The sequence below is a fragment of the Solea senegalensis genome, linkage group LG13 (genome assembly GCF_019176455.1).
Source record: "Solea senegalensis isolate Sse05_10M linkage group LG13, IFAPA_SoseM_1, whole genome shotgun sequence".
NCBI lineage: Eukaryota > Metazoa > Chordata > Actinopteri > Pleuronectiformes > Soleidae > Solea > Solea senegalensis.
This window is the reverse complement of record NC_058033.1, coordinates 8,359,937-8,420,800: the sequence shown is the minus strand read 5'-3', so window position 1 is coordinate 8,420,800 and position 60,864 is coordinate 8,359,937. Positions and strand designations below refer to the sequence as shown.

At 41.7% G+C, this 60,864-nt stretch overlaps 5 protein-coding genes across 13 annotated transcripts; 1 reads left to right on the top strand and 4 right to left on the bottom strand.

The window, feature by feature from the left end:
- Nucleotides 1-3,802: 3,802 nt before the first annotated feature.
- Nucleotides 3,803-11,491, bottom strand: LOC122779811 (CLOCK-interacting pacemaker-like). 4 transcript variants are annotated; one of them, XM_044042450.1, is made up of 4 exons: nucleotides 11,223-11,491; nucleotides 8,345-9,340; nucleotides 7,941-8,134; nucleotides 3,803-6,818 (listed from the first exon to the last, which is right to left on the bottom strand). In XM_044042450.1, the coding sequence occupies exons 2-4, from the start codon at nucleotides 8,541-8,543 to the stop codon at nucleotides 5,571-5,573; spliced, it is 1,641 nt and encodes a 546-aa protein (XP_043898385.1). In that variant the 5' UTR covers nucleotides 8,544-9,340; nucleotides 11,223-11,491; the 3' UTR covers nucleotides 3,803-5,570. The 4 variants fall into 4 exon arrangements, with proteins under 4 accessions (XP_043898385.1, XP_043898384.1, XP_043898386.1 ...); XM_044042449.1 differs by having other exon boundaries at nucleotides 8,345-8,552; XM_044042451.1 differs by lacking the exon at nucleotides 11,223-11,491 and having other exon boundaries at nucleotides 8,345-8,552; nucleotides 9,058-9,973.
- A 4,099-nt stretch (nucleotides 11,492-15,590) lies between these two features.
- LOC122779817 (RAC-beta serine/threonine-protein kinase-like) lies at nucleotides 15,591-26,941 on the bottom strand. Of its 4 annotated transcripts, none has more exons than XM_044042460.1 (14): nucleotides 26,831-26,941; nucleotides 23,915-24,075; nucleotides 23,679-23,807; nucleotides 23,455-23,566; nucleotides 23,175-23,325; nucleotides 22,262-22,393; nucleotides 21,674-21,739; nucleotides 21,343-21,411; nucleotides 21,085-21,207; nucleotides 18,562-18,690; nucleotides 17,755-17,969; nucleotides 17,579-17,666; nucleotides 16,307-16,409; nucleotides 15,591-16,219 (listed from the first exon to the last, which is right to left on the bottom strand). In XM_044042460.1, exons 2-14 carry the CDS (start codon nucleotides 23,958-23,960, stop codon nucleotides 16,137-16,139), a joined length of 1,446 nt encoding a protein of 481 aa, XP_043898395.1. In that variant the 5' UTR covers nucleotides 23,961-24,075; nucleotides 26,831-26,941; the 3' UTR covers nucleotides 15,591-16,136. The 4 variants fall into 4 exon arrangements, with proteins under 4 accessions (XP_043898395.1, XP_043898397.1, XP_043898396.1 ...); XM_044042462.1 differs by having other exon boundaries at nucleotides 23,915-24,072; XM_044042461.1 differs by having other exon boundaries at nucleotides 26,842-26,941.
- Nucleotides 26,942-28,142: 1,201 nt separating this feature from the next.
- On the bottom strand, nucleotides 28,143-34,220 carry LOC122779826 (vasodilator-stimulated phosphoprotein-like). The gene is made up of 13 exons (XM_044042474.1): nucleotides 33,970-34,220; nucleotides 32,836-33,007; nucleotides 32,339-32,513; nucleotides 31,959-32,007; nucleotides 31,296-31,650; nucleotides 30,983-31,080; nucleotides 30,751-30,799; nucleotides 30,581-30,623; nucleotides 30,401-30,443; nucleotides 30,210-30,305; nucleotides 29,221-29,287; nucleotides 28,583-28,640; nucleotides 28,143-28,495 (listed from the first exon to the last, which is right to left on the bottom strand). Exons 1-13 carry the CDS (start codon nucleotides 33,972-33,974, stop codon nucleotides 28,449-28,451), a joined length of 1,257 nt encoding a protein of 418 aa, XP_043898409.1. The 5' UTR covers nucleotides 33,975-34,220; the 3' UTR covers nucleotides 28,143-28,448.
- Nucleotides 34,221-39,260: 5,040 nt separating this feature from the next.
- On the top strand, nucleotides 39,261-40,850 carry zgc:171929 (uncharacterized protein LOC100124596 homolog). Its single transcript, XM_044042514.1, has 3 exons — nucleotides 39,261-39,306; nucleotides 40,017-40,206; nucleotides 40,329-40,850. The coding sequence occupies exons 2-3, from the start codon at nucleotides 40,092-40,094 to the stop codon at nucleotides 40,673-40,675; spliced, it is 462 nt and encodes a 153-aa protein (XP_043898449.1). The 5' UTR covers nucleotides 39,261-39,306; nucleotides 40,017-40,091; the 3' UTR covers nucleotides 40,676-40,850.
- Nucleotides 40,851-41,423: 573 nt separating this feature from the next.
- LOC122779803 (myotonin-protein kinase) lies at nucleotides 41,424-55,428 on the bottom strand. Of its 3 annotated transcripts, XM_044042435.1 has the most exons (15): nucleotides 54,861-55,428; nucleotides 50,662-50,753; nucleotides 50,153-50,236; nucleotides 49,892-49,987; nucleotides 49,655-49,803; nucleotides 49,247-49,340; nucleotides 48,914-49,111; nucleotides 48,571-48,819; nucleotides 47,604-47,683; nucleotides 47,413-47,509; nucleotides 47,144-47,307; nucleotides 45,873-45,970; nucleotides 44,057-44,118; nucleotides 43,733-43,822; nucleotides 41,424-42,941 (listed from the first exon to the last, which is right to left on the bottom strand). In XM_044042435.1, exons 1-15 carry the CDS (start codon nucleotides 55,024-55,026, stop codon nucleotides 42,840-42,842), a joined length of 1,821 nt encoding a protein of 606 aa, XP_043898370.1. In that variant the 5' UTR covers nucleotides 55,027-55,428; the 3' UTR covers nucleotides 41,424-42,839. The 3 variants fall into 3 exon arrangements, with proteins under 3 accessions (XP_043898370.1, XP_043898369.1, XP_043898371.1); XM_044042434.1 differs by having other exon boundaries at nucleotides 43,733-44,118; XM_044042436.1 differs by lacking the exon at nucleotides 44,057-44,118 and having other exon boundaries at nucleotides 42,850-42,941.
- Between the last annotated feature and the right edge of the window lie 5,436 nt (nucleotides 55,429-60,864).

The following is a 60,864-nucleotide window of genomic DNA, read 5'->3' as shown; positions in this document are numbered from 1 at the left end:
ATAGCTCACACCTCTAGAAATAGTCTTGGATGTCTGTGGTTGTGAGTTCAAATCTTGCAATCAACTGAACTTCGTACAACTTTAGAACCTCATACCAACATTAGAATTTAAAAATACCAGCAGTGTTGTTCTGCAGGTCAGTAAGCATAGCTCTTGCTGGAAGAATAAGACTTGTATGTCAGAGGTTATGAGTTCAAGTCTTATGGTCAACTGTTTCGGTGCGAGGTTCAAAGTAAACAGACAAAAGCTCTAAGAGAACCTGAAGATGAGAAGTTGCGGTTAGCTCAGTGGATAAGAAAGCTGCCGTGAAGCCCATAGCTCATAGGTTCAGTTCTTGTGAGGACCAGGATTTTTTAAAGGGCACATCCAAAGTGAAGATTGAAAAGAGACCGAAAGTCCTAATTAGAGTAGGAATTGGTGGTCCAGTGGTTTTGTTCACAACCATGGAAATGTGTGAGTTACAAGGTGACTGGTTCAGTTCCAGAGCCTTGCAGGGCAGGTTGCAAGAGGTGAGGTTGGAGCAGGGGCAGGGCAGGTAGTGAGAGGAGGGGCAGGGCAGGGAGTGAGGTGAGGTTAGAGCAGGGGCAGGGAGAGGAGCGAGGAGCGGAGGGGCAGAGCAGGAGAGCAGGGGAGAGGAGGGGAGAGGAGCGAGGAGGGGCAGAGCAGGGAGAGCAGGAGAGGGAGAGGGAGAGGAGAGGAGGGGCCAAGGGGTCAAAGGTCAAATACTTTATATTACACTTTGGCAAAAAGATTAAGTTTGGTGGTGGTGGCCCACCACCACCAAATTGATTTAAGACAAGGGCCGGCCCCCACCCTTGTACCTACTGTTTTACTTTGATTGCTTGACACTTGATTACTCACTTGCTCCCAGCTGGCCACCGGGGGGTACGACTCACTTGCACCCAGCTGGCCACCGGGGGGTACGACTCACTTGTCACGGGGGGGTACGACTCACTCTGCCAGGTCACCGGTCACTGGTCACTTGGGGGTACGACTCACATGGGGTTGGTCACCTGGTGTGCTGTGTGGTTGTGTCAGTCAGCAAGAGTTTAGGTTGGGTTCTGGTGAACAAGTGCACAGTTGGGAACTGAACCTGCCACCTCATTGTTGAGACACAACCTGCTGGTCTGGAACAACACCACCACACCACTGAAGCCGCCTTCGTCTAGTACTTGCTGTCTGCTTTTAATCTTGAGTTTGGATGTAGAGCTTTAAAAGCTCCTGCTCCTCACAAGAGCTGAACCTACGACGTAAGGACTTCACAGCAGCGTTCTTGCCCACTGAGCTACCTACGCTTCGTGGTTCTCCAGGTTCTCTTAGGGCTTTTGACTGTTTACTTTGAACACTGAACTCAAAAACTTGAGTTCATCATGAGACTTGAACTCACAACCTCAGACATACAAGCCTTTCACTTCCAGAAGAAGCTATTCTTACTGAACTGCAGAGCAACATGTTGCTGGTATTTTTAACTTCTTATTTTGGTCTGAAGTTTGAAAGTATGCAGAATTTCAGTTGATAGTAAGAGTTGAATTCACAACCTCAGAGAAACAAGTCACCTTCCGATGGACTGAGCTATTTGTGATGTGGATCTTAAGGTGATTTTCTTGGTGTTCTTAAGTTTCTCATCCATTATTATTTTAAATTCAGCAGTTGTTAGAACCTGCAAGATGGCAAGATAGGTTCCACAACAGCGGGGTTGTCCCAGTCCAGCAGTAGACAGGTTCTGGTCCACAACCACAGGACTGCTCTGAACATTAATTATTCAGGAGGTTTTGACTGGTAGTATTGAAAATAGGATTATAAAATGTGGTTGTCATCTCTGCCTCTGTCTCAGACTCATCGATGTTTATACTTTTAAGATAAGAACTACAGGTGGATCCTTTCAGCAGCTGGATGAAGAGGAAACGTTCGTCCAGCAGGTGGCAGCATTTCAATGAGAACACGAACATTGATTAATTTCAGGTGGAGCTGCTCCTGCACAAAGCGACACTGATGTGAAGGCCATGGTATACTTTCCATGACTTGGTACATTCCACTGTTCCCCTCTGTGTCGATATATTTGGAATGTTCCACTTTGTGTTTATCAGTCGGAGTTTCTTCTTCCACACGTGGACAGAAGCAGGACGAGGACAGCGGAGACGAACCTGTGGTAACTGCTGCCGAAATGATCCACACATTTCTCAGATGTTCTGTTGACGCTCTGTTCACACCTGCTGTTAACATCCGACCTGAGGGATCCGATCACAGGTGTTCAGATTACACCTGCTCATGCTAATATGACGTCACTGCTCCACATGTAAACACACACACCTTTCATTTCATTTCTCTTCACATACAAATGATGTTGTTTTCTGACTGTTACAGAAAGACAAAGAATCCAGGACTCCATTAATCGAGTATTTGTTTGGGCCAGAAAATGTTGATCAGTGATTCTCAAATGTCTTTTTTTTCATCCACAAACCAAAAAATATTCAATTTAATTATTTCTTCGTTATAATGATGATGATAATAATAATAATAATAATAATAATAATAATAATAAGCCCATATATCAGAGTGCAGTCATTAGTTATATCGGCAGACCTCGCACATATCCCATAAAATTTTTCAAAGCCAGTGTCTGCACATAATATCGTGCATCCCGACACATTTCCATGTCAGGTGTAAACTAACAACAAACTATTGTTTGAAATCAAGCTTTCTGATTCTACAGCTTCTTAAATATTGACATTTTCTGCTTTTTTACATGGGGGATTTGAACCAGCCACCGTCAGACTGGCACCACCTCACAGTTGCCAACAAATCCAGCACGCCACAAACCCTTTTGTTAGTTGGGAGAAGCTCTTGGTGTTTTTTTAGTCTTCACTTTGGCTGTGAAACCTTAAACATCCAAGTATAATGGAATTGAACCATCAACATCAGGACTGAAAGGCAGCTCTCTGACCAGCTGAGCTAACTGCTCACATGCTTCCACAGGTTTTCTCAGACCAATTCTCTCTCTGTGTTGAATATTGTGCTTAAAAAGTTGCTTCATCCAAGATTGGAACCCCCGACCTCAGGAACTCCAGTCTTTGACTAAACCACATGAGCTATTTGTCCTCATGTAGAATCTCTTCAATGTTGGACGTCTTTCAATAACAGATGACCCAAAAACACCAAGAAACGTCACACTGATGAAGTATTTAAGAATGTCTGTGCGAGACGTTGGGCTACATGGTTGGTGTAGTGGTTAGTGCTCTTGCCTTTGAAACAAGAAGATCTGCGTTTGAGACCCAGTTGGAACGAGGATCTTTCTGCATGGAGTTTTTCATGTTTTCCCCGTGTGTACAGTCCATCAATCATCTACCGATTTGTCCTCCACCGGAGGGTCGCGGCGCCACGCTCAGCTGTCATAGGGTGATAGACGGGGTACATGCTGGACTGTTCACCAGTCCATTCAAAACATGCAATAGGTGGATTAGGTAAATGTCCACACTGTTCTCCTTAAACATTCACTTGGTGTGAGATTCAAACCCCTGACCATAGGAACCCCAGTCTGTCGTTCAACCACATGAGCTATATGTCCATGTATGAAGAGTCTTTGAATAATAGAACCCACGACTTCAAAAAACCGTCAGACTGATGAAATATTTAAGAACGTCTGTCCCACAACATGGTTGGTGTATTGGTTAGTGCTCTTGCTCTAAAAACAGAATTTTTTTTATAGAAATCAATCAATGAATAACTATAGAAATAAATGTTTCTCTTAAGACGACCTTGGAGAAAATTAAAATATAACAGGTTGAAAGACACAGTATCAGTCTTTTGTGTTTCAGGGTGAGAGCAGATTTATTATTCAGTGTCGTGAGAACACGTCGGTTTCCTTCTTCGTTTACTGGATTATGAGTTTTATTATTTGAAAGCGATGAAGATCAGTGCACATCTACAATGAATCTCTTTTTATTTTTGTAAATCTAATTCATTATCTACAAACAAAGTTAATACATCATAGATCTGTGCACACACACTTCCTCAAGCACACTCAACATTCAAAACAACTGAAAAGCAAATAAAACATGACTAAGACATTGAGAAACTGAATGTTTATATAGTAAGCCAGTAAATAAAACCTTCGCTGTGCGATGTCTATTCAAACAGAACCATGGGCAAAGTATTTCTGATCATTTGTACAATCTGTGGACACATGGACACGCGCCGAGTCACTTCAAATCCTCCAACGTGAGCCCAACATCTGACGCACATCTGATCTAACAAACCGCTTTGTGGCAAAAGAGTTCAATGAAAAGAAGAAAGAAAGAAATCATATCTTTTTTGACCGATTCCTCGTGGAGACTCGTTGAATTTAGGTTTTAATCGATGATGCTATTTCTAACGTGCATCATTGAGTCAGAATATTTCACATATGCTTTGGCTGTTATTTCACAAGAATGAGCTCATTTTATACAGTTTATCCTCTGAATGTCACACAGTACACAGAGACAATGATCGTTTCTACAGGTACTTCTATTTTTAACTGCTGTGCTGCAGTTCAGCCCAGTGTGAGAAAGACGCGTGTACAACTGTGATGAGTCACCGCAGTAACACAGCGGCGGAAATCATCTACAATAACAGACGTCAATCAAGAGCGCACGACGGGGCAGAGAGTACAAGGCTGCTGCTCACCGAGGTCGTGCTACTAGATGAAAACAAACCCCAACAATAACAACAAATTGCTTGCAAACACGTGTCGCACTGAAACTGATATGAGGCGAGTGTGTTCGACGAGGCCGGACATGTGACACACTTGTTATGTAAGGACAGCACTTTGTATTTAAAGGGACATGTTTTTGAAAGAATGGCTTTTGGCCAAAGTTACAAATAACGAGGTAAATCCACGTCAAAAGACAAAAAGCTTTCTTTATTACTCATCAGCCACAATCGCAACTCAATAAACTGACATATCTAGCAATAGTGTCAGCACTTCCTGACAGGACTGGAGAATATATAGAATCATGTCACACAGTAAGAACAGGTAGTACTGGGTCTAATCCTTCCTGCTGTAACCTTTGCTCCATCCACTCTCATATTCCGGGGTCATTTGTGGTTCAGGTTTATTTACCGGTCGCGTGGCTCTACGGTTACATCCAGATCCTCCAGAGTCTGAATTCAGAGCAGTGAAGGCTTAGAGATGATCTGCCCGTCAGGTCCCTGCTGCACACTGACCATTTGTTTTTTGAGAAAACGGAGCCAAAGCAAATGTAAAATACTCTTAAATAATATTATTTTTCTTATCACTCCTCACCGGACCTGATTCTTGTTTCCTCTTTAGTCATCTCACCACGTTACATCTACTGGCTAGAGAATGGAAATGTACCTTGAAAATGCCTGACTAAAGAATAGTTAAATATTGTGCATCAGTCCATGTGTAAATCAAAAAATAATAATCATATTTCAGTTTCTACCCATTTCTTTTTTTCTATTTTTTTTAAATCGCAGACATGTTAAATAGTTAAAACCAAACACATGCTCTCGTGTACGTCCAGGATCTCGTCGCGTTGCCAGTCATTACATTATCATTCAGCCGCAGGAAGCTAGAGGAGATAGTCATCGTGTGTCGAGCTCTCGGGCAACATCGTGAGATCACTTATGTCCTTGTCCATGAACGTGTGTCTGTATCCCAGCTCGGGGAGAGACCTGTGGAAAGACAAGATGGACATGAGGTCCAGGGGGTCATCGGCATGCTGCGCCTCTTCGGCGTCCGGCGAGGGCGCGAAGAGGGGAGACGGCGGTGACGTGCCGTCATCTATCGCGTGCAGAGACACGAGCTGCACTGCGTTGCTTTTTATGTTTTTCTCCTTTTCGTTGTCCTCTTCAGTTTTAGTTTTGCTCTCTTGATGGACGCCACTGAGGGCCTTGGTTTTAGTGAGGTCTAAGTCAGGGTAGGAGGCCGACTTGGTCATGGCCTGCAGGAGATTGTCGAGGCCGTCCGAGCCGTCGCCGCACCTGCTCTGGTTGGCCTGCACCGCCTGGCACAGGAGATGCGTGTGCTGCCGGAGCTGGGCGATCTCTCGCTCTGTGGCGGCGTTCTGCTTCAGCAGCTCTTTGGTGCGGAGCGTGATGGCCAGCAGGCCCGACTGGTTCAGGATCTCGGCCGTGTTGAGGAAACGGCGCTGGCGCGCGGACGAGCTGTCTGGAAGTAGGCGAAACGGGCTGTGAGCCATGGAGGACGAGGCCGGCGAGGAGGACGAGGTAGAGTCGGAGGATGACGGCGGAGACGGCATCTGGGAGCTGGAGACAGAGGGCGAGCCAACACTGCCTAATCTCTTGTGCTGGGTGGGGAGAGGGCAGTGGGGCGACATGGGGAAGGAGTGATGTCCTCCTCTGGTTTTGTGCTGCGAATGAGAGTGCACTCTGCACTCCTTTTGTGGCTTCAGGAGGTGAGTGGTGGTCGACACAGCCTCCCTCTTCTCTTCCTCGGTGCGCACTCTCTTGCTCTTGCTCTGGCCTTCACCGCCACACGCTTTAGCCCCCTTACTACTTTTGCCCTCATGACTCTCCTTCCTGGGGTGGGGGGCAATGCGAGGGTAAGAATTCAGGATGGGCAGGTATGAGTTCTTGCTGCGGTGGCTCTGGCTGCCGTGGCCACCTCCGTTCTTCACTTCGCCTTGTAGTGCTGCTTGAGAGGAGGAGGGCGTTGGGGGGGCGGCGGTGGAGGAAGCGGGAGGCGGCGGCGGCGGTTGTTGGATCAGTAGGAGCTGGGTGGGAGTTTTGGCACCGGTGAGGCCGTGCCAACCTCCACCCCATGCCAGGGGCCCGTGCAGAAGCGGTTCTGGTCTGGACTGTACCACCACGAGGTTGTGAGCAGGGGTTTTATGTAAACAACGAGAGAGCAGAGTAAAGGAGAGAGCAAAAGATGTCGAAGGAGGTTAAAGTCACAGAGATAAGCAGCGGGACACAGAATATCTGTGTCTGAGTCAGTAAACACCAAACTGAACAGCTCTGCAAATAAAACAGTGTAAAACAATGTAAATGCACACAGAAAAACATCAAACTTTTAGTTCAATATACATTTTCACACTATTTATAATATAATTGTATAAATTATAAGGTTCCAATAACCTTTAGCAAACAATAATGGTTTGGTTTTGTCTTTAAGATTATTGGTTTGGATGAATTTGAATAAACAACAGTCCCTAATATCTTTTTAAAAACTGAAATAGACAACCTTCAGTCCAGAACTCGTCATTATGATGTTAAAACTGATTGCACACTGTAATGATGACGGGAAAATGTCCACCACGGACGCCCTCGTAAGTCTGACTTTCACCATGTTCTTCTCTTCTGCCTCTATTTTTGGCAGAACAAATAAAAACATCATATTCCCGTGTTAATCCACATCCAAACCAATGAGAGGCGAGAAAAGCAGTCACCCAGTAAATAAGGGCGCTGATTGTAACACCTGATATACCCGTGTCGTGTCCTTGTGACCAAACACTGTAGCCTCTTAAAAACAGCTAAAATGACTGAGTTTATATATTAATTCATAAGTATTTTTCATGTGTGAATAACAAAGATGACCTTACCTTGAGAGTTTGCTCTAATTAGAATAAAAAAAAAAATCGTAGTAAGAGAATAATGCTCATTGTTAATTGGAAACTCTAAATTGACCCCAGTGGGTTGCGCCAGGAAGGGCATCCGGCGTAAAAAATCTTTGCCAAATCATGTGTGCGGATCATCCGCTGTGGCGACCCCTAGACAGGGAGAAGCCGAAGAGCAGAAAAGGCAAAACAAATCAACAAGAGAACTCGCTGGAATAACTGCAGCCCTCCCCTGCTGCTTCTTGACCCTTTACAATACAGAGCTATACAGCAATTTATCACCAGAAACTAGAAAAGGTTTCATCATCAGTTAATGGCTCGCTGATGAGCTGAGCTTGTACTGCGTGTGACGGAGTTTCTCACCGGCTTCACTACCAGGTTTTTGATGATGTAAATGGGGGTGAGCTCCTCGTAAGCAGGCATGTTATGGCCTGCAGCATTTGCACTGTTGTTGTTGTTGTTGGAGGAGGAGCAGCTTTTGCTGCTCTGCCTGTGAGGCTCGCTCACGCTGCTGCGCTGGTCGTCTACATCAGTGTGCACAAAGTCTGAGCCGGCCTCTGAGGGAGAGGGGAGAGAAATCGGCAGTGAGACGAGGACACGATAGATGTGACAGATTAACTTCATCGGTCGCCTTTTTATTTATGTCACAAACAATATGCTCTTTGACAGCCGGATGATAAAACCCCCGAGAACAGGTTCAGCGGCCCTAATGTCACGAAAGGAAGAAAGTGATGTTTTACTGACCATTTGCCTCTAAAATGCCTCACCTGAATAACCAGAGTCTTTCTCTGACTCCTTCTCAGAGTCGCAGCGCCGCATGCGCCTGCTCACGTCACCCATTCCCGGAGGCTCCATGTGGGTGCCACTCTTGGACGCCCGCAGAGTGGCACTGTTGCTCTTGTCCTTGGCATTCTTTGAGGTGCTCCGGACGGCCCGCTCCCCAAAGCGTCCCTGTTCTTTTGGCATTCAAAGTCTCTGCGAAATGAAAGCAAACTGGCTACAAACCACCTGACAACAGGTCATCGCAGGTCACGCACACGGTGTGATAAGAAACTCAGCTCAGCCTAGATCTCAAACATTTTAAATCCACACTCTTTTGGGCTCTGACCTTCAACAAAAAAATCCTATCTGATGCGTTAAAACTGAAGCTTAGAACTGTGGGAGATCCAGCCCTTTAAATACATATTTAATGGTTTACAGAAAAGAAAAATAACATTTTATCTAAATCAAGTCATCACTTCCCCCAACATACAACGCACTTCTTGTTCCATGTGTTTTCTATTTATGACTGAATGCACAGTATTTTAACTGCACTTCATTTATAATTGTACGACAACATATTAGGGACAAACTGTGAAGAAAATATTAATATTACAAGAATACAGTTGTAATATTACGAGAGTAAAGTTTCAGTCAGACTTTAACAAACACGTCGGGCTATGAAACTGAGGAAGAGGAGTCCACAGACGAGGAACTTTACCAGAGAGCATCCAAAATATCCCTTTAAGAACGATTAGGATTCAGTTGCTTACGTTAATTGATGAAAATTGAGCGTTGGTGTGACTAAGTGAGAGAGAGAGAGTGAATGGTTGTGTGTCCCTGTGACCGGCTGGTGACCGGTCCACGCTGTACCCTGCCTCCCGCGTCTCATCTAACGACAGCTGGGACCGTCTCCAGCTCCACTGTCCTCCAGCTGCTCTCACGTGGATGAGCAGCGGAAACTTAATGAACGAAGATTCAGCGCCGGATCGATGATGTGGAGGCTGCAGTGGTGAGAAGACGCTGCTTTCAGTCTTTAAAGATTCTCAAAAGAAAACAAACCCAGGTTCACCCAAAGGACCAGCGGTCGTCCAGGTGACGGGTGAGCGTGAGCCCGCAGGGACTGATGTGCAACGGCTCCCTGCAGTGATGAGAAGGTCACCACGGTGTTCTGTGTTTAGCTTTTAGCGCTGATTCCAGCGTAACACGTCCATCTGTACAGAAAGACGAATGGAAGAAGTGCAGAGAGTCTGTCTGCTAGCAGAGGACCCTGAAGGCAACTGACACATCATGTGATTTCTTTGAAACTAAAAAGGGAGGAGGAGGAGAGCGGAAAACTAGATTTGTTTATTAGTCGATGAGTTTATGTAACAAGTTATATTTGTTTATGTACTGTGGCGACCTGTGTCGGATGGGATTAGCTCCGGCGATCCCGTGACTCTCATAAGGAGGATAAAGCCGTAGACAATGAATGAATGGATGAATTCAGTTGGACATTTCCAGTCCTCTGTTTAAGATGAATTGAGGGATGCTCCCCCTTTTTTGCGAACGTTTGAATTAAGTTATGACGTGTATGGAACCTGTAAGCAGTAGAGGATTAGTGTCATTTAAATTCATTTGAATGAGAAATTGACTTAAATAAAAAGTGTTATTTTATATAGTCCCCATGTCTAAGTTGTGTTTTTCATTTTTTTATTCATTTTATGAGGAAAAATGCAATAAAATGTTGAATATTTGAGCAATAATGTCCCAATAGAACTGAACATTTTGAAGTTTGAACGAACTTTAACCAACAAAAAATAGCAGAATAATAAGGATTGGATATGGCGACTTGTGCAGAGTGAAACCCTCCCCCGCCTTTCGCCCTATGTCAGCTGAGATTGGCACAGCATCCCCCGCAACGCTCAAGGGGAGGATAAAGCGGGAGAAGATGAACGAGTGAACGTAGCGTATCGTATCAGACTGTAACAGATAAAAGACTCCTCCACTCCCTTTCACAAGCATGTTGGGGAGTTGGTATGCCAACAGTGGCCTTGGCATAGCAGAAGAATCTTCCGTTCAAAAACATGAAACTTGTGCTCTGGATGGTTCGTCTGTGGCATGGCGGCACAAAATGGCTACCTCTGTAAAGCAAGGCCCTTGCCTAAAAGTGCATAGAAACAACTTTTTAGGCTACAAAAACCAAACGATCATGAAACTCTTTCTTATTTAACTCATCTTTACAGTTGTTTAGTTCTTTGTTGAACTTGTTTGGTCAGTTTTGTGTTTTTTTGAACCAGGTGTGTAACTTCTAACACTTGCAGGATTAGGAAACATTGTTGTAAATTTTATCCTGCTGGTCGGATTGGAGCCTCTGCTGTGCAAGTTCTGGCTTGTGGGCCATAGGTTTGACACCCCTAATTTAGTTAGTTTCTGGTCCTCGTGAAGGTGGAGTTTTATTTGTTACTTTTGGCCTGGATTCACCCCCGAAAGCTTGTAAATACACAAACACAATCACATTTCAAAAAGCACTGGGGTCACTTTCTTGACCCCAGTGCCAGGCTGGAGGGTCAGCCAGCCCACTCGTGTGTCCTGTGTAAACAAGACAATGAGTTTGGGTGGCAGCAGCAGCAGCAGCAGGAGGAGGAGGAGGAGGAGGAGGAACTTGATAAAATGATCCCAGCAGCAGGCACTGACTGAACACGGTTATGTAATACCACCACCACCACCACAGCCAGAGCAGTAGGAAACACACGAGTCAGCTGGAAACCCACTGACGGAACCAGTATCCACGACAGGATTATACTCATCATTATAACACACACACACACACAACAATGAGGACAATGGACATGCAGTCAGTGGACATTCTGAAGTATGGAAAACAGCCACAAAGTGAGCACTCACCTGTCAGTGGAGTCCCCAGACTCTGAGAGGAGACACTTCACTTCTGGCAGCAAAACGTAGCATCTCCGAGACACCGAGGGGGCGGGCGGGGGGGGTTGGAGGTGTCAAGCCAAGACCTCACACACTTACACACACAAACACACACATATTTGATTTACAAAGCGCTGGTGAGGGACATAAAGACGCTTCTGTCCACGCAGGACTGTCCTGTTTCCTGCTCCTGCTTCTGCTTACGCAGCCGCTTCTAATCATGTGCTCAAAGCATCCATGATGATCAGCTGCGCGGCCACGCCCCTCTCACCTCAAATTCACGAGCGTGTCGGGGCGGCGAGCAGCCCGCTGGTGACGTAACGAGGGCTGTCTGTCCAATCTCGTGCGGAGACACGTGTATACATGGTGACGTCAGGGAGTCCGCGTGAGAGTTGCGTTTAAGGACAGTGCGGGAGTTTGGGAACTGCTGTGTGGGAAAATAATTAAAGCGGACACGACGAAGAGAAACCAAATATTTTCACTTTGAATATTTGCAAAAACACATTTGGAATACATACATTTGTATTCATTATTTTAAATGCATTTTCCCAAATTTTGTTTTGAAGGGCCACACATAAAATATACTGTTTTAAGATAAAATACAATTGACAGTAAGTCAATCCTTCAAAGAAAAGCCCTGCACTGCTCTTCACTGTGTTTCTGAATTATACCAAGTTTTGTGAGTAAAATAAATTAATAAAAAATGGTCAAACTATAATAGAATATGAATTAAACAAACCCAGCAGCATGGTAATGATTATAAGTGTATTCTTCATTTGACCAAGTGAAAAAATGGTTGAAACAGCCCTTTAATTATAGAATTTTTTATGAATTGATTCATGTAGTATTATTTAGATTCCATATTTAAACAAAAAAACAACATATGTGTATAACCACTTGAAATAAATTAAAACAACAGCAGATGTGATAATATGAGTTAACATATTAATATTGGGAGTTGTTTAGTTATTATTATTATTATTGGTTTTTTTTTAACTTATTTCATTCCACAACTACAACATCCTCAGAGAAAGTTTGTCAGTGTGCAGAAGTGTCATTTTTACGAGGAGCACGTGAAGGTAGCACTGGCTCAATGGCCCCCACTGTGACCTCAGCTCAGGTAGACGAGACAGCAGTCTGATCTGGTTTGGTGTGGTGGGATAAATACGATATTATTAATGCATTAGTGCAAATTAATGCATATTTTTCATTATGATTGTTATTATTTTTAACATAAATACACAAAAACAGGGCTCAGTTAAGAAAAGTTAAGTATGTTCCTTATTGAGTTCTTAGCTGTTTTTGATATTACAATATGTACATTTTTAAATTTGCAGTTGTTCCAGCCAGAAGGTAACAGGTTCACTTGTTCATAAATAATGGTGTATGTAACAAAAATAGTCAGAAATGTTATGTATACATATACATATATATATATATGTATGTGTGTATATATACACATATATATGTATATATACATGTATATGTACACATACACACAGTTTGATTCTTGTGATTTATAATGAGAAATGCGTTGCACTTTAAAAAACTATGTCCACATAAAAAGACACGTTTGCAAAACACGCACTCATACATTACTGTTACCCGCGAAGTCCAACCCTTTTTAAAGCATGCACGCGCCCGAGCAGCAACACCGATGATCACAGAGACTAAACGCACGCAGATGTATTATGCATGCACTTTCTCCCACACAGGCTCACAAGTGTGAACTTCCCTGTGCGCAACAACAGCAAACAATAACAACAACAACAACAGTAGTCTGGCTCAGAGGCTGCAGCCATTGTTCCAGCGGCATGTGTGCGCAAACATGTGAGGCGGGCGTGCGGAGGCGTGGTTGCTCCGCGACGGCACATGTTCTTCACTGCTGGGGCAGGAGTGGCGACACATGAGAGAGAGGGAGAGAACGCGAGGGAGGGAGAAAGAGAGAGAGAGTATTCCTGGTTACATAACACCGACAAGGTCTGATCAGTGATAGTCAAAGACCTTCAGCTGTGTTTCCTGAAAATAAATAAATACATTAGGTTGATAAGGGGTGTCAAACATACAGCCTGCATGCCAGAAATGGCCCACCAGAGGATCCAATCCTGCCCCGCAGGATGAATTTGTTAAACTTTCACATTATGAATTTAACATGTTTTAAGAAGGAAACTAAATATTGATTGGATCATTCAAAAATAATGCATTTAGCTGTTGGAAAATACACTTGTTCTTTCAAAGATAATGTATTTTATGTCATCACTGACTCATAAGCAGTTCTTAGTTCAGACAGGACAGTTCTATCTGCTCCTGGTCTCTTTCTTCTGTCTCTACCTCACCTCTCCTCCGTCGTCCCCCATTTTTCCTTTCACATCTTTGAGTCTGGTTCTGTCAGATTTTTTTTTCTGGTAAAAGGGAGTTTTTTTTCACTTCACTGAAATTGTTGTCTATGTACAGTGCCTTGAGATAAAGGATGCTGTGATTCGGCGCTATGCAAATACATTGAATTGAATTGAAATTCCATTCCATTCAGAAGTCGTCACAGGCGTGGAGTCGCTGTCCAAATCATCCTCTCATAAGCCTGTAAGGATAAGGATCAAGATCTTGTTGTTACATTCAACACTAACTAGTGGAGAAACCATAAAGAACACACAACACAAACACCAGTGTGTATTAAGACAGTTAAAAATGTGTATTGGATCATTTGTCTTTCAGAATTACATTCATAAACAAAAAGAAATGACACCGTTTAATAGAATAATGTAACTGAAAAACATACTTTTTTTTTTCCCATCAACCAATACAAATGTCCTCTTCATTTGAGACCATTTGCAACACAGGTCGAGGACGGGGGTGGGGGGGGAGAAATCGGGAAGTCAAGAGTAGAAGATAAACGAAGACAAAAACAAAAAAAAATAACGGAAATGATTTCAGAACAGCATCTGTGGTTAGAAGGCTCTGTGAGCTGTTTTTTTTTTCTCTCCCTCTTATATCACGAGTGACTCAGCGTAGCACCGACACAATGTTGGGTGCGGTTTTTTTTCACATACAGTATCACAAACACCCAGGATCTCTGCGCGCCTCCTGATTATCATTTCATGATGTTCATAATAATAATAATAATAATGATGAATGGGAAGATGACAAAAGACACCGTCGCAAGTCCACATTGCACCAAAAACACAAAATCTAACAATGGACCATGTTCATGATATCACTGAGATCACTGCTAATCACTGGATCTCTCGTTTTTGTTGTTGTCGTCGTTGATGATGATGATAAATCCAATCAAATCTCGTGGCACGAACAAACAGTTCAGATTTAAAGGAAGATGGCCGACACAAAAAACATGTACAATCTCCAGCAAAGGTAAGAACGAGATGGTGATTTTAGCTACAGAGATAAACAATCAGTGACACGATTAGACTAGAGAACTAGCTTTGAAGGTCATGAGATGATGATTAAAAAAAGGAACTTGTTCTCTCTCAAAGTGCTACAAACTCAGTTTGGTGCTGGTTATGGTTTTTTTTCCCCCACCACACACACACACATACCAAAATGATTCTCTTCAGGGCTGCAACAATTCATCGACTAAACTGATCTCAGGTCCTTGACTGTAAATGTTTTCCTCTGTGACAGGAAGTACAGTATCTTTGGTTTGTGAACAAAATGCTGACATTTTATAAACCAAAAAAAATGAACTGATAATGACAATAATTCGAAAGCCCACAGCCCTAATTCTCTTGGACAATGTGATAAATTACTTTCTGAGTGTTTCTATATTTCTATCAAAACTAAACAAAACAAAAAAGCAAAAAGCTATATCATGCCGTAAAGCTGACGTTTGATACCGACCGTCAGTTTCTCATATTGGTTATAAACCTTTTACGGGACACGATTAAGGTCGAAGCGATCCAGGACGTGAGCGGCTTCGATATGAACATGGGCCACGTGAAAGAAATAGGGTCTGCTTAAATCACACGGCTGCTGTGAATTCTGTGTCAGAATTAAAAAAGAAAAAAACAACTTGTTTAAATAACATATACACCTTGTGCATTAAGGTATTCCCAATTCCCGTTAATTGTTGTGTCGCATTTTGACAGATGTGTTAAAGATCACAGTCTGAGTTGATAGTAAAAGTGATTTTCTTTTCCATTGCATACAGTTATAAAAAAAAAGGGAGGACAGCATGTTTCTGCGACTCGGCGCGCTTCACTCTGTCAAAACTTTTTTTTCCCCCTCTCTCCGCGGAGACATGCCGCACGTTCTCATTCGTCTTTTGTTCCTAATGCACGTCGGGCAAGTGTCGTATAAAAACACACAGTTTGGATCGGGCCCATTTTCAACGACAAACAAACAAAAAAATTATCCACACACACACACACCACATTTCTTCCTCCCCTCACAGACCAACCGGGACTTTTTCAGCAGTGGTAAGAGCGATTTTGTGAAGAAGAGCACTTGGAAACGTCATGAAGGAGCTGTATGGCTTCTCATCGCACCCGGAGAACATGCGCTTTACAGTCCGAAAAAGCAGCAGCAGCAGCAGCATCAGCAGCTGTTTACAGGCCGCCTGAAGGTGCTACACACGGAGTCCTGATTGTGTTGTTGAGTTGTGCTGATGACTGTGTGAGGTACTCGAGTCCAGTTTGATACAGTGCAGCCAAAAGTGGCCAGGCTTTGTCTGTGCTGGGGTTGAAGGAGGTTCTCTGCATACGTGATACGGCCACCAGCCGAGGCACTTCCAACCTGCAGGGACCAAGGATCTGGTCTTTGTTTTTTTTTGTTTTATTACAGCTGTAAGGGATGTTGCCGTGGTGTTCATGCCTCTTGTGTTTTTGTGTATGCATGTCTGTGTGTGTGTGTGTGTGTGTGTCAGAGACGCTATCACTCTCTAATGCTAGCAGAATAGGAAAACTGGGGGAAATGTGCTTGTTGCTGCGTGGGATCCTCACAGTCCAGACTGGTATCTGTAAGAAAAGCACAAATAATGGTCACGTTGTGGACACAAAACCCCCGTCACGACCTTCATCGCTGCAAGCCACGACGGTACTCACACTTGTCCGGAGGAGTAAGTGTGATGGTCTGCGCTGTGAACTCTTCATCGAAGTACCGGGTGTCTGTCTCTGATGTCACTTGTGGTCTGAAGAGTGGGGTAAGCTGAGAAGAGGGAGAGAAGTGTGGCCGTTCAGGTGTTAACAAAGTGGATTTTATGTCCTCATGAAGGCTGTGTTGTATGTTACAAGCGTTGACAACTCAAAATGTGATTCAGTTTGCTAAACCCAATGGCAGAAATGCATGAAAAATACATGGAAGCTGAAGCTGATGTATATGAAGAAAAAATGTGCCATGACTGGGTGCATCCTTATTCATACCAGGCTTAAAATGAATCAGTAAACAGTTTCCACAGTGCCACACAACATGTATTGCTTTACTATTAAGCAATAGAACAAAATAGTACGCCTAATATTATAATAATTTACTGGCGAGCCAAGACAAGCAATGTGGTGGTCTGTTTACTGGAAAGATCATGTGTTGTTGTTTTTTTGGAGGTGAGGACAAGAGAAGACATGTTAGTCATGTTATTGTCAACAAAACCATAAGTGAACTATTTAAAATGTGTGCCAACAGTGGACACGCATGAGCTCTCTCAGTCTTATCATGTTTGAGTCGAGTGTGACACTTAGAAGTAGAGCTTGGAGTAACTTCATCAAGTTTGGTGTTTGTTCCGTCATTGGCTAAACTTTCCACTGAAGGTTTATGTTAACATCGATGTGAACACTCTCTTCTTTGGGGCAATAAATTATAAGAAATCTTTTATTTTAGTTTTCCATCTTCACCTGACAACAGCTCTACAGTCTTTTGTGGAAAACTTGACTACAGTTAATTCAGATTCAGCAGCAGCAGCAGTTTGAGTTGGGTTTGATGATCATTATACCCTGAAAGGGTCTTAACACAGCTGTTTCTGAAAGCTGAGAATTTGCAAGTATAAGCCAACATGTGGTTATTACAGTAATTTCAACGACTGCACATAGTTAGTACATAGTCAAATGTGTTGTTAAATATGTTTTATACTGTTCAAATTTCAAATTTAACACACAAAAGCTGGTGTTCATGTACGACAACAGTGTTTTCTCTAAATAAAGTTAATTTTTCTTCATTTTAAATTGTTAATACACTATTGTAACATGCAGTACATTGTAAATAACTGCCAGATAGTGAAAGTTATTCTGGAAAAATGGCCAAAAGCACTTACTCACAGGACATTTTCTGGCACTTTTATGGTTAAAATAAGTCCATTCATTTCCACTAGCTCCAGAATCTCTTACCTTCTTCTGCACCACATCATGCCAGTTGATGCTGACGAAAAATTTGTGAGTCATCACGTCTTTGGCATCGTTGGGACCTCCACCTAACCTGTCATTCCAAACAACATATTGTGAAATTTCAGTTGGTATTGCAAACACACTGACACACACTGACACACACACACACTGACACACACCTCTGTTTGGGGTCCTTCTTGAGCAGGCCAGCAAGCAGGGACTTGGCCTCCGGCGACAGGTTCCTTGGGAAGCGGATCTCCTCCATGAGGATGAGCTCAAACAAACGCTCGTGGTCCTGGTTGTAGAAAGGCAGGCGTCCACACATCATCTCATACATGACCACACCCAGACCCCACCAGTCCACCGCCCGGCCGTAGTCATTATCTTCTAGGACCTGAGGGAGAGGAGAGACACATTAATGCCAACAAAGGTAGTGAGAAATAACTGAACAGGTATATGATGACACTTTAATTAGAGGGATTATTTTCATAATTGCTTAATCTGTCATCTTTTCTAGTCATTTGTTTCATAAAATGTAGAAAATGGTTTAAAAAAAAAAAATCAGGAAAAAACACTCAAATTAATTGATTAGCAAAATAGTTGACAATTAATTTAATAATTGATTAATAATAAATGCATCTATTAATTGTTTCGGGCCTAGTTATGAACAGACACATGTCAAATGAATAATTAACTGTCTTGTTTAAGTGTAAAAAGCAGACTCTTTATTATGCTTTATAGGAAATATCATCAGAGTGGAAAATTTTTTGTGACAGACATCCGTGTTTTAACAGCTTTCTGCTGATTTCATGTAGAATGAATTTAACACAAGAGAACAACTACCACACAGTCTGCTTAACATACATTGTTTTGTTCTTTTAGATATACAATAGATGCCATTCTTCCTGTATTATCCAACATAAGCTGTGATTTACAGGATTAGTGTACTTCATATACTCTAGGTGTTGTGATTTTCAGTGTCTTACTTCAGGTGCGAGATATTCAGGGGTTCCACAGAAGGTTTTCATGGTAGCATCTGGAGTAATGCCCTCCTTACAGAGGCCGAAGTCGGTAATTTTGATATGGCCGTCTTTGTCCAGCATCAGATTCTCCAGCTGAGACGGAACAAAAGGAAATGCACATTATATGTGACATACTGTTACTCAAGGAGGAGTCAAGGATTCATAAAGACACTTTGCCCCAGACTAACTCACCCAGAGGTGATGTACGTGTACCGAGAGAAAAAGATCAGGTTATTTGAAGTGTGGCTACTGCTGCACGGACTGTACTGTGTACACACCCTACACCTAGAACACAGGAGGCTTACTATCCATAGAAACAAAAGTTTGCTGATTTATTTCGCTTTATTTCACTATTTTCCAAAAGGCAACTGATCTTTGTGTTGCTTTGTAAACCGCTCACTCTATAACACAAAAGTCCCTGGAGAAAATCTGTTTTTTGTTGTTGTTGTTCCTCCATGTTTGGAAAAGAATGTACTTTCCACAAGAGCGGCAGCTAACAATTATTTTCACAATTAATCGAGTAATAGTTTAGTCCATAAAATGTCAGAAAATATTAAATCAGTGTTTGTCAAACCAGGAAATGATGATGTTCTCAAATGTCTTGTTTTGCACACAAACCAAAATGATTCCCTTTCAATTCTTTGTTATATGGAGCTTTACAAAAGAAAATATTCACATTTAAGAAGAGGAAACAATCAGAAATCTTGTTTTAATCATGAAAAAAGCTTCAAACCGATTACTCGATTATCAAAGGAGTTGAAGATTAATTTAGTAATCAATTAACCAAGTCATTGTTTCAGCTCTACCTTACACCATCTACTGAACATTTGATGGACATAAAGAAAATGAATGTAATTTCAAATAAACTGACCAAAAATCAAACCAAAAATCAAAAGAATAAAAAACCTCAGCACATCAGCTGAATACAGAGACACCTATATGAGGAATACTCACTTCAGGTCTGGCCTCTTAATACTCACTCAGGGGGAAAGGAAGCAATTTAGCTTGGTAATGTTTACATATTGTGACACTGTCATTCTAAAGGAAGATGTCTCGAGTTACTATTCAACTATATGTTAAGCAACAAATGCATCATGTCACAGTCTGGACATTTAATGGGACACTGAGGCTCCTTTTAAACTTAAAAACTATTGAAGCAGCATCAGCAGAGTTTCCTTACAGATTCACCAACCTCCAACTGACAGCAGTGACCAGCAGCAAATAAAAAGCGTTCAGCTGCCATGTTCCCAGTTTAAGCCACTGCTTCGAGTAATAAACGTCGCATGTGATGCGTCATGTCAGCTGACACCAATTCTGTGAGTAACTTGATGATAGGCCTAAATTAAACTTGGCTGTTGTGTGCCGTCTGCACGCTGCTCTCAGACCTTGTCTAAGATGGTTTGTGATGGTTCAAACAAATCCAATAGAGTAAAAGCTCTTCTTGATATTGGATCTCATCACTACCAGGGATGGTGTTTTTCCAAATTCATTTCATTTATATGAATAGTATCCCCGATACCTGGTCCTCTTACCAAAATGTTGATTCAGCGGTTGATGTTATTCGTTACGGTCTGTTATTCATTGCAGGGATGTTGTAAGGTGACGCCCTGCATCTCTGACACATTGAAATCTAAGAGGACGAATCAAACTCCCTGTCCATGTGTGCCCACGTGTTCCTTGACGACAAAACATTGTGCCAGAGTTTCCTCAACATATGTTTTGCCGTGGCGGCCTGTTGGGCACGACAGAAGGTGGACTAACTGGTGATGTGTCATTATGATGTCTCATATTGATCTGCTGTGTCTCTCCTCCTGGTCCCCTTGTGCCCTGATGCACACATCGACATTCATAAATATTCGTACAACAGTACGGAGAAAGGAACGCTTAAAACGCGTGCTAACTCGTCTTTATAACAACAACACCCGTTCACATACTGTTCACACAACAACAAAAAAATACACTTTCTGGGACTTCATGGTCTAAATGCTTTGTTCTGTTGTTTTTTTTTGTCCTTTTATTTGCCTCTGTGTGTATGTAACGCAGGGTTTTGTCTCATTTTTTTACAGCACAATTTATAAACACTACCCTCTCTCTCACTCACGCATGCAGTCTTTATGAAACCATAATACAAAAAAGCAGGACATCTGGCACAAAGAAGACACTTCAGTGTCTCGGTTTGTGAGTTAGGTAGACTGCATTTGCTTGTTAGCACCTTTTTCTATTGGCAAACCCGTGCACGGCCCAATAATGCCATCGCACCACCTGCCACCTCAGTCCTTCGCTCCCTCACCAAAACCTTAATACCCCATTTTTCTAGAAAGACCACAGTTTGCCACAGATTTCTATTTGTGATTGACATTAATGAGACAAACACAATTCTCTATGTTAAAAAAACACTTAAAAATTAGCTTATACCATCAATAATCTTCTCTGAGGTCATGATTTAGACTATTTCTAATAGAAGTGATGGATCTACTTAGCACTCACCTTCAGATCACGGTAAACGACGTCACTTGAATGCAGGTACTCGAGGGCTGACACAATCTCTGCACCATAGAAGCGTGCCCGGTCTTCTGTGAACACTCGCTCCCTTGACAGGTGGAAGAAGAGCTGAAGGAGGCAGGAGCAAAGTGGAATCAAACACCTACCTATACATTCTCGCAAATCTGCATGCGCTCGGCAAGCTGTTGACACCGTATGACAAATGTCTACACGTGACCGGGACATGTGCATGCGAGGTCTTACCTCGCCTCCGTTGGCATATTCCATTACAAAACAGAGCCGATCATGAGTTTGGAAAGCGTACTTCAATGTCTGCGGGAAGAAACGAAAACATGTCAGAGGGGTGAGTCAATAAGAACAATCTGTGCCCACATTATGCTATCCCAGTGTTATTATGTATGGACATCAATTACTAAATCTAACCGCTGATTTAATTCCCAACTGAAATTTTCATCATAGAGCATAGCTAGATCATTAAATACTGAGAGACAAGGAAACACTTCACATAAACACACAAATCACAAGTCACTGGGTTCATGCATGCATCATATGGGTAATGTGTAAATGTCCTCACCGTGAGAAAGGGATGTCGTGTGTTTTGTAACACTCTGCTCTCTGTAACTGTGTGGGCCACCTCGTCCTGCCAACAAAAACATCATCGTTCATGGGTGGATTTTAAAATGGCAACGACCCCTGAGATGATAACATTTGTCACCTACTAAAATGTAGACCAGATAGAGAGTAAATTATCTATAAAGAATATGTTTGCTGCTTTATCTCGCCACCATTTCCCACTGGAAGCTGAAGTTTGTGTGACTTGTGTAAAAAAATACCAGAGTCCCATGCAAGAACATTGTGTTAAAATTGTTATCAGTCATCCCACAAGAAATGGTTAAACAGCAGTTATCTACCATATTCTGGACCTTTAACAGTCAAACGACCAGTTATGTTTAGAGTACTGGGGGATATAAACTACAGTCATTTAGAATTTCCTTTTCACTTTAGTGTACTTCAGCTTCTCATGCTTGTGCAGTGGCACCTGTGTTGCCCCTGAAAATATGGAGTGGCACTGTGGGAGCCAAGTGGGAAATTGAGCTAAGACTGCAGTCAATAAAACACATACTTGTCCATACTGACACACGCGGGGGCACTTTGAACTCACCTTGGCTATAATGACCTCCTTGCGCAGTATTTTCATGGCATAATGTACTCCAGTTGATTTCTCTTTGACAAGAATCACCTTCCCAAATGTCCCCTTGCCGAGCAGCTTCAGGTACTCAAAGTCACTCATATTCTGTATAATACATAAGGTTGTGAAGTGAATTCATAATGAGTTTTTAAATCAAATAATAATCAGAAAAATCATATTTCAAATGGAAAAACTGGCCTAAAAAACAAAATTGTGCACAAACAAAACAAAAACCAGATGTACAAGTTAGGCAAAGCTCCTCTCCAAATCACATCTTTGACCCCAAGATTAAATTGTTACCTAGTTCTAAAAACATATCTTTGGTAGGTGTATAGAGTATGTTAATAGGAGACTTTTGTTATGCATCTTTGAACACAATTTTCTTGACAGAATGATGGGCTATCTGGTGAAGGCCAAGACTGCCAAAAGAGAGTTAATTCATACCAGTAATCACAGGTTTTTCATGTCATGGCTATATTTACATATTTAAAAATAAAAATTATTACCAAATACAAAACAGATTTTTGACATTTTAAGGTCTAAAAAAAGGATATATTTTGACTGAATAAATCTAAAGGGATTTGTATAAAATGCTGTAATTCATGTGGAATAGTGACTATAAGTCTGACTAGAGTGACAGTCACTAACCCAAAACATGCACTTTAGAGGTTTAAAAGAAAACATAAGGCTCAATGTCTAACCACCAGTGAAATTATACAGTAAAAAAAAAAAAAGTCTCTAAAAACTCAATATTGCACTTTAAAATCCCTTTTGCAAGGACAAACTTGAATATCACCACAGCTAAAATTGTATCTGTTGTGTCTTTTGGGTAAGTCACAAACGAAAGCTCTTCATCTACAACAATCACAAATACCGATCCTCTCACCACTTTGTTGCGGCTCTTGGACATCGCCACCTCCATCTCTTCCAGGCTGCTTTCACTGGGAGAGCCAAACACATCCATTGGTTCCTCGTCCTCCTGTTCTTGCATCTTCAGACTATTTGCCACAGATTGTATAGCACGCATCCACTCCTCTCTGTGAGTAAAGAGTCCCAGGATGTGTCAATCAAGCATATATACGAGTAGTGGAGAGACTATTACGTTCACTACTCTTAATTTAATTTTAGTGCATCTTGTCTGGTAAAATATTTTGCCCCGTGCTTACCTTTCCTCATTACTATCCACATGAAAGGTGCGTTCAATAACTGTGGTCCACTGTAGGCAACGGATGACAAACGTGTTCGGTCGGGGTCTTTCTGTCTTCATTAACTGGCATTCTGTAAAAACACATGTTTAAGATGAATGTTTGGAGCTGAAAATGCAGCACAGGAAAGACAAATAAAGACATGTTCAGTCTCTGAGTTGTAATGTAGCATCTGAAAGACAAACCTGCCACTGAGAAATTGTTGAGTGGTGGTGAAATCTGGTCGTTTAGGTCAGGTTTCTCCTTGTAGCCGATGAAGGAGCCATCACTCTTTAGGATGAAATACCTGGGCCTCCATGTTTTGATATATTCACCTGGATCAAAAAGACATGTATTATGTTATATTAAGACAGGAAAATAACCTGTATGCTCTGACTGGCATCTGGACATAATGTTCATGTGACGTTCAATGCCACCGTACCTCTTTTGTGAAGCCAGCCCTCTCTGACTACATTAACTTCATTCATGGTGAGAGCTGTGTTTCAGAGAGGGTGAGGAGCGGGAGGCTGGGGAGGGGAGCAGTGGACTTCTCTTTTGGGCCAGTTGTAGTTTCAGGCACACTTCAGTTATAAACAGCACCTGCTGAATGAAAGAAGCAGCACACATGAAATATGATCATCTTCAAATCTTCCAAAACAGAAACTATCTTAACTAGAGTTCAGCACCAACAGTAGTTACAGAGGATGTATTCAGTTCACTTTATTTCCAGTCCAATAGCTTCAAGTTTTATGAAGTTAAACTTGACATATCAGCGCACAGGGCAGCAACTACGTACCGTTTAAACTCTCGATTACTATTTTTGTGTTTGTATTTTTGTTATTTATTACTCAGGCACTCTGGAAATTGTCCAGAATTTGCTGTTCACATATAACAAACACAGAGGAGGATAGTCTGGGTGAGATGCATTTGAAACAGCGGGAGCATCCAGGCAAGGGGGTTGCACTTGGCTCGAGCATTCGGGAGGCACTCACCCATTCACTCGCTGTGGATTTTCAACCCTGTGCTCTCACATGGCATAAAAATTCCTGGAGAATGTCCGGAGTGACTTTTGCAGTCTCAGATATACTCCCGCTGGACAATCTCTGGAGAATGTCCAGATTTCAGTGCATGACTGAACGCAGTAGGGCTGCAATGATTAACTGACTACTAAATGAATGAATTGATCAATCAGTTTGTTTTTAATAATTAAAACAAGTTGACTGATTTTTCTACTTCTTAAATAATATATTTTCTAGTTTCTTGGCTCCATATAACAAAGAAATCACTTGAAAATAACGATTAGTTGCAGCCCAAAAAAGTAGCCTATGAATGTTCCTTGTAATAAAACATAAAATAATGTTATTTTTTAACAGCAGATTAATTTAGAGGGCAGCTGGAACATTTGGCCGAACATTGTCTTTCCATGCCTATGCTTTGAGGCAGGCCTGTTTTTTTTAATGTTATTACTTGTGTCATTCAGTTAATGTAAAATATGTGTGACACCGGAAGAATACATGTTATTACATTTGCCCAGAAAACTAATGAATGGGCAACGTCAGGTTTTAAACAACCTGTGGGCATAAAACATGTTTTAAATTTTCTCACTTATGGTGCAAGGACAAATATTTTATTGTGGTGTGTCAAAGATAAGGCACCAACTCTAAAAGGCTAGCAGAGAGCACTGTTTGATCTAGTGTGTTGCATTAAGAGCAGACTAAATTTTTAAAGCCTGGGAAACCTCTTTGAAATATGCAGAACCCGTTATTTGCACCATTATGCTGCAAGGCTTTGCCTTCTCTTGATAACCTTGATTGCATCTTATTATTTGAATATTTAGTAACATGGGTTGTTTTTTTTCAGGGTGTTTCTTATGCAGATTATATAATTTTTCAGATCTTGATTTGAGGTAAGGGAGACAATCAGTAAGTTATTATTGTTTAAAAAGAATAATGTGAATAATTAGTGGGCTATTTGGGTCAACCACCAAATAGCAATACATACAGCAAGAATACAATACACAATACATGTACATACACTGGACTCAGAACCTGACTTTTAAAAACATAAAACAATAATAAATAAATGGTAATCACTATATTCGACATTAAAATGCAATTAGATCTTTCCCTTAAACCGGCCTGCCCTGATATTGACCTCCTAACATTTTTAGTTGAGATGAACGTTAACTACAGGTGATTTATTTCTCTTCTGGCTGAGTTCACTCATATGGACAACACATCTCCCCCCTCTAAACTATTCATACGCGTCAAACTGTAATGCTGTTTATCTGCTAAGTTTAACCACACATGTGAGAAATAAGTCACTCGTGCATACGCACGACTCACATTTCGGCTTGGGCACACATGAAACGCATTGGAAAGCAGTGAAGAATTTAACATTAGGGCTCGCGGCGGCTCATGTTGCTGCTGTACACTAATAAACATGTCCAACAGCAACAGCGTGAGTCTTTTAGCTACATTTTGAGTCGTTGCTGGAGTGAACTGGACGCAGGAGTGAGCAGGAAACGACAAGTACACACAGTACTGCATTTCTATATGGTTCGTTTCCAGGAAGCGTGTACTTTTACCCAGAATTTCGTGTGTGAGCTGACCATCGGGCAGAGAAAGCTAGTGGGGGAGAAGGACTAAATATACAACTAATAATTACCGCTTACATTAAACTAACACACAGCAGGGTATTATAAGTTAGTAATATGTAAACAAAGAACATAGTTATGAGTTCTTGTAGTCAAATATCCGTGCGTACCACGCGAATCAGTGTATTTAGCTGACCTGTAGTAGCTAATCTCGCTGTTAGCAGAGATGTCGTTTAAAGTTACTCAGTACCGCTAACGAAGAGAAAACACTTGGCGCTAGCTGACTGCTACCAGTAATAAGTTAACTTTCAACCAGTCACTCACAGGAAACCCCGCTAGTAACAGAAGTATAACTAGTAGTTAGATAAGTGCCCAACTCTTCTAACCTCCAAAACATGCACAAACAACGATTTCTGAAACTAACAGACACACGAAGTCACAACTAACTTTGCTAAATAAAGCTTAATATCACGTTCGGTGAGTGTTTTACAACTATAAAACACAGATGTTCTCCATATAATACCTTTATAAACACTATTATACTTTTACTAACGACAGCAGGGAGCTGGAAATAGTTGTTTATTATTTGTAAACGTCTTACATTAGCGATCATATGGCTTCTTGGAGGTTACTCATGTAGCCTCGCTAACAGCAAGGTAGTCAAAGAGCTATTGTTACTAACTGAGATTCACAGTCCCTGCAGTTAACCTCATAATCCGACACCGTTTACACTTAATGATGTAAAAACAAGATTTAACACACATTTCACTGACTTTATCCCACGTTGTTGCCGTTTCAGGGTAGTTTTGACAGGCTAGATCCAGAGCGGGCCATCCACCCAGGAAAACACCATGGACTCTCTTCTTCTTCGCCTCAGCGCGAAGGTCGCAGTTTTCAGAATGTACACTACCGCCACCCGCAGGTAACACCGCGCAAATGCAGTTTCAAACAGGAAGACATAAGTGAAATTCTCTTTAGGAAAATGACATTATCGCCATTAACAGATATTTTCACCTGTCCTTCCTGCATTTGGTCTCAGTTTTGATATTTATTTATTTTAAATATTGTAGTTTGTACTCACTTAGATATGGTTCTCTACTGCTAGGTTTTATATTGTATGATATTGTATGATGAATAAAACTCCTGTTTTCTATTTTCTCTACTTTATTTTTTCCTTGTATTGTACAGGATAGGCAGAAATAAATCACAAGGACTTTATGTTAGTGAGTTAGAAAGAATGTTCAAGTTAATCACGTGAAATATTATCTCCATTATTGTAAGTGTTTTTTTATCATGATGAGCGATAATATCCTATATTGTCCAATAACTGAATATATTTCCAATGTATGCATCCAGAGTTAGTGAAAACACACAGGGACACCTAAGCATCTAAGTGTCTCCAATTATCCTACCACCAGAAACCGAACAATGAGAATGTTAGTTCCCACCCAATTTTTTACACTGGCTAAATATGATGATTATTGATGAATATCCAAAGGGACTCCCCTATCAATATGACTGTTGGTCAATTGTATTAGGTGATGGTTTATTACAGATATATTGTTATGAAAATAATAAAAATAATGATTTTTTTAGACAGTATAATGTAGAAAAATCTTTTCAAAAAGGCATCATCATACTATTGTTTGTCCAGCAGAGTGCACTATGACTCCACTGTTTTACAGTATAAAGCCAGTACAGTACTGCAGCACATTTACAGTTTAACTAGGCAATACAAAGAAAAAGGAAGTGAACAACCAAATGTGTGCGAACCAAGCCAGTGAGCAAGCATCATTTACAGTGGACGGTATGGGAGTGGATAATAATTATAATATTTTATATATATATGTATATATATATGTATAGATATATATAGATATATATAGATAGATAGATATATATATACATGTATACATATACATCTATATGCATCTACTCTACATGGTAGAGTGTGAGGATTATAGGAATGCAAACTTTCAGGACTCATGTGTGTGTGCATGTGTATAGAGGAAGTTACAATATTACAGAAAAGTGTTTCCAAAATTATAATAATAATAACAAAAACCGTCAGACATTTTAAGGCAACATATTTCAGTATTTATTATCATTAAAAATAGCAGTAAGAAATACAGTAGAAAACCTTTCTTGGAATATCAATATATAGTTGTCGTCAAATTTCATGCTTGAAACATTACCATGTGGAAATATGAAGAAGTCAAACACAGGGATGACTCTATTGAGATGGTATAATAAAAAACAAAAAGAACCAAAACAAAAAATATATAAATTCTATGGGTTTCTAATGTGAGAGTACCTTGACTTTGCATCATAAAAATTTCACAATAATATTCTTTATTTTCCTGAGTTGCTCTTCAGTCGTTCAGAAGTCAGCTGTGGGGTTTGCACTTTGTAGCTCCTTGACCAGCGCTGGAACACAACAAAAGCGACATGCATGTAGAACACAAAAGCTTCCAATATTGGTTCTGTTACGTGACGTTACAGAGTCGAGCCCACCTGTAATAATCTCCTCCTTCACTTTCTGAAGTTCTTTCTTCACTTCTTCAAGAATTTGCTACAAACACACAGACACATGCGGCATCATGAGAGCTCAACATTCAGATGTTCTCACATGACAAATCATTTTTCACCTCAGTCTAACTCACTCATTGTTTCATTAAGGCTCTATATGTGCTGCTATTTGACCAGGTACAAATAAAGGTAAGACTGTGAGTCCTCAAACATGAGGATCGCGGGCCACATAGATTCATTTTGCATCATAAATACATTTATATTGTGAACTATTTAGCGTTCCATGTCAACACAGACACTTTTATTTTGAAATCATGTGAAATATCATCATAAATGTCTTTTTCTCAAAAAGTTGGACTTTTTTGCGCTTGACTGGCCCCCTACGGACCAAACTGGACACTCAGTGGACTCCATTTGAGTTTGAAACCATTTGTTTGTGAAAACGCATGCACAACATGACAACGTTGCAGTGGTTTAACCATCTCTGTTTATCATACACAATAAAACCTGTTATAATGCATTTGAAAGTTAATATTTTCCCCAGAAAAAGTCCAAACATGTAAAAGTGCTGTATTTAAATGAGTTGTGTAGGATGTATGGTTAAAACGGAAAGAGGAACCAACCTGTTTGAATTGTTCCATGTCAAGGTCAGTTCCTGCTCCCTCTGAGCTCTTGTTCAATACCTTCATCCTAAGACAGAAATACAATAATTATGATTAATCATGAACACACTTCATGAGATCTGAGAGGGAGCTGACGAGGAGAAGCAGAGAAGCACAGAGAGGATGGTTTATTATAAAAACAGTGAGGAGGAAATCAGAGGAAAGTGGGCGAAAGAGGAAAAGGAGAAGAGATGAGTCTGATTGATGTTCAGAGTGGATCATCTACGTCTACCATGTCCCAACAAACACTGATGTTTCAGTAAGAGCAACCACTTCCTCATGCCTTTACTGAGCTATTTGAGTAAAGTTCCTGTGGCCAGTATAATTTTACTGCCTACTAAATGGCTACTTCTGCTTCTTTGGACTCATGTTTAACATATTAATCGGGTCTAACGCTTGGATAAGCATAAGTCAGAACACTCCATGCATGACGACAACAATCACTGATTACAACGTATCGTCAGACAAGTTGAAATTAAAGATACACAGACATTTAATCTCCCTCGTTTCACAGGCGGAAAGTTTCTGACCGAGAAACTCAAACACTTGCAAGCGCACCCAACAAAAACCTTTGAAGCGCAGATGCAACTTTCAGGTTCTTACAATAGAAAAACCACCAAATGTCAAGTGCTTCATTTGCAACAACAATCACCCCACAAATTCAAAAATAACACTCGATGGCCCAGTACAACAAAGTGAAAACACGCTCTTGGAAGCTTTTGCACATGTGTTGATTGTATAGACTTCGGTCAGGTACATGCTACAATATACATTTTGCAGTCAATAAGTCAATTTAACACAAATTCAATTAGGATCTAACACATCCTGGACTAGTGTTACAGTGAATCACATTATCGTAGTGCTGAAATAACACTTTAATAGTCTACTTATTGTGTTTGAAGTTGGGAGAATAGAGTAAAGAGTGACAGTGAGGTACAGTGGACTGTTACCTGGACATTGCGTTAGTGGTGGCAGTACATGGGGGAGGAGTGGAGGCGCTGGGAGATGGATTAGAGTCCCTTCGATTGTTGCTTGAAGATTTAGGTCTGTTGCAAAAAAAAGAAATGAAAAAGTGAAATCTTTGGCTCATCGTTTTTGGGGAAATATGAGCTAAATAATCCTTAATCAATCCACCTCTTACCTTGGCATGGTGGCACATTTTTCCCTGGGTTTTTCATTGATTTCTGTTAAAATATGATCATTTGTGTTGTCACTTGACACATTGTTTCCTGCACAATATTATATTGTGTACAATGAGGACAATAAAAGCCCATTTAGCTGGGCTTTTTCTGTCTGGTTAAAGGAGATGGAAGTTACTCACCTCTTAGTCCTGAGGATTTTGATGGTGAGCAGTCAACATCACCCTGTGGTTATCATACCAGTGTTATCCTCCAGTCATATCATCAGTTTTATGCAGTCTTTCTACTCATAATACAGAATAACAGAGGGATGGAAATCCAACAATCATGATATCGGCAGGAGGAGACTTACAGTGCGAGGTTCTTCCTTCTTTGCAGCAGGACTGTCAGCAGCTTTCCTCCTGTTTAATATCATTGAATCATACTCATTCAGACATATTACATCATCACAGACATAGTGTACATATACTATATATATATATATATATATATATATATATATATATATATATACATATACTATATATATATATATATACATACATATATATATATACATATATATATATATATATAAAACTTACCTTCTAGCAAGGATGGCACTCATTTCTCCCATTAGATTGCCACCTCCACCTCCACTCGATGCAGGTGCTGGTTTGGGGGCTGCAGCGTCGTTCTCATTCTTAACACACAAAAACACCTCCAGTTATATCAGTCCATGAGATAAAAACATGCACACCAGCTTCCTTTATTTGCATCCCCAGCTGCATCTTGTTTTACAGTATTTACAGAGTAGAGGTCAAAGCTACACCAGAACTTCTCTCCGCTGAGCTATGAGCATCGTCATCATCGACCTTACCAAAGCCATTCATAGGAACACAAAACACCACAACTAACCTTTGCCTTACGCAGTTTGGTTCCGGCCAGAGCTGCAGCGAGATTGTTTCCCCCCAAACTTCCTCCTGCAGGGGGTGGGGGTGGTGCCGGTGGGACTGAGCCAGAGTCCCCAGTCAGAGGAGGTGGTGGTGGCACCGGTGGGCTAGGTCCACATGAAGGTGGTGGGCATGGAGGTGGTGGGGGTGCGGGTGGGGCAGGAGGGGGTGCAGGAGGAGCTGAGGGAGCTGGAGGGGCTGGGGGAGCTGGAGGAGCTGGAGGAGCTGGGGGAAGTGGGGAAGCTGCAGCAGAGGCCTGTTTCTCTCTCTCTAGGCGCTCCTTCTCCCGCTGCTGCTCCTCCTGCCTCTTTTGCTCTAGTCTGACCAGAGATGGACAAGTAATTTAAAAGCTGTTGCCACTGTGAGTTAAATCTGTGATTGATTGATACTCATTGTTTATAACTTTATCCACTTAATCTCTGCATGTTTTTGGACTGAGGAAAGACACCCGAAAAACCCATGCACACATGGGGAGAACATGCAAACTCCACACAGAAAGGGCCCTCAGTCAAACCAGGATTCTAATCCTGGCTTCCATTTTCTTTAAATACCTCTTAATCACTGTAAATTGTGCCTGTTGCATTAAAAACATTAGACAGATACAACAAATAAAAAAAAAAACCAGTACCTTCTCTGTTGTTCCAGCTCCTGTGCAGATGGTCCACATGGCGCTGGACCTGCATGGCCAAAAAAACATGGAAGAAAAACTGAAAGCAGGACTGCAGCCCAGAAAAAGCTTTTACTTTTACTCATTGGTGTGACTCATAAATGGTCTGTGTGCACAGCCTTAAGCGTGGATCGTTTCACAGAAAGCATTTTGTGTTTTACTTTAGACTAACGGCTTGTCATTGGCACCGATATTACAAAATTGTCTACAGGCAATTTGATGCGGAAGAACAAAGAAAGAAAACCCTCCTGTTTCCACAGTAAAATAATTAAAGTATGACTAAGCACAGGAGCACTTCACTCTGCCAAGCTGGGTGTGTGTGTTCTCTCATCGTTGTTTACCTGCTGCAGCACTGAGAGCCTCTAGTGCGTGCATCATCGAGGCTGCAAAAGAAGCAGCGTCCTCTTTGCTGCCAAAGTTCATCCCCCACACCTGCTTGTGATCGCGCCACTGGTGGAAGTTTGGTGTGGCCTGGTTGTACTTCATCCCTCTGATAATGGGGCAGTTGATCACCACCTAGCATGAGCAGCAATTAGTTTGATTATTAGCAGGGGTAAGGCCCACATTTTTTGAGTGAGATCCAGATTGGTTCGGGCCTTGGTGTCAGGTACCAGTTTTGTCTCTTTCAATTTTAAGGTCAGTGAAGTACCGATAAGTACAGATCAGTTTGTTTACGTGTGTGTAGACTTGTATTTGTTGCCTTTTTAGGACCTTTTCTGGCGTAAACACTGACCTTGTCAGGACCAGTAGTCCTTATGGAAACCAAAAATAGTTACATTTTGCACTAATAGTGGTTAGGTCAAGGTTAGTGCGCGTCTGTGTGTGTGTGTATATATACCTGCTGGTCAGCCTGAAGTTTTCGGCCCACCACTCTGAAGGTGTTGGCTGCAGGATTGTGATAGATCTGGACACGGCTGAAGGAGGGACTGTCTGATCCCACTGGCATCCAGCGCTTCGTGGCCTCGTCGTACATCATGACTGTTGCTCTCACCTGACAGATACTGGACTCACTGATGAAGGGAGACACACAGTAACTGGTAAAATGGGACATGATGCAGACTATGAGCTAAAGAGATGCTATGCGGTTGAAGTATAGTGTGAAAAACTATTTCTGAAGAACACACTTTCTCCTGGTGGCTGTGCAGGTGTTGCATGAGCTCTGCATACGTGCATGCAACACATGAATGGGTGTGAATAGATGAATGCAAGGCACTTTGAATGGTCATTAAGACTAGAAAAGCACAAGAAGTGGTCAAATAAATACAGTGAAGAACCTTATTTCCAAAATATAGAATATAAATAAACATCTTGTTTTGCCCAGGGTTCACTCAGGTTTGAACAGCTGAGCGAAATAACAGATCACATGACTAAATCTAAGTGAAATCATTTCAGAGCGCTGTTTACGCCCCTATATCTTCTGTGTAGTTTAATTTCCCTGGTACCAGAACATACGTACACTCTATGCGATCAGGTAAGTCCGGGTTTTACAGGACAGCGAAGAGAGGAAGAAAACGCTTGAGCACATATTTATTTATTTATACACCTCAGTTATTTCAGTTTGGTGGTTGTTGCAAAAGTCTGTCGTCTGTGGGAAATCTTGACTTCCTGCTGAAACGTTCCAACCACTTCCTGTGCTTCAGTGCATCGCTTCCTTATAAGGACTTCATTTGTTCACCTGTCAATAATACATGGTGATTTTTTGAAATGATACTAAGCTTTTAAGAGCTTGTTTTTAGGATTTGGTAACATGCTTTTTGTTTGTGCAAGAGATACACACCACGTGTGAACACTATGAGCTGCACGCACACACACACAGCAGGAAATCCAGTCAGAGCATAAGAGCGAACGTCAAGTGCAGAGTATATAGGAAGCAGCACACTTGTGCATGCTTTTTAATGTCTTCAGTTATCCATAAACAAGTGTTTTCAATTGATACAGGAGGCAATTATTATTTCCTGTAAGAAGTACTCACCCCATTTTCCACCTGTGGTCAGTGTCCAGACTCTCACTTGATCTTTGACAGTTCTTCTTCTTCTTCTCATCAACCTTCTCCCGCTCCTAAGTGGACGTGTCGTCTACTAAATCACGCACGCTGTCATTTGTGCCTGAGCACCGCCATGCCTCACATTCACATTGTTTGACACCAGCCACTTGCACTTCTGCCTTTATAATCTCATTTCCTAGACAGTTTTTTTCTCTCTTCCTGTTCTCTTTGCCTCTGCATGCTCTTGTTTTACACTGCCCCCACGTTCTGTCTGCTTGTGGTATAGAACTGATTTCTGTCTGCCTCCTCTTCTTCACTATGTGTGTGTGTGTGTGTAGATGAAGAGCTGGAACCCCCACATACAGCAGAAAAAGTTGTTGTTTTCATGTCAAAGCAATAACTGCTCTGTGTTATTGACAATATTAGTTGTATCATTGCTTGCTGTCTGTCATATTTGACCATGAATGTGTCAGAATGGACTAATTTAGCAACAGAAGTGGAACAATGTAGCAGCAGGTGAAGTAGTGGCTTTATGGATTGAAGAACTGCAAACTTCTTGATTTGTGCAGCAGGGACTGAATTAATTATGCAGTAGCTGTATATCAATATGTATATTTTTTTTACACAGACTGAGGTTTTGTGAACAACTTTATGAAGACTTCATCTCCTCCTGGGCTTACTTTCTTGCTGAATGAACTTGGCCAAGGATACTACGCGATTGCATCAACAAATAAAATAAATAGCGTGTGCATTTGCATTATTATCTACACTGACTGTGCGCTGTTTGGTCTGAGAGAGAGAGAAACTGTCTGTCACCTCTTCCGTCCTCTCAATAGTCATCTGTATTGTTGTCCATTTCCTCTTGTAGCTCTCATTGTGACACTGCTGTTCCTCATTTCTATAATGTCTGTGTGTGCCAGAGATTCAGCGAGAGACAGCTGCTCGTATTTGTTTATCCAGCATCAGTAATTTGTGTTTCAGCAGATTTCTTTTTTTGTTTTTGTTTTTTACTGTTGAACGTTAAACTGAGTTGCTTGTTTTGATGTGGGAAAGAATAATAGAGCCCAAGTAGCATCCTGTTATTTTGTTATGTCTGACTATCTTAGATTAGATTAGATTAGATTAGGTTAGAATAGCTTAGATTTTACTTTGTGTATACCACACTTGGGAAACTCACTCAGAACTACACTATGATATAAAATAAGCAATATAAAATACACAAATTCAAAAAACAGGGATGAACAACAACATATTTTATATATTTACATATGTTACACACCTAAATCATAGGCACAGATAAAATGAACTGCAAGCAGCACGTGAATAAAGTGCAGTGACACACAGTTATTGCACATGATTATTGCACAGAAAAATATGGCACATACACAACATAATTGAGTAGGGATATGACAGGCTGGAGTTGTCGTAGTGCAAATTCCAGAGTCTGTATTAACATACAGTGCTTTTTGACATTTTGATGTCACCACTCAAAACTCTCAAGCCACTAAAGTTTCCATTCTCAATGTGTGTGTGTGTCTTGCCAATCAAGGACACACCATAATTCAGAATAGAGAAGCGAGAACCACCTACTTTCAGATTTTGAACACTGAAGTCAAAAATAACACATGAATTTACCGATGTAGGCAGAAGTGAAGAAACACTTTGGGACCCCAAGTAACGTCTGACCTGCTGACCTCAGACCGCGGGCTGGGGGTGTGAAGCTGTAGCAGGTCAGTGATGCAACGTTAGGGGCCATATATATGCGCCCTTTTGTGCGTTCCACTTAAAAGCACTTTCTTATTTAAACAGGTAAAAAGACTGTTCGGACAGTCCAGGCGTGTGGTTATAAAAGCATGAATTATCATCTCCAAATATAGCAATGCATGTACTGAAAACCTCTGTCACAGTTTTCAGTAAATGACTTCAACCAGTAGGGGTCCTTCTCTGATCATGCTTATGAGAGAAAGATGCTTTTGAGCGCACACTCACACACTCAAATACAGGCGAGTGTGTGTGTGTGAATGTGTACTTGTATTTATATCTTTGTGAGATCCAAGAACAACGTAGAAACCTGTCTTTGTGAGGACATTTTGACCCCACAAATTTCAAGTTTTTTATTTAGAGTTAAGACCTGGTTTTAGGGTTAGGGTGAAGTGCTTGGTAACGTAGGGTTATGATGTGTCTATCTCTGATGTGTCCTCAATCTGATATATAAACAAGTCTGCGTGTGTGTGTGTGATTGCATGTGTGTGTACGCTACAGAGAACAAACTTGGTGGAATTCATTCACAGGGTAAAGACTAAAGACTGGCGCACACTGTTTAACGTCCACTGTGTACACAGAGTGTTTGAACAGCATTGTTTTCTTTTACCAGACTCAGAGAGGACCGAGGCTTATGGGCAAACACATGTATCGTCCACCTGGGATAAGTACAGTAAACAACTGTGAATGAGCCAATGGTGGGAAATGAATTCTTACTTTAAAAGATACAATTCTCAATTGCAATGTAAAGCCTACAAGGCTCATCCTTAGTCTTCCAAGTCTGCCACTTCCACTTGAATATTTAAACAAACCATTACAATGAAATTAACATGAAATCCACAACTTCTAGTGAAGCATGTGCTGCAAATAAAGCTTAATGTGCGAAAATTAGAAAATTAGTAAAACTAATACAGAGCTATTCATTCATGTTAGACAGACGTCGTCCGTGAAGGGCCATGTTTTTGTCTTTTACAGAGTGAAGCTATAGCTTCTTACCATTTCATTTCCATGCTGCAGCACTCGGGCTGTTGTTTTGCATACAGTTAGAGCGCAGCTTGGAACAGCAACAGCACACGGTACAGTCAGCAGGCTGCCGGGAAAACGCTAACACCATCAACATCGGCGCCATATCGCCTTTCACTCGTTTGGTGATTCATAATCAAAAGGGAACTCCATTTCAGTTCACTATACTTAATGTCAATTTATAATTGTGTTGAGTTGTTATTTCTGTATGTTTTCTTTAGTAATATATTCATTTTGCATCATAAATATGTTTTATTTAGAAATATGTATCGGTCCACGTTGACACAGACACTTTTATTTTGAAATTCTGCGAAACCGCTGCTGCTCCTGAAAAGTTGCTTTTTTCCAAGAAGTACGATTTTTGGCCAGACTAGATGCTCATTGGCCCCTGGGTCATTTGAATTTGAAACCATCTAGATAGACTCTCCATTTATGGTATTTTTTTGTTTTTAGGAAAAGTAACATGCTCCGGGTGGGTGCGTGGGTTTTCTCCAGGTTCTCCAGTTTCCTCCCACAGTCCAATAACATGCAGATTTGGGGATTAGATAAACTGGACACTTTAAATTCACCATAGGTGTGAGTGTGAGAGTGGATAGCTGTTTGTCTCTATGTGGCCCTATATCAGCTGGAATTGGCAGCAGTGACCACGGCGACCCCAGCGACCCCGGCGACCCCAGCGACACTTTAACCCTTAACGGATCTGTGCCGCAGGTGCACCCATGCTAAATTGCAGTGGGAGTAATCCACAACACCTTATATGGACATCCTGGGGGTGTGTGTTTGTTTATAGGTCACTTATTCAGGCTTTAAAAAAAAAATCATTTTTTTCAGCAATAATTGTGCAGAAGTCACAAAATTTGACTGTTTTTTATTTTTGTTGTTCAAAAAAAATGAGTGAACTTTGAACTGTGGCGTTTTTCCAAATTTCACAAATTCAATCCGATTTTAAACATTTTTAGTACTTTTACTGTGTAAAAACGATATTTTTTCATCAGATTACCTATAGCTTGTGCTGAAAGTTAGGATATAAGACAGTCTATGTTGCACATTCTAATAGCTACTGTATATACTGTACATGTTAACATAGCAATGGAAAAAAGCAACCAAAATGCTGTGTGTTTTAAGGGTTAATAAATCAATATCTTTAATTTCACTGTTATTTTATGCCTTAAATATTTTCTGTGTGTGTTGCTGTTTCATTTTAACATGACATAACATAAGAACCTTTTCCACTGGTGCCGTATACGGGCTGTTGTGTGATTATAGTGCTTTACAGTTTGTACAACATTATTCACCTGACGTTCTTGGAGTGACCTCTATTGATATTTGCATGACGAGCTTTAGTCCCGGGCCACATTTGTATTTGCTATGCAGAGTCCAGTGAAATAAGGTGGAGATGCATTCAGTTGATTTTCCTCTTTAGTATACACTGACAATTCAAACAATTAGATAAAGGCGAGCAGTTCACTTCAGCCACTTGTCATTGTTCACGGGCATTCACAGAGTTGACATAAAAAAACTAAAACCCCAACACATTTGTGAGCAGTGAAACCTTCCCTTGATTCATCCATTCATCATCAGTTTAATCTTCTTCTGTGTCTGAGCGGCCGCTGTGGATCCCAGCATGCACTGGGAACATGGGAGAGAAAGTGCCATCATGTTATGTGGAATTATGTAAACACCTTTGTCAATAAGAGACAACAAATGTTTGACATCTTTTCAGCGCACGTGAATGGCTGCGTAATCCCAGCACACAATCGCCTAGGAGAAAGGGCCTGATTTACCTAGCAGTTAAAGCTGTGGCTCCTCTGTGCTTTCTCCTGTTACTCCGACCGTGCCCTTTGTCTAGGGCCAGGGTTTGGTCTGGGGCCAAACTTTGCATGTCAAGGGCCACTTGAATGTGATTCTCCCCGGATTCTCACTACCTGACATGCAAAACCGGTGGGGGACCAGTTAAAATGGCGCACGCGCACAGTCAACACAGGTGTGCTCCAGTCAAAACACTGACTGACCCCCCCTCCACTCCCCACTACATAGCTCCAAGAATTTCCTCAGTGATGATCAAGTAGATCAGCAGAAGTAAAGGACTCAGAGAACACGAAAGGATGCCGAGGTCTTTCCTTGTAAAAAAGAAGCGTGGGCCCTGTGGAGCGTGGCAGTGGAAGGAACCGGAACAGCATGAGTGGAAAGAAGATGACACACTTGGTAAGAACTTTTACATCAAATTATGTGACATCCTTAAAACGCTAAGAAATTGTCACTTAAGAACACTTGTGTTATTGCTTTGCAGAGTGTGACAGCATGAAGGAGCAGAGATGCAGCAGCAGTCCCGACACTCAGCATCCCATCACTATGCCTCAGTCAGCAGCCACTTTAGGACACGGGACAGCAGCAAGAATGAGAGTGTCATTACCAGGAGGAGCAGGAGGAGCAGGAGGAGCAGGAGGAGCAGGGGCTGATGCCAGGCTGAACTGGTCCACACTGATGCTCCGGAGCTCCTTCTACCATCACAGTGCACTGGCACCAGTCACCAGAGCCAAGGTAAGCTCTGACACAGTCACGCCGCTTTACTTTCACTCTGAAAAAAAATGGCTGAAATCTGTGCGGTGGACTAAGAGAGTGACTGAGGGCAGACAGGAAATTGGGAAACGTTATGGGTCACCACAAGGCCATGAACTCAGCACTTTGACAGGCGTTTAATGGCAATGTTTTTCTGACATTTTGACATTTTAACAGCGTGATGTTGATGACATGCAAATAAGCTCACAATGACTTTTTTTTTTAACCATCCTTGAATGAACCCTTGAAAAGTCGTCATAAAACAAATTTAACCAACAATGAGGACGTTTGTCGAAATCCTTATTCATCCATTTTTAACACCAGTGGTGATGAAATATAAGTGTGCGTTGCCTATAATTAAATGTTCTGATTTTATTACATGAGACCAGTGATTCCCAAAATGTGAGCCACCTGTACTGCAAGTGAGCCGTGATGAGTTTTGTAATTAAGTTTTAAATAGATGTGTTATCTTTCTTTTTATCTGACCTATCTGGATATGCAAATTCATATTTCTGCCTGTTTACAGCTTCTTCATGTTAATGTGGGGTTTAATATTGTGAGATTTAATTTGCATGCGTCCAGTGTCAGTCAGCTTTGAGTTTACCTTTGAGCAAGAATAGAAAATGCCTGATTCTAATTGTTATTTATTCAGCCATTTTCTTAACTGATCTTTCTGAACTTTCCCCCCGCAGCCACGTCCTCGTACGTCCCCAGGCTCGGGCGACTTTGTGTGCTCGGTGTGCCATAAGATATTCCCTCTGCAGCGTATGTTAACCCGGCACCTCAAGTGTCACAGCCTGCTGAAGAGGCACCCGTGTCGATACTGTGGCAAAGGATTCAACGACACCTTCGACCTCAAAAGGCACATGCGAACACACACAGGTCAGAAAAGCTTTAAATTGAATGTGACACAACTATAAGACTACAATATGAAATTGCAAGAGCCTCCACAACACACAGACGTGCGCTGAAAATAAAGTCTTTTTGTCTCCCCCTGCTTGCAGGTATCCGTCCCTACAAGTGTGAGTTGTGCGAGAAAGCCTTCACCCAGCGTTGCTCTCTGGAGTCGCACAAGAGGAAGATTCACGGCGTTCACCAACAGTACGCCTACCGCCAGAGACGCTCCAAGATCTTTGTGTGCGAAGACTGCGGTTTCACCTCTGGCCGCCCTGATGAATATTTCCTCCACGTGAGACAGTGTCACCCCGGCAGCCCTGCCCTCCGCAGGTACTACCGCCGCCAGGCCCACGACAGCAGCAGCGGCGGCGGTGGTGGCAGTGGTGGCTTTGCATCAGCGGACTGTAAACTCAATCCTTATTTGCTGTACTCAAACCCTGCTTACTTTATGTAAGTTTTTTGTATTACAGCGGTTCCACAAGCAGCTTATCACCAAAGTCATCAGTTTCCAACCAAAGTCATCAGTTTCCAACAGGCCACACATGTATGTGACCTATACCCTTTGTTTCAGTCTTAGATTTGCTGTATGTATAGCCACTTTATCAACGTGTTACACTTTCTTGTTACAACTCGTGTTTATTTTTAGAATAAAAAACAAAAAAAAAAATAAGTGCTCTGAATGTGTTCTTGAAGTATTTTCATTCTGAAAAAAGCAAACATTCAGCCTGTAAACTTCTGTTGACAGGAGGAAAATGTCTGCGGAAATGTTTTGGTTCATGTTCATCGAGGTATCAACAGAACATTTTATTACCATCTCAATATGAGCATTTTAGCCAAAGTTGGTGCAATGTATATATATATAGATATATATATATAGATATATATATCTATATATATATATGTAGTTGTATACACAAATGTCCAGTTGTGCTATATCAATGTTGCTGTAGGTGGCAGAAAAGGCAGTTAACGCCTTTCCTGTTACAAACTCTAAATGATTATTATAATACATGAGCTTGGTTCCAACCAAATGGAGGATAATGCAAAAAAATGAACTTCCACGTGATGCATCGTTTTTTTGAAACTCTCAATAAAAACAGAAACCCTGATTGTGTCTATAATCATTGCTGAGTGCAGAGTATTTTGAATGATTGGACTATTCTATAGATTCTAAATAAAGCACAATAAAACACATCAAACAGTAAATTTAAAAACCATTTATTTGTCCATGATTTCACAATTCATATTAGGGTTACACCGTGTCAACCGCACTTTTCTCCTCCACCTGTGCTTGTGTGTATTAAATGTGCAAGTCAACGTCATGCTTAAACACACTGTGACCCGTGTGTCGAAGCACTTTTAAAGTACATTTTTTGTGTATTTCCCTTAAATATTGTTAAGCTTATACAGTAAAAAAAAAAGGTAAAGAATCAGAATCATACATTTTCCTGAATGAGATGCAGCAGAGACTAGATGCAGCACAGTGCAGTGTATTTGACTCCACTCTCCTCTGCTGCTTCTCTCTACATCTCGAGTTTACATTCTACAGTTAAACCTGGAACTGACTTTATTATTTATTGATACTGTCAATGTATCGTTGCAGTCAAGACCACATTCACAAGACCAATATGGTCTTTCACTGAGAGTCTTGATGTTGTTTGCGTGGTCTTGGGTTTGTTTCCAGATAAATCCATTATAGTCATTTTGATATTTTATTTGCTTGGGAAATATACAGTACAAGGGGGTCATTGGGATATTTGTCATGTTGAAAAATAAAAGAAACTCTGTCGAGCATTCAAAAATATGAGAGATCTGCCCGAGTTACATCTGTGCTTTATGTTTGACATCACATCACTCGGAGTGTCCAACGTCATGCAGCACATCACACTGCAAGAGCAACTCAGAACCTTTGAAATACTGAAAAAGGACAAACCAAACCAAAGTGCAGATACATGAGACACATGAAAAACCATAGAACTATGGTATAGGCACCGCTATAAAGTGTGAGTGTTTTGATTTGTACTGGACACACACACACATCATTAAAAGCCCCGTCATCTCTTCAGTCATCGTTCCATAATATTGTAAGGTCTCAACCTTACTATGTAAAGTGCCTGGTAACGCAAGTGGAAAGAGTGATTTGGCACGACACAAATAAAACTGATTTTAAAATAAATCTGTGCAGGACAAATAGTTTCTTACTCTCCGTTTGCTACAAAAGTAGAACAAAAAGAAAATCGTGTTTATCGTGTTTGTGCCTTCAGTATCTCATAAAGTCACTGATGAGTTGTGTTTCAAACTTCATGTACGTCTTTCTCAGGCTTGTACACTTAGATATCAGTGTCTGAGATTAGATGAGTCTCTTTTTCCTCAGTGGTCTTTGAGCTCTTAGTGCATCTTAGTCATGATTTTCATTCTGGTGAGCAGGCAAGGTGGGTCAGAGAGATGTCCTCATCATGTCTTCCTCACTAGCTCCCAGCAGGATTGCCTCACCAACGTTCATTTAAAAGGTTCATTCCATTCTTTGCGTCTCCTTCTTCCTTTCTCTTACTTGGGAAGCTGAGAGTGAGTGAACGTCGTTGAGCATGGTCCCGTGGTCCAAGTCAGTGTGTGTGCACTCAGGAGAGCTCAGTGTAACAATGCCTCTCCCAGACCTCAACCTCCCCCAGCTCTGCACACACCAGCAGGTACGACTCACTCATCGTCTGCGGTAGGTGAACCTGAAGGGATGAGCACAGCGCGCCATATGAGAACGGTGAGAGCGGAAGTCTTTGTATTAGATTCATGATCTGTCAAATGATTGTGTGGAACAAGCTTTTTTAATTTAACGCTTAGTACACAGAGCATTTCAGCTGTTTTTTTCCCCATTACTTTTCCATTAAAACATACAGTTTATACAGAGGCTATACAAATGTGCACTACAGAGTGTCTTATATCCTTTTTACCAACCATACAAAGACACCTGAGCCAAAAGAATTCATATTGATTAAAACCGGACTGAATTTGTGAAATTTGGAAATACTTGGCTCGTTTTTAATGAACAGAAAGAGAAACGGTCTAATTTTGGGACATCTTCGACAATTACTGCTACTTTATATCACTACTAAAAATGCGATATAAAATGAATCACAACTTTACCTCAACAACACATAAGAAGCCAGAAAATGTGAACTATAAACACACACCCCCAGGATGTTCGTATAAGGAGTTTTGTGTGATTCCCACAGCAATTGATCATGGGTGCACAGATCTGTGCCACAATAGGTCTATTTATGAAACAAATTGTTCGGGTTGCTGTTGTTTGTAACAGGAATTGCACACACTGACATTCCCAAAAGACTATAAACAGGTTATGCTATCTAAACCAGGTTAATTGTGGTCATTTCATTGACTTTGCTTTGTCTTTTACATCAGAAATAATCAGATTAGTCTAGAGCTCCTGTTAAGAATAAATCACCGACAAACATATATATGTATGTAAGATTATGAGAGTTGTGGCTTTTGTCTGTACCCTGTGGAACAGGAGCAGGTGACGGTGGAGAGAAAGCACCAGCGGGTAATGGCAAGTTGGGGGCGCTGTCCTCCTCCTCCTCCTCCTCGTCTGTAACACATGCAAGTCAGAGCAGTGAACAGACAACAGAGGCTGTACAACAAAGAGCCAAGTGGACACATCACATGTCATAGATATACTTTCTGTCTGACTTCTGAAGAGCTTTCTGCGAATGAATCCGACAGTCGCACAGGTTTCGTGCCGAGTAAAAAGGTGTGTTTTTGTTTTTTTCCCCATGTCAGGCAGTGATGAAAAAATATGGAAGTGGATTAAAGAGAGGCTTACATCCCCTGGTGCATCCACACAGTGGGCAGGCACAGCAAGGGATGCTGGGTAGATACTCAGCTCTGTGATTGAAAGAGGAGAGAGAGGAACATTTGAGTGCTGTTGCAGGCAGTTAAACCTTGAGATGCATAAACCCTGCTGGCCCGAGAGACAAAGAAACAGGACCGAAAACATCGTGTATGTGTGGTGATGAGGGAGGGGGACAGTGTGACTGTGACAGGGGGTGAGTGAAGTGAAGCAAAGCATGTGACTGTTGTGTTTGTATCATAACACGCGGAGAAAGTGTGCACTTCATGCATATTATCCACATGCTGCTGCAACCACAGGAGATCTTCGTCGTCTTTATTCACAGCGCCTTCATCCACGAGTCTATAGCAGCGGGAAGACCTCCACTCCTGTGTTTCTAAAAAGCGTATGACTAACTATTGATTTATGGAGAAGGGCATTCAGGTCCCTGCATACCCAGGCTATTCTTAGAGTGGGTATTTACCACCATGTCCTGACTGAGGCCTCCAGTATAAGCAGATGCTGCAGGGTCTGTGCAGCGCCGTGTTTATTCAGATTGTCTGGAACTCATTCCACCTCACATTTATGTTGCTCTTAGGAAACTCGGGACTGTAAAGTAGTGCTTAGGTTTTATGGGTGTCTCTGTGATTAGATCATGTTACTGAAATAAGAAACAGCCTATGAGTCGTTTTTTTTATTTTTTTTAAAAACCTATACACTAAAAGATCCAAAATGGATATTATAACCTGAATTAGGAGCTTTATGGCCTTTATGTTACACTGGAATTGGCACACTTCCATGGAGGTCACCATGTTTGTTAGGCCCTTGTCCTTAATGTTTTGTGGATTTCATTGCTTTCCATGTAATTTGCAACAATAAATACTCCTTATTCTTATTTGTTTCTTCTTTCAGCATCTCCCTTTAGGAGGGGTCACCAAAGCAGATCATCTGCCTCCATCTTGCCCTCCCATCCCTTGTGTCTTCTTCTGTTACACCACCTGTCCTCATGTCTTCCTTCACAACATCCATGAACCTTCTCTGATGTCTTCCTTTTTTCCTCCATCTCCATCTTCTACACACTTTGTCCAATACAATCACTATTCCTCCTCCACATGTGACCAAACCATCTCTGCTCCACTTTATTTCTATACCCTTCGACCTGAGCTGTCCCTTAAATGAGGTCATTTACAGTCCTGTCCATCCAGGTCACTCCCAACAAAAATCTCAGCATCTTCAGCTCTGACACCTCGAGCTCTGTCTCACTACTGTCTTGTAGACCTTCCCTTTCACTCTTTTCTTTCCTCTTTGCATTGGCCATTGCTTTGAATGGATAACGCCAGGTATTTAAACTCATCCACTTTCTCTACCTCCTAGCATCTTCACCCGTACCACCTGTCTCACTGTCATTCACACGCATATATATTCCGCCTTGCTCCGACTAACCTTCATTCCTCTTCTCTCCAGTGCATACCTCCGCCTCTCTCTTCCACCTGTCCCTACTCTCACTACAGATTACAATTGCATCCGCAAACAACGCAGACTCCTGCCTGCCCTCATCCGTCAACCTGTCGTCACCGTTGCAAACAAGACGGGGCTCAGAGTTGATCCCTGGATGTAATCCCACCCTCACCTTGAACCCATGCGTCACTCCGGCTGCTCACTTCACCACTGTCCTCAAACATGTCCTGATTCTATTGGTACCTATGATGCAATGGTATGCTCAAGTAAGCGTAAGAGGGAACTTTAATGATAATGATGATGAAGATGATGACGGTGTGTGGAAGAGGAAGCACAGACACCGTTCCCTTGCCTGTTTCTCTGGAGGCTCTCCAGTCCTGCATCTCACCCTTCAGTCGCTCCATCTCCTTCTCGAGCTCACAGCGTCTCATCTCAGCTTCTTGTAACTTGCTGGTGAATAAAGTTGTGAAAGACTGTGAGTTTTATGTTAGATACACACATTACAGTGTAGTGACAGAGTGATTAGTGGTCTGTATGAGGCTGACATAAAGCCTACAAGATCCTTAAAGCCTAAATGACTTCACTAAGCACACGCCGTAAAGATAGATGTGCACCACCCCTCTGTCATGTGACCACAACATGAGTGTAAGGTTACTATTATGGTTACCGTTTGGTGGTCAGTGCACCATCACAACTCTGGAGGTTTAAATACACAACTGCTATTGCTACTCAAGGTTGTGATGTTGGATGTTGAATGTCCTTATTTTGCCTTTTACAGAATTCTAAAAATGACTTTAACCTTTTTTTTCATGGGGCAATATCAAGATTAGTCACCCGCATTCAGAGGTCTTGGCAGCCTTAAGAGGCTTCATGGAAATTAACATTTATAAGTCAGGTTTAGTCATGTTCTGAGTATGGATAAATATAGAGTCACAAAGAAGTTTTAAAATGTGTGATTCAAGATTTCCTGTTCCTGATACCTGAGAGGAATGTTGTGCAGATTTTTTCGACTCTCTAAATAGACGGGTGGGAAAAGGTAGTAAAAGTATCCTCACAGAAAATCACATTTCGTACATAAACAAGTTTGAACGTGTCACAGTGTATTCAGCAGTTTTCCAACAACCCCTTTCAGAACAACCTGGCTAGTGAGTGAGGAGCTGGAGTATATAGGGAGGGCTGATTGCAGGAAATGAGGAGCAGCTGTCATCACAGGTGTGTTGTGTTGGCTTAATGAGGAGGTGTGTCAAGTATTTGAGATATGCAATTGTTTTATCTTGTAATACAGCATATTCTTTTAGGAAGAGGATGTTGATGCTATGAGGCAAAATAATGATCTTATCTAGTTGCCCTTTGTTCCTAAACTTAACCACTCTTTTGCACCTAAACTTTACTCACAAGGAAATGGTTGTCATCAGATTCATTTCAGCCAGAATCTCTAAAAGTGGAGGAAACACTATTGCATTTATATGTGGAGAAGTTAATAAATAATACAATTTGTGTTGTAAGCCAAATTTGAGTACACACCTGTCCATGGTTTGCAGATACAAAGTTGGCTCTTGGTCACAAGAATTGAACTGACACCAATATGAGTGCTTTAAATGTAACATTTGTGTAATATGTTACCTCTGCAAGTCTTCATCAAGTACTGATAACTGCTCAGTCTCCTCCTCCTCCTCCTCAGTGGTGGTTTGGGTGGATGCAGCACAGCCTTGTTCCAGAGAGAGTGGCAGCTCCAGCAGCGCAGGCAGGGAGTGCGGCAGAGTATCTGTGAGATGCAACAGCTGGCTCTGAATTCAAACCACAGGTAGGTTGGATTAGGTAGGTTGGATTCTGGATCGATACATAATTAGGAGAAAGCTTTGGAAGCTTACCATTTGTGCCCGTTGTCTCACCAGTTTCTCCGCGGTGTACAGATTCTCGCACTCCCTGAGCCTTGTGCGGTCAATCTGCATCATGATGTCATGACTGCGGTCGATGGCGCCCGTCTGACTATAGAAGACAGTTCAATCAAACAGCACACAGTCAAAATGCATATGAAGGCAAGTTAGAGGTGAATATGAGAGGTAATTAGTTATGTATTCACCTGGTGGCAGTGTAAGAATACCCAACAAAGGCCAAGTGTATTCCTATTGGTGCTCTGTCCATTACATCAGACAATGTTTCCTGCAGAACAGAATAACCACAAGTGGCCGTTATCGTCTTTGAATTGTGTAGTTAATGTGGTGATGGACAAGCAGCACCCATGGAAATAGTAGTAATGGTGACAAAACAGCAAAAGTAAGTAATGACTCTGATCTTTGGCCTTTTCTGTTGTTTGCATGAAGCTTAAGTTCTTGTTTAAGTATCAGTGTTTTGTATGACATGCGAATTCAGTCACTTGGTGGTGGAGCAGTGTTGCACTTAGATGAAAATGGATTAATTGAGCCTTAAGAGGAGTTTCTTCCTTCTATTATGGGATACAGCTCGTCCATATTGATTGGACAAAATTGGACATGGACACACAGGACGTGCTGTTCTGATCCCTGAGTCAGACCTGATGTGTGTGTGTTGAGAGATTAACAAGCTGACAGTGCACCTAACATTACATCGCTATCAATACTTAGGTTGGGCAGACATTATGGGTCCCGAGTGGGTTTGTCCGTGGTTTCCATGGTGGCCCCTCCTGTGTTTGAGTAACCATTCCAGACTACCTGGGTACAAAATGGGTACGAGGTGGGCAAATTATGGGCAAATGTGGTTTCAGTGACTCTGGCCCAACAAAGGAAGCCCATGCAAACAGGAGTGGGGCCACAATGGGAGCCAAGGACAAACCTGCTTGGGACCCATACTGTCAGCCCGAATATAACCTCTATGGGGCCCCACATGGACACGCAGCCTGGGGGTATGTTCATTATGGACATGGTATGGGTATGAAGAGATTGGATAATATTACAGTGAGTTATTCATTCATTGTCTACTTCTTCATCCTCCACATGAGGGTCATTCAGATGCAACATTTGCACTAGCATCAGTGCATGACATGGAGTGTAACAGTATTCTCTAAAACAAACCGCTTCAGTTAGACAGTCATCCAGAATGTCAAAGTTGGACGTGTCAGTCGGATTGGACACATCGGGTCGGTAGGGGGCAGAGAGCTTATGCAGGGAACCCCAGTCCAGTCCACAGAAGAACGGGTGGCTCCTGAAGTCACTGAAGTCTTTCCTCCCCAGACGGATTTCCCTCTCACAGATGAGCCCAGTGATGAAGGAACGAGCCTTGTCGGAAATCTCAGGGCCAGAAGGAGGGAACTCAAAATACTCCTGTGAGAAAAACGACGTAATGCACAGGACTGCCTGGTGTATACACTGTTATTTCTGAGTGTCCATGGATGGATGGATGGATTTGTTTGTGTACCTGGAAGTTGATGATCTTAGCATACGTTAGCGAGATGGACTCTGCATAGAAAGGTGTTGTCCCCAGCAGCATTTCATAGGCACAGATACCCAAAGCCCACCAGTCACATTCAGGACCATAACCTCCACCTCCATCAACTGCTCTTAAAATCTCTGGAGACAAGTAGTCTGGGGTCCCAACTGCTAGAGATGAGTGGACCTGCAATGAAAGCAAAGGGCTAATGGATTATCAAAATAGCACAAGACTATTATTTTGTTTACTATAGCTGGTCTTGATCCATGATTTGCTGTGTGTTTGGTTGTGAGAATCACTTTCACAAACACCAAAACCAACCATGCCATCATCCAGGAGCCTGAGACAAGAACCAAAGTCCCCCAGTCTGATGTGTCCGTCAGCTGTCAGCAGGATGTTGTCAGGTTTGATGTCTCTGTGTCAGGAATAGTTAGTTCATCAGTTAGAAACAACAACTCAAAGAATAATTACTGTTTTATTCTCCATACACCGGAATGTCCACACAGTGACGTCTCATATGGTCTCAAATTGTGGTCTACTTGTATGTCCTTACCGTTTTAAACTATCCTAACTAGTCCTTTGGTCCAAACTTTGTCCTTTTAAAGGTACAGTATGTAAAGTGTATAATGTTTTTGTAGCTTTAGATTTAGCCTTTTATATGAGCTTACATGCATCTGAACCTAATTTGTAAATGAAAGTGATATCGGAGTGAGAGGGAGAGCAGTCTACCTGTGGACATAACCCAGTTTGTGGATAGAGTCAATAGCCATGACCATCTCAGCCAGGTAGAACTGAGCCATTTCCTCAGGAATTCTGTCTCCAAATTTACTGAGCAGGGTCAGCAGGTCGCCCCCAACATAGTAATCCATCACCAGGTACTGAGCAGGTTAAACACAGTATATGAAATAAATGAGCAGGGCATGAATATTTATTGCAATATGTGACACATTTAGTCTGTGTATGTACCAGAAAGTTGTCGTCCTGAAATGCATAGTGCAGTTCTGTGATCCAGCGTCTGTCACCCTTCAGTAAAACCTCCCTCTCCTCCTGGTAACACGCCGTCTGCACGAGACAGAAACAACCGCATAAAAGCCACAATTAGGAAGCCGTCCGTCTTAAATCAAAGAGCGGCCCCCTGTTATACTTTCCTTCCTCTTTCTCCTCCATCTCAATCCAGCATACATTCTTTATCCTGTGAGTGTGAGTGCAGATTTTGTTTGTGTGTACCTCGCCACGCCTCAGCATGTCCCACTTATTCATAATCTTCAGGGCGTACACCTCTTGTGTGTGTCGCATCCTTGCCACAGCAACCTGCAACAGAAGCATGCGGACACATGAGCGGCGGACGCACGGTAAATCATGCATTCTTTAAAGGTCAGGGGACAGGGAATCATCTGCAACAGTTTGATAGTGCAGTGTTGTTTATTATACAGTATAATCCCATAAAGCAGGGATCAGCAAGTAAATGTGGTCGAGGGCCAATTTTTTTGTAAGCAGTCGAATATTTGGGCCAAAACATCAGTGAAAGTGCCTTAAAACCCATGTTTGCAACAATAATGTGGACGTTGTTTTTAATCCACAGCTTGTTAAGAAGACAGTTGTGTGTGAGATACATACTTGTACTGTGCATCATTTCAGTTTTTAAGAATTTTACAGCTTCTTCTTCTTTATGCAAGTAGTTAATTTTACAGACATTTGCTCCCCAAACCTGGCCGTTACCATGAAAACATGCTCACCTCGCTGAATGTGCCTCGGCCAATCACCTTCAGGATGTGAAAGTCTTCTCGTTTGATGCGTGTCCTCTTCACCTGCCTCACCAGGGGCTCAGCTATGATGGAGGACAGAAAATGATGAGATTATGGTCGAGTAAAGTAGATCCCCCCCCCTCAAGTCAAGTGAAGTCACTTTATTTGCAGTTTCAAGACGGTGGCATCTGTAATACATGGAATAAAATAATACTCTAGGCTCCACTAACCAAGGCTTAAAATATCTAATAAATGACATAAACCACCAATACTAAAACAAATAAGTAAATAAAAAACAAAATAAATACATCATTAAACAATAGATGTATAGTAAATGTGTAGTAGCAGCTTTTTGGTTCCAGCTTGTCAGTGTAAACCTTTGAGGGGGGTAGCTCAAATCTCTGTTTAGAGAGTAAACAATGTTTTCCAACCGCTCTGACTGGTTGCAGTGTTGAGATGAGGCTCATTAATCAGCTGACGTTTACCACTTCTCCTCTCAATCAAGCGAACAGACAAAAAAAAGATAAAAAAGAGAGCAAAGAGCTGCTGGTTTTACAAGCAGCCTCACAATTGTGTTCAATGATGAGTTTTGAATCTAAGATTGTGAGCTATAAGACTGCACGTTTTTTGAACGCTCTAATTAAATGTTCTCCTGATGTCACACTGTCTTTTCCAGCTGTGCTCAAATGAAAGGGGTCTCCTTTAATCTCTGAAACATGCACATACTTTGCTGCTTGCCGTGCACTTCCAGATTAATGGAAGTTTATTTTATTTTTTTGTGCCATAAAGGGAAGGTCTCTGAATTGGAGTCTAAAAATAGCAGCGACCATTTATGAATTGAGGCAAGTTTTCCAGTCCATTATTTTCATTTTCATTCCTCTCCACCTAAGACACGGAGAGGAATGCAGGCGATGCAGAAACAGTGTAAACGTTGGGAACACACACTTCACACTGACCCCCCCACAGTTACAGCTCGAACAACAGGAGCCAAATGAGAAGACTCTATCCCAGGTTCATAGGACCTGCACTGCATCACTGGCTTGTAATTTTATGATGATGCTTTTCATAGAAATCAGCAATTTTGTTATTTATTTGTCATAAATGATGCCCAAACCTTACTGCAACTTTGAACAGGACCCTGTTATGTGAACACGCACGCCAGCATTGGTGTCCAGCACCTTGATAACGTTCACATTTGGCACAGTTTCTCTCTCTGCAGAGGACATGGACATTGCTTTCCATCCTGTTCTCTGCGCTTCCTGCACATGTATCCTCCCAAAAGTAACTCCGGAACTATAAAAAACACACGGTTGCATGAGAATCCGTATGTGTGTGTGTGTTTGGCTTTAATTAGCGCTCGCGGCCTCGACTTCTGTCATGATTTAAATGTAACTGAGTGTGATTCCCCTCCAATCGACACTGTCACTGAATCACACATAATGTTTTAGATTGAAGAAGTTAAGTTGTTTTTGGCATAGGGAACTGAGATTGTGAACACTTCTTTGCAGAGGAAGTGTGTGTCTGTCAGAATAGATTATTTTAACAGTTGAGCCGTGGGTATGAATGAACAAAAACAGAATGTACAGCACATATAAAGTGGGGGGGACACACACGAAAGCTTTGCGAATCCACGAGAGCTTGTGCCTGCGTGTGTTTATTCAATTCTGCCACCGCTGAGTGCTCTGCCCAGCTCTCTGCCAGCTTCCTGTCAACATGAACGGAAATCACTCTGCTCCAGGGTTTTTAGAGAATAACAAAAATGTACAATGTGTCACTGATATTTAAAGTTTCCATATTGCAAACTGTATGGCAATGCTGTCATTAAAGTACATGAATTCTATTTACCTTCACATACACACACTAAACTTGTCAACTCTGTTGGAACTACACGGTTTTTTGTTTTTTTTTTAAATATTTTTGAAGAAAACAGTGACGGAGACATGGCAAGTGCCTGTAAATGTTGACTCTGGCTTTATACCCATCAAGACATCAAGTTGTTACTCTGAAAGGCCTTGTAAGGAGTCACCAGAGTCAAGTTTTAGGAATAAGGTACATGGAGAACAGAGCTGGAAGAATTTGGTTACAGAGCTCATCTACAATTCACTTCTGTTTAGCCCTTCACACAAACATTTGAGCCATGTAGTGAGGTCGTCGTTCGTGAATTAGCGAGGGTAAAGATGAGAAATATGATTGGCAGTATCTGTATCAGCAGCAGAGTTTCAGAAAAGGTGTTCATCTAACGGAGAGGAGCTCAAAATCCCCAAACTTTAACAACATGCAGGTGAAACTCAACTATCTACTACTTTTCTGGCAATTCTGCCTATATTGGAGCTTGAGCTTGATTTTTGACTGATGGCACTTGGAGGAAGTGCTGTCTACGTGAAAGTTCTTGCTCTCAGAAGATGTTCAAATGCTTCTCCTAGTATACAATCTGCCTGAGCTCAGCACATGAGTCAATTATTTTCAAAAAAACTAAACAACTAAACAATACAAAAGATTGTACTTCTAATTGTTCTAATAGTTCTTGACCTGATGCCACATTTACATTCATATTCTATCTCTTTGTTAAAGGAGGAGCGATGTGCTTCATCACAGAATGCTCTGACACTGGATCCTCTTATTCCTGGTCACATGATGTGGTTACAGTTGGAATGATAGAGGTCGTCAAACACACCCAAATACCTCTTCAGCTACTTGACAATATAATACGGCCACATGCTTGATATATTCAGTCAATACAAGAAAGAGGGAGGAGAGAGATACCCACATAAATAACTACAACAAATGTAAGCATTGATTGTGTGTGAGTGTGTATTATTATCTACATGTGTCCACCATCTGTCTGTCTCAGGGGGATTTGAGTGATGTGACACCAGTTGAACAATGTCTGCGGCGAGTCGTTGACTTTCATGACCTTGTAATGGTCTCCGGTTGCTCTCGAGTGCTGCACCGCCTCATGGGTCACAACCCCCGAGGTCGCTGAGGCAGGTGCGTGTGGGTTTTTCAGCTCGGTTCAGCTCAGCTCATCAACACGAGCTTCAGTTCCTTCACTCAAAGCAGTCAGGCTCATTCCAGAGCTGTGACACGGAATACTTTCATAGCACGTGCCCCTGAACATGTCGACCTTGATCCGTCTAGTTTGTGGTTTGGATTCATTTAAATGCACATGTCTCCAGCATCATTGTACACGTCTACCTTAGGGTTTCCTTTAATAGACACCAAACCTGAGGATGAATCTGTTCCACACAACCATAGTCAGTCTGATACATAAGTTTGCTTATAACAAACAATACTAAAAGATTAAATACATGGTATTGGGCATCATAGAACACCGTAATGATTGTTGAGGATTTCAACCTCATCTCGTGCCTCTGTCAGTTAAATTATCTGGTTTTATAAAGCTTAATATTCACAGAGCTATCACTGATCGAGCCTCCTTTATATTTACATATTCTCCAGTCGGGAGCCAAAGGCATGTGCACAGATGAATGATGCTGTTCCTGCTCAATGCCCTCTCTGATCATAGAAGGCATCAACAGTAATGTTTGGATCTGGATGTAAATTATGATCTACTGAGTCAACCAAAATGACTCCAAAGCCGAGGCTGTTAAAAAGCCATCCTGCAGTGGTGGGTAGATGTGTATACAAATAAGAGTTATATCTTAAAATAACAGTATGAGCTTTGGTTTAAACTTCAGGTGGACTCCTAAATCCATCAAGATGTTTAGATCTTCATCACCTCACGTCATCCAGACTCAGCACCAACGGTAAGGGCTGAGAGTGTCCTCACTAAAATGTGTTTAACGTTTGAATCCAGTCTTTATTTTTGTGAATTGTCTCACATGCATTTGATTAATCTCAAACCAAAACTGAGACTGAGATGTTTTTAGTAAACGCAGCCACCGTTCCTGACCAGCTAAACAAAGCCGTTGCTATGGTTGCTACATGTTTGTAATGGTGGAGTTAATGAATGACTAATATTTGTGGGGGGAATGAAGCTGGATCAAGTGTTGTGTGTGTGTGTGTGTGTGTGTGTGTGTTTGTCTGATGCATCTGCTCATTCTCGACCACAGGGCGAACAATGACGCCGCAGAGCAACATGAACTGTCATTCTGATCAATATCACAGTCTGAAAAGATAATAAAAACATAAATGAACACACGGACAGCAGTAAGAGGGAAAGCACTCACCCCATTGCAGGAAACCAGAGACATATTTTTCCCTCGCAAAGGGGGACGAGCAGAACTCCTGGTAGACCCCCACCAGCAGGTCCAGCAGGGTCTGGAGGCCGACAGGTCCTGTCGACTGGGGACTCTGAGCCAGGCCAGGTGCGCCAAAGCCGGGGCCGGTTGACATGACGCCCAGTGGGTGAGGTATATGTGTCGGTTTAGGACTGCAGTGAAACCCTGGCGTTCATCTGATGTTGCTGAATTTACAGTGACACAAGCTGGGTCCTCTTTTTTTCCCCCAACTTGGTTTCCTCTTGAGTGTCACAGTTTACAGTAACAGCCCACCCTCACACTCACACACACATTCACAGACACATAGAGTCACTGTTTGGATCATCATCATCACCTGACCCCACCCACCCTCCTGTCCCTTCTGACCTGCCCTTTTTTCCCTCTGTAAACTGTGTTTACTGCACAGGAGCGTGTGTTATCTGTGCAAACATCCCTGTGTTTCCTCGCCTATAATGTCACCTTAATGTCCCTCTCTCTCCCCTCCCTTTTTTTGTCTTTACAAGTCACTTCCCTCCTCTGTCTGCCTGTCTGTCTGTCTGTCTGTCTGTGTCTCTGCGCTTGCTCTGCCTGTGACTCTCCATGGCTGTGAAGCATCTGTCAAGCCTGCACTTTCTCCAACTCTGGCTCAAGACCTTTTTTGGCAGTTAAGTCTCTCTCCCTCTCCTTCACTCTCTCTGTGTGTCTGTCTCACCCCCTCTATTCAAAGTAACAACAACAAAACTTTCTATTAAAACAATGGAACCTAAGTGAGAAGTGTGAACATGCACTAAATCAATTTCCTCTTTTCCTTTCAATTGAACCAATAATTCTTTTTTATCAGCCTTTCTTGTATTTGCCCTTCTTCCCTTTTTTTTCTTCCCACAGTGACAAAGCAAACAGGAACCACTGACCTGAATCACACTGTCATATTTTGAAGAGCAAATTGTGTCAATCATCTAAAAGGATTTCTTTTTTGTCTCCCTTCTGTCTCACCCCTCTCCGTCGTCCCCATGCCATGCTCCCCTCACTCCTCACTCGTTTCTTTGTCAGTGATGCAGCAGAGATTGTGTGTCTTCTTCCACTCTGTGTTTCTCCATTCTTTTTTAGTCCATCCTTCATGTGGAGCTCTTTGTGTCCACGCTCCCCTTTATCACCCCGTCTCTCTTTCTCCCATGACTTTTCCAGTACGCTGCCTCGCTCCTCTCCTCTCTTTATAAATACACCACAGCTGCCACACAGCACCGCCTTAAATGTGTAATCTCTCCAGTTTATAACTGTCTGTAACTGCATTGTCTGGATCAAACTCACTCTCTCACAGTGTGAGGGCGACGGATTTTATTGCAGCATATGATTTTTAAGATTTTCAGAGTTTTTGAAGTTACCAGTCACATGTGAGTCATTGGTTATGTTTGATATCTGATGCAAAATAGAATCAAAGTCCCATTGTCAATGTCTAGTATCCCCAAAGTTAGTTTTTCAGTTGTCAGATAGTAAATCGTTCCAAAGTCACTCTTAGTGACATCAGCTCCATATAACAAATATTTTCCAGTACATGAGGGGGGTCCATGGTGACGACACGTCAACACATTCACATATCATTGGGTTGTTTCTGTATCGAACACACAGCCATGACAAAGCTGGTGACAGAGCTTGACTTTTGCATGGTCTTACTCCCACAGAACTGTCACAGCTTCTGCAAGAAAAGATATTGCAATTGTCTTTCCTCCATGCCACAGTCGAACTGTACATGTATGAGCACCCCCTGCTGGCTGCAGCACTAACAATAGAACTCCAAATAATACATTTAAATAAATAGAGTGTCAGTTTATATTCTGACTGCTTTCATTCACAGTTAGTGCTGAACCGGGCTCACAATCAGACACTTTTCACCATGACATCAGCAATATCAAAAACGATGACTCGGAGTGTTTGGATGGAAAGCCTCTGGTGCAAAATAAAGTCCTGCATGTCACTGCTGTGTGTGCTAAGCTGCAAGGTGAGTGAGCCCCGTGTTGCTGCACACTCACATGTCCCATCAAGGCCGTGCTCTTAATTGGAGCTGATTCTAAGCCTCGTAAAGCAGGTTTGCAGGAATGTGCAGCATCGTGTGCGTCACTGGGGGGAATGACAGAGGAGGAGGAAGAGGAGGATGGAGGAAGGCAGGTAGGAAAGAAGAGTGAGTGACAGCACACAGAGGCCAACTTTGAAGGTATACTTCCTCTTGCAAAAGAAGACATTTGGAAGACTCCCTTGTTTTTATCTTGAATTATCTGTAAAGATGAGCTGCACTGCCTCACACAGGTAAGCTACATCACTTAAAACTCCCAAAACTATATATAATATACTGTATATATTAGTATACAGTATATTAGTGTATATATACACTAATATACTCTATGAGCAACAGGATGCATGTCATATATACAGTATACACTTGATAAAGTGTACTGATTGTGCTCTTGTGAATGAAATGTGGGATGTGGAGCAAAATATTGTTTAAATAAATTAAACAAAGTATGACTATGTGAAGTTACCTATATGTATTTATCCTCTATAGATTTTACTTGTGCTACAGTGTGAGTACAGTACATACAGTAAGAAACACAAACACTCACGTCTAATGATGACTCACACAAAGCTGAAACATAATAATCCAATTTAAAGGGAAATATAAGGACGCTATTTTACAAGGTACAGGAATATGGATGGGTGAAAAATGTAAACTACACGTGTTGTATGTTAATAATCTAACATAGATCATGTATTTGCTGTGTGGCGAACATGAAATATGGTCATTTTGTTTGTCTTTTGTATGCATTATATGTTTGAAATAAATAAATAAAAGAGGTCCTCACTTACAGGTCAGTAAGTCGTGTGGACAATACCTTAAACATATACCTGATAATGTGATAATTGGTTTGTTTCCACGCTTTTTCCTCATCATTCCTTCCCCCCACATGATGAGTCACTTGTTCATCAAGCCTTTGATGTCTTTAAGTGCTTAACTGCAGATTAACACAGAGGAAACTCTCACTCTGCCAACTTCCTCCTCACAGTTAGTTGCACTTACAGTTTTAACTTAGTGTGGACGACGGTTCGACAGATATCAGAGTTTCACATCCGTACACATCACTACTGTAATATCATTTATGGTAAACGCATAGTGCTGTACGCTCAGATTTGGTTGGTGCCAATTGTATGTCAACTACAGGATCGATCGGTGCAGTTCAGTGTGAGAGATAAACGTTGTATTTTGACTAAATCTCAGCAGCTTTGAGTCCTAGCTTTTATTTTATTTATAGAAGGAAACAAAAACTGGGATTTACTGAAGTCACCCTGCATCACAGCTGCTGAAAATACAGTTTGGACCATGTATTTAGGATTATTTAGGAATGATATACTGTGTATTGTATGGCAATTCATTTATACTCATCTAGCGGCTCCAGTCCTGTAATCTGCGATCTTTGCAAAAAATAAAAATGCTTTTTTGTGAACCCTTATTCAAGCTGCTGTCAGTAAGATCCCAGGTAGAAGACCTGAAAGCCAAAAAAAGGGATGAACATGAAGCAAGAGTGTCCAAGACTCCTTTGTTTCTCAGTTGTCAGTGCCTCAAAAGCATTTTTGAGCATTTCCAGGGTTTTAATTGTACGGATCAGCAGATGTCATTTTTACGTAGATTCACATCAACATTGAAAAGTTTAAAGTGCGTACAATAAACAAGTATCTCCTGTGACAGGAAAATATGTGACTTATCTAATAATTAAATGACATAAAAAGGACCTCCAATTGGTTTAAAGATCCAGTGAAATTCAGCATCACACACACACGCACACACACACACTTTAGTTAGGACCAAAGCTTTAGTGTTTGCACAGGTTCCAATGCCAACATGACATTTTCACCATTTTGGTTGCACTTTGACGATGTACTGTACTCCTGCCCTCTCTGCCTTCCTCTATATCTCGCTAACAGCTGTACCTGCAGCCTCACAGCAGGAGGCTGCTCTTCTTCTCCACTAAATTCTAATTAAAGAGCTTTAATTAGAATTGCATTCTTTTTTTGCATCCAGAGAAGACAAAGACATCTCAGCAAACCCAAAGGAGCAGGTGCAGCTGCTCACGATTAAGTGGGTAAACTGCAGATGAAGTGCAATAAAGAGGGTTTTTTTTAAATCACGACAGTGTTTAAGGAGCAGCGATGCTAACTGTGGCTGCAGGGCATCCGTGAACCATATTTTTAGACACGCAGTTTTACACAAACATTCCATTAAAAACTTCTCTTTAATGGACATTTGGTTATAGGTTATAGGATTAATAAAAATAAATGATGTCTTGTTCGCAGTGTGACCGCCAGTCTCAGTCAAGCAGAGATGAAGGAGGGTTCAGGTCAGAGGAGAGACAGCAGAGACAGCAGAGCCTACCAGGTACGACTGACGTCTTTACTCAACAGTATTATTATACACACTCATACTATTATACAGTCTACTCAAATTCATTCTTTCTCATATTGTTCAGTTTTGAAAACTAAACAAGGAAGAGAGTTACGACCAGGCCTAGGGGAAAACATGATCACAGCAAGAATGTGGAGACTCCTTCTTCTCAACTCCCAATAAACCACTAGCAGCACATTAAACAAACAGTTTTGAAGGTTTAATTAAAAAATACAAGCATACAATGATGGCAGCATACAATGTGAGTGATTCAAGGGAACGCTACTGCTGTGATGATCAGGTCTCTTATACTGGAACCTCCTACGCAGGACCAATCAGCTCCCAGGATCCACCTGGACACGTGACATTCAATCAGACACGCACACCTGCAACCTATCTCACACTCACACACACGAGGAAAAGGAAAACATGATTCTGGTGTCATAATAAAGAGGTTATCATGAAAACCAAATCCGAATCTTACACAGTCTACAGCTGGACTGTATGTTCACATAGCACTTGTTATGTTAAAGATGGTGATATAAGTGTTAACAACTATTTTTATGTAATATAATGTAACAAATCCATCCTGTCACTGCATCACATGTACCGTCATTTGTTCCATTGGCCTGTTCTCGTTCACATTTTTCTAACAAGGGAACAGAAAGTTTCACTTCATTTCAGACGCACGTTACACAATCTCAGTGTGACTCTCTAGTAAAATATGATGTTTATTTAAATGCTCGCCTGCATGTCCGAGAGCAGAACGTGAAGTATAAGTAGTATCGTATTTAAAACCTTTTTTTGTGAGAGAAAATTCTAATCTTCAGCCAACTTTTAAGTTTAATTACTCCCATATAACTTCAACATTAGCGGTCATAACTTAGGATAAGACACAAACTGGGCGCCTTTCGAGGTTCCCTCCCTAGATACCAAGGCGTCAGGCATCTGGACCGGATACATTATCTCACGGCTTACTAACTATATGTGTACTGTACAGATGTCAGGCATTGTCTCGGTTCCCCTTGGATCTGATCTGTCTTCAATAAAATCTTTCAACTTCACTTGTCACTGACTCTTTCCATAAAGTAGCTGAAGCTTTTCTACAAAGCCTTTTCTTCAAATACTCGACTGGTTACATGATACATGATAAAGTGGAACAGACAATGGTGGAGATCCATCACTTGGCAGGCCAGCTGGCATAGGGTCGAAAGGCGGGGTGCACACTGGACAGGTTGGCAGTCCATCACAGGGCCACATAGAGACAACTCTCACACCTGTGGTCAATTCAGAGTGTCCAGTTTGCCTAATCCCCAAATCTGCCTGCTCTAGATCTTCCCAGAAGCCGACATGAGCGACGACTCAGACTCCTACCCTGACGATTTCCTCTACAGGAGGGAACGACTCCCCTCTATTGTCGTGGAGCCCACGGCGCTCAGTGACTCAGAGAGCGAGAGTGAGAACAGCAACGCCGACCACAGCGAGGCCTCTCTGGACGGAGAGCAGCCTGACGACAACAGGGCGGATGAAGGGTATAAACACAGT

Coding starts and splice junctions, on each gene's coding strand:
- LOC122779811 (XM_044042450.1), bottom strand. CDS start 8,543: ATGCCAAAAGAACAGGGACGCTTTGGGGAGCGGGCCGTCCGGAGCACC. Junction 8,135..8,344: donor GAAAGACTCTGGTTATTCAG/GTGAGGCATTTT, acceptor CCTCTCCCTCAG/AGGCCGGCTCAGACTTTGTG. Junction 6,819..7,940: donor AAAACCTGGTAGTGAAGCCG/GTGAGAAACTCC, acceptor GTGGTGGTACAG/TCCAGACCAGAACCGCTTCT.
- LOC122779803 (XM_044042434.1), bottom strand. CDS start 55,026: ATGTCAACCGGCCCCGGCTTTGGCGCACCTGGCCTGGCTCAGAGTCCC. Junction 50,237..50,661: donor GCCGAGGCACATTCAGCGAG/GTGAGCATGTTT, acceptor CTTCTGTTGCAG/GTTGCTGTGGCAAGGATGCG. Junction 48,820..48,913: donor CTAAGATCATCAACTTCCAG/GTACACAAACAA, acceptor TTTTTCTCACAG/GAGTATTTTGAGTTCCCTCC.
- zgc:171929 (XM_044042514.1), top strand. CDS start 40,092: ATGTTAACCCGGCACCTCAAGTGTCACAGCCTGCTGAAGAGGCACCCG. Junction 40,207..40,328: donor GCACATGCGAACACACACAG/GTCAGAAAAGCT, acceptor CCCTGCTTGCAG/GTATCCGTCCCTACAAGTGT.
- LOC122779817 (XM_044042460.1), bottom strand. CDS start 23,960: ATGAATGAAGTTAATGTAGTCAGAGAGGGCTGGCTTCACAAAAGAG. Junction 21,740..22,261: donor AGGAGGTCATTATAGCCAAG/GTGAGTTCAAAG, acceptor TTTTGTTGGCAG/GACGAGGTGGCCCACACAGT. Junction 21,208..21,342: donor AATATGCCAACGGAGGCGAG/GTAAGACCTCGC, acceptor TGCCTCCTTCAG/CTCTTCTTCCACCTGTCAAG.
- LOC122779826 (XM_044042474.1), bottom strand. Junction 30,800..30,982: donor AGTGCCATCCTTGCTAGAAG/GTAAGTTTTATA, acceptor GATATTAAACAG/GAGGAAAGCTGCTGACAGTC. Junction 30,306..30,400: donor AAATGTGCCACCATGCCAAG/GTAAGAGGTGGA, acceptor TTTTTGCAACAG/ACCTAAATCTTCAAGCAACA.